At 37.1% G+C, this 72089-nt stretch overlaps 1 protein-coding gene across 1 annotated transcript; it reads left to right on the top strand.

Moving 5' to 3' along the window:
• The first annotated feature begins 34584 nt into the window (after positions 1-34584).
• Positions 34585-48689, top strand: LOC127083041 (regulator of G-protein signaling 1). Its single transcript, XM_051023269.1, has 11 exons — positions 34585-34820; positions 35311-35431; positions 35528-35588; positions 35698-35782; positions 36063-36136; positions 36678-36869; positions 46261-46349; positions 46485-46723; positions 47545-47669; positions 47975-48096; positions 48205-48689. Exons 1-11 carry the CDS (start codon positions 34741-34743, stop codon positions 48406-48408), a joined length of 1392 nt encoding a protein of 463 aa, XP_050879226.1. The 5' UTR covers positions 34585-34740; the 3' UTR covers positions 48409-48689.
• The last annotated feature ends 23400 nt before the right edge of the window (positions 48690-72089 follow it).

Here is a 72089-nt window from a genome sequence, read left to right as displayed (position 1 = left end):
AGTTGATGATGTATTATAGACTGGTTGGACTTTCTGTTACAATTCAACATTTAGTCCAGTCTGTTTTTCAGGAGAATAACAGACCTAGCATATGGCCTATGTTCTGGACGTCAAACTGAATGTTATGACATTCATTCCTGACAGCATATGCTAAAGTGTAGGATGGTTAGTTTTTCTGTTTCAGTATTTTTCTCAGGCTATTTTTCAGGAATCCAACAGCTGAGCTAAAATCCAGGAAACTAACAACTGAGCTACAATTAATGAACCTAACAAATAGCCTATTTGTTAGCACCCTAATATGTGGAAATTAGGTTAACTTGCTTAACCTTAATTTTAGGAAATACAAGTACAAGGCCCAAGTGCTGCAATACAAAAGGATGGCAATCCTTCTTTCAGAACTCAGGGGTTTTAAGCGTGAAGAATTCAGTGTATCATTATACTTCACTGTTGTATCTGTATGTGTGTCTTGTATTAGGTTTTACTTGTGAGCCAAGCAATTATCACCTAGATGATTGCATTGGACTAGGGTGTTCATTGAGTTGTAAGTGTTGTGTCACTCTAAGCTTTTAAGTGTGAGTGTTGTGTATCTTGGTTAAAGTTGTTAAGCACAATCAAGAGTTGTTTGAAGTGTAACTTCACCATTGACTTTAAACTTAATTAAAGGTTGTAATCACTGAGGTGATTGAGGGGGAGTGAGTAGGAACTCTGGTCTTAGTTTAAGATTGAAATTGCATTGGGTAGGTATTAAGTGATAGGATTAAACAGGTGGTTTAAGGCCTGAATTAATACTGCTAATAGTGGATTTCCTCCCTGGCTTGGTAGCCCTCAGACGTAGGTGTGTGTGACACCGAACTGGGTAAACAATTCCTTGTGTTATTTACTGCACTTACATTTACCTGCTGTATACATTCCTGTCTGCGCAGAATCGGATGTCATAACATCTTCTGTGACATCGATAGTCTGTTAACTAGAATTTCAATTAGCATCAGAGCAGGCACCCTGCCTATTAATTTCAGGGTGAGATCTAGGAACGTTACTTTCTTGTACCATGGACAAGGATGTAGGATACTCAAATAGACCACCCATGCTGGATGGTTCTAATTATGATGATTGGAAACCTCGTATGATAACCTTCTTGAGGTCTCTAGATAGCAAGGTCTGGAGAGCTGTCAACAAAGGATGGGAACATCCAACAAAGACAGGTAAAGATGGAATTATTATGCAAATTCCTGAAGAAGAGTGGGACAAGGAGAAAGAGGCACTAGCCCTTGGAAACTCTAAGGCCTTGAATGCACTATTCAATGGAATAAATAAGAACATTTTCAGACTGATGCACTAGTCTGAAAATGTTCTTATTTATTCCATTGAACAGTGCATTCAAGGCCTTAGAGTTTCCAAGGGCTAGTGCCTCTTGCTCCTTGTCCCACTCTTCTTCAGGAATTTGCATAATGATTCCATCTTTACTTGTCTTTGTTGGATGTTCCCATCCTTTGTTGACAGCTCTCCAGACCTTGCTATCTAGAGACCTTAAGAAGGCTATCATACGAGGTTTCCAGTCATCATAATTAGAACCATCCAGCATGGGTGGTCTATTTGAGTATCCTACATCCTTGTCCATGGTACTAGAAAGTAACGTTCCTAGATCTCACCCAGAAATTAACAGGCAGGGTGCCTGCTCTGATGCCAATTGAAATTCTAGTTAACAGACTATCGATGTCACACAAGATGTTATGACATTCGATTCTACGCAGACAGGAACGTATACGGCAGGTAAATGTAAGTGTAGTAAATAACACAAGGAATTGTTTACCCAGTTCGGTGTCCACACACCTACGTCTGGGGGCTACCAAGCCAGGGAGGAAATCCACTATTAGCAGTATTAATTCAGGCCTTAAACCACCTGTTTAATCCTATCACTTAATACCTACCCAGTGCAATTTCAATCTTAAACTAAGACCAGAGTTCCTACTCACTCCCCCTCAATCACCTCAGTGATTACAACCTTTAATTAAGTTTAAAGTCAATGGTGAAGTTACACTTCAAACAACTCTTGATTTTGCTTAATAACTTTAATCAAGATACACAGCACTCACACTTAAAAGCTTAGAGTGACACAACACTTACAACTCAATGAACACCCTAGTCTAATGCAATCATCTAGGTGATAATTGCTTGGCTCACAAGTAAAACCTAATACAAGACACACATAAATTATAGCAGTGAAGTATGATGGAACAATGAATGCTTCACGCTAAAAACCCATGAGTTCTCAAAGAAGGATTGCCATCCTTTTATATTGCAGCACTTGGGCCTTGTACTTGTATTTCCTAAAATTAAGGTTAAGCAAGTTAACCTAATTTCCACATATTAGGGTGCTAACAAATAGGCTATTTGTTAGGTTCATTAATTGTAGCTCAGTTGTTAGTTTCCTGGATTTTAGCTCAGCTGTTGGATTCCTGAAAATTAGCCATAGAAAAATACTGAAACAGAAAAACTAACCATCCTACACTTTAGCATATGCTGTCAGGAATGAATGTCACAACATTCAGTTTGACGTCCAGAACATAGGCCATATGCTAGGTCTGTTATTCTCCTGAAAAACAGACTGGACTAAAGATTGAACTGTAACAGAAAGTCCAACCAGTCTATAGTACAACATCAGCTGTCAAAGATAAATGTCATAACATTCAGTTTGACATTTAGACAATAGGCCTTATGCCAGGTCTGTTATTCCCTTGATAAACAGACAGAAATACATACTGAACTGTAGCAGAAAAACCAACCTGCCTATTATTCAGTATATGCTGTCGATGATGAATGTCATAACATCCAGTTTGACATTCAGACATTAGGCTATGTGCTAGGTCTGCTACTCTCCTGAAAAATAGACTGAACTTAATACTGAGCTATAACAGAAAAACCAACTATTCTATAGTTCAGTATCTGCTGTCATGGATGAATGTCATAACATCTAGTTTGACATTCAGTAAATCCTGTATAAGCTAAACCTGCAGCATACTACTCAAGTATGTCATGACATCAGTCAAGACATCAGAGTACAGTTAGTGTTTTAACACAAAATGCAGCCAATCAAACATCTACAAAGCATGTCATGACATCAGGCAAGACATCAGAGTACAGTTAGTGTTTTAACACAAAATGCAACCAATCAAACATCTACAATAGCAAGCAACTCTTTTTCTGTGGTAGCATAATTAATTTGGGTTTCATTCAAAACATTGCTTGCATAGTGTATATCCTGAAAAAATTTAGTCTTTCTTTGACCAAGAACTGCACCGGCCGCATAATCACTCACATCACATATTAGTTCAAAATCAAGTTTCCAATCAGAAGCAATGATTATAGGTGCAATTATTAGTTTTTCTCTTAAGTCCTCAAAAAAAATTAAACAAGCATTATCAAAATCAAAATACTTATCTTTTTTGACCAGATTACTCAATGGTTTGGCAATTTTTGAGAAGTCTTTGATGAATTTCCGATGGAATCATGCATGTCTCAAAAAGCTTCTAATTCCTTTTACATTCAGTGGTGGTGGAAGCTTCTCAATCACTTCAACTTTTGCTTTGTCAACTTCAATGCCTCTGGAAGAGATCTTGTGACTATGAACTATGCCTTCAATGACCATAAAGTTGCATATCTCCCAATTTAGAACCAGATTGGTTTCCACACACCGCTTCAGTATGGTGTCCAAATTTCTCAAACATGGTTCAAAAGAATAGACAAATACAGAGAAGTCATCCATGAAGACTTCAACGCATTTCTTAATTAAATCAGAAAAGATGGCTTGCATGCATCTTTGAAAATTTGCAGGTGCATTACACAATCCAAAAGGCATTCTTCTATAAGCAAAAACACTAAAAGCACATGTAAAATTCATTTTCTCATGATCTTCCAGGTTGACGGTAATTTGATTGTACCCGAAATAACCATCCAAGAAATAATAGAATTCTTAACCTGGAAACCTTTCAATCATTTGATCCATAAATGGTAAGGGAAAATGGTATTTTGTAGTGGCTTGATTAAGCCTCCGATAATTTATACACATCCTTCATCCTGTCATAGTTCTTTTAGAAATAAACTCATTCTTTTCATTTATAATCATTGTCATCCCTCCTTTCTTGGGTACCACTTGTATAAGACTCACCCAAACACTATCCGAAATAGGATAAATCATGTTGGCCTCCAATAATTTCCCTACTTCTTTCCTTACTACCTCTTTCATAGCATGATTCTAGCAACATGGTAGTTGAGCTACCGACTTGTAATCCTCTTCCATCATAATTTGATACATACAATAAGTTGGACTTATTCCTTTCAAATCGGAAAGTGCCCAGCACATTGCCTTTTGATTTTTCTTCAAAACTTCAATCATTTTTTGTTCTTCATTGTTGGATAATGCATTGCTAATAGTCACAGGTTTGTGACCACCCTCTTCAAGAAACACATACTTCAAGTGTGAGGGTAGCATCTTCAATTCAAGTTTAGAGTCATCTTTCTTTGACTCGTCTCTCAATTCTTCAATTTTGGCTTCAAGAGGAGGAATTTATTCCAATGACTCAAGTTCTCTTAAGCATTCTTCAATCTTTTTTTCTTCATCTTCACTAAGAACTTTGAGTGCATCGGTTAGAGCTTTCGCAAATGGAATGGATAAATTAACTTGTCTTTTTACGTCCATAATGGCTTCATCGGTGGCATCCATCCGGAAATAATATCATTTATCTTGTGAGTGTTTTATGGATTCAATAAGGTTGAAACACACTACTTCATCTTGAACTCTAACCTTCATTAAGCCATCATCAATATCAATCATCACTCTTGTGGTTTTCATGAAAGTTCGGCCTAGAATAAAAGGTGAATCATCATCTTCTTCCATGTCTATAACAACAAAATTAATTGGAAACAAGAACTTGTACACCTTAACTAAAACATCTTCAGCTACTCCATGTGGACGGGTGATAGACTTTTTGGCTAACTGTAATGTCATTTTTGTTGATTTCATTTCAATGTTACCTAACCTTTAAACTACGGACAACGAGATCAAGTTTATGTTAGAACCCAAGTCAACCAATGCTTTGTGAATGTATATATTTCATATGGTGACAAGTAGTGTAACCCTCCCAAGATCGACTTCTTTCCTTGGGAAAGTTCTTTGAATGATGGTGCTACAACTAGCATCAATATTGATGGTTTCTTGATCCGTATACCTCCTTTTCTTTGTGATAATGTCCTTCATAAACTTAGTATACGTTGCCATTTGTTTAAGATCTTCGGAAAATGGAATATTTATATGCAAATGACTAAATATATCCAGAAACCTTGCATAATGCCTTGTGTTGTCTTTCTTGGAAGGAGCATGTGGGTAAGGTAGGTGTTGCACCAAAATACTCTTCATTTTTTCCTTCTCTTTTTGAATTTTTTTCTTCTTTTTCTCTCTCTTTTTATTTTCTAACTCTTCATTTTCAAGTTTCTCATTTTTAACTAATTCTTCCTATTTATTTTTTTCTACTTCAACCTCATCTTTTTCTTCTTCTATTTCTACCACAACTTTCTCACTCTCAACATCATCACCAATGCCTTTTCCAATTTCTCTACCACTACGAGTTAGAATGAACTTATAGTTCTATTTCAGATTATCTTAAGTATTTGCAGAAAATATTCCTTTTTGTTTGATCATCTAATTGCTTAGCTAATTGACCAACTTGAGTTTCAAGATTCTTGATGACCGCCCCATTGCTCTTCTGATTTGTCATAGACATATACATGAATTGATTCAAAGTATCCTCAATCTTAGAAGGTATTTCTTGGGATTGAGGGTTCTGATTAAAATTTTGATAAGGATTTCGTCTATTAGATAGTCCTCCTTCTTGTCTCCATCCTTGTCCATATTGTGCATTATTTCCTCTTTGTTGATAACCAGAGTTATTTTGATACGGTGCTTGCCTCTGTTGGTATAGATTTTGATTTCCCATATAATTCACCTATTCATTAACCAGAGGATAATAATTGGTAGGATGATCTCCACTACATAATTCACAATAAGCCACTTGTTGATGTTTTCTCGGAAGTTTGTGCATCTCTTTGAGTTGTTGTGGAAGCTTTGACATTTGCTTTGTAAGTTCTTCCACTTATTGAGATAACAACTTGTTTTGTGCCAATATTGCATCATTTGTTCCAAATTCAATAATTCTGACTTTCTTTTGTGTAGGTCCTCTATTGTGTTTCCCTTAGTGATCATTTAGTGTCATTCGATCAATAATGCCTGTTGCATCTTCTTCATTCTTAGACATCAAAGAACCACATGCAGTTGCATCCAAAAGAAGTTTTGGTTGCAGTTGAAGTCCATTGCGAATGATATAGGTTTGAGTAAGTTCATCAAAACCATGGTTGGTACATTTTCTTAGCATTGACTTGTACCACTCCCATGCTTCATTAAGGGATTAACTTGAACCTTGAGAAAATACCGCAATCAAAGTCTTGACCTCCATAAATTTGTTGCGTAGAAAGAATCTATCAAGAAGTTTATCCTCTAGCACATTCCAATCCGTCGTTGTTTGAGTTGGTTAATCAAGATACCACTCTTTTGCTTTTATGATCAAAGAATGAGGAAATAATCTCATGAATAATTGTTCCTCTTCAGCTTCTAGTGCACTAAGTATGCCAACAATCTCATAGAATTTGTTGAGATGAGTATATGGATCTTCATGGTCAAGATCGGTAAAATGATTCACATATAAGGTTTGGAGAAATCAGGTCTTCATCTCATGATTTCTTGCACTTTGCACAGGTTGAACAACATGAGCATTTCTTCTTGACTATTAGCACATGGCCCTATAGTAACTACTAATTCAGTCATAGTTACGTTGGCCAGCAAATTTCGACTATGCCAAAGGAGAAACTCGTAGCAAGGAGTATGGAATCATAAGGCGAAGTGTCGAGAAAAGTGAACATGGTCGAAGCGGTTCGACAGTGAAGAAGGACATGGGCCAGGTTGAAAGGAGGTCGACGAGGGATGAACTTGTTGAAGTCGAATCCAAATAAGCAAAAACGATATAATCAGTGTAGCAAGAACATGTGGGAAGTTGAAAAAGACGTGGGGTTGCAAATTCAGATGCGTGGCACATTGTAGATGGCCAGCGACCATGTAACCGTTATTTTTTATTACTATTTAAGTAGATTTGATTTCTAGTTCAAGGGGAGGCATTTCTAACATTGCAAAGGGAAAATAATCAAAGTATCAAACGTCTAGAGAAAATAGTTCATTCCTACCAAATGTATACTTGCTTAGACATTTACCTTCAAGAAATTTAAATTACCAAGTCTTTTTATCTACTTTGTAATTTACGGTTTTATCTTTCCTATTGTCCATCTATTTTAACTGCACCTTTTATAAGTTTTTTTTTTCTATCGTTTTATTAATCCAAACATTTCAACAAGACATCCCATACACTTAACACTTAGTCTAGGATTTTGTAGCCGATCCTGCAAGTAAACCTCAATAGAAAGCTAGAGATTATTCATGTGAAAACCATGTGCGAACAAATTGACACACCTGGTGGGACACGTTATGTTCAATATATGCAATTACGTAGTGGTAAAATGGTATCACCGCGTCCAAATCCAAACGAAGAACCGTCTTCGGGAGGAAATACAATTGTGTCGCAAACAACTAATGTTGGTATTTTGGAATTGTATCTGCGGTTTCGACTGCACATAGTGGACCAATATTGACACCGCGTCAGCCTGAGACTCCAAGGCCGACAATGATAGGAACTTCAAGATAATATGTGCCCAGTTTCACAGTGCCCATGTATCGAACCTTAGGAGTGCCAACTGAATTTATGGCAAGTATACATAATAGCAGTTTGACATCTGACGAAATTCCATCATCGCCATTCCCACCCTACCAGGGGTTAGGACTTTTGGTAAACTAATTTGGTCGACCCCTAGGTTTAGGTTTTTCATCTCAATCGATCCCAACTTTCACATCGAGCTCTATCATAGTCATGAGACAACAGATGGACGAAAGCAATCACGAAATGGTCGATATGTTGACTCAGTAAATGGGTACCATACTTAGACCGTTAATTCAAGATTCGACTCAGAGTTAGCAACAACTGGAAACTCAAATTACTCGAATAGAGGATTTCCTAGGGGATCCCATAGCACTTTTTCGATAGACTCCCCCACCGCGACCTCGACCGGAAACCCCAGTCTGACATGAGGAGTTGGTCGAAGAAACGATTGACTAAGAACACCAGGTGGTCAGACCAATACCCAGGGTGGACCAAAGGCCTCATGTTCTGTTAGTCAATAGAAATCAAGATCCCGACCATGTGGTTAGGCAGGTTCGACAAGAGGCAATGGTTGGGGAACAAAATTTAGAGGCCATTGTCAAACGAATCATAGTTCGAAATAGGGGAAACCCATGCCTTCAAAGGCCAAAGTATTTGTCCCCCATACCAAATTTTGTTTTACAAACAGAATTACCTAGGGGATGGAAGGTTCTAAAGTTCACTAAGTTCGCCAGAGACATTGAAGAGTCCACTGTTGAACATGTTGCCATATATCAAACTGAAGCTGGTGACATAGCAAACAATGAGGACTTAAAACTGAAACATTTCCCAAGTTAACTCACAAAGAATGTGTTCACTTGGTTCACGATACTGCCTCCACAATCCGTCCATACATGGACGCAATTAGATAGATTGTTCCATGAACAGTTCTACATGGGAAAATCGAAAATAAGTTTGAAAGAACTAGCCAGCGTCAAACGAAAGACCGTCGAGTTAGTCGATCAATATCTCAATAGGTTTAGACTTTTAAAAGCTAGATGATTTACTCAAGTCCCTAAACACGAATTAGTCGAAATATCTATAGGTGGTTTAGAGTATTCTATCAGGAAAAAGTTAGACACACAATATCTTAGGGATATGGCACAATTAGCTGATAGATTTCGACAAATAGAACGCTTGAAAGCCGAAAAAACACAAACTGGTAGACACCATAAGAGAGAGAAAGTGTCTTATGTAGCGGTTGATGGATACTCTTCTGACGACGAAGAGCATGTCGACGAAAGTGAGGTCAACATGGTTGAGTTCAATCCAGGACCTCCTTACACGTGTAAATTGTTGAAACCATCAAACGGGAAAAGTCCCATCGAAACGGAGAAAACAGATATATATACGTTGCTAAAACTTACACTTTCGATGTGTCTAAATGTGACGAGATATTCGATTTATTAGTTAAAGATGGTCAAATTATTATTCCTCAAGGTTTAAAAGATCCCCCATTATAGCAGAAAAAGAAAAGGAGATTTTGTAAGTTTCATAAGTTTCTTGGTCATAAAACATCTTAATGCATTCTTTTCATGGATTTGGTGTAGAAAGCTTTGAAGGAGAGCAAGCTTCAATTTGGCAAAAGGCCAAAGATGCAAGTAAACTCAGACACTTAGAAGGTTGAAGAATCCTTATACTTTGAACCTTTTGAATGCATGACGGTTGAGACTGCTGATGGTCTCAACGAGTCTTTGGGTGCTGAATCTTTTGAATGCATGATGGTTGACACTAATGATGGTTTTGACAAAAAGACTGAAAACAAATTAGAGGTAGTTTATCCTCAAGCTAGAGATGACCTAAAGGATTTACATGAGAAATGCATAGTGAGTGGCTCGAAGGCAACGCTATGTCCAAGGTGCAATGTTGTGTTCGATAAGAAAGTCACTGAAAAGTATGAAGCTGACAAGAAGAAGGCACTTAAAGAGGAAAAGCCCAACATACCAGGGTTTGTGTTTAACAAAAGTGGGGCACCTCGTCGAAATGAGGAGTACAAAAGGCAATTCCAACAGCCTCGACCAAAGACCTTTCTTCCTCTATCGAATGTCCCTCAAGAGAAGTGGGTGGAACCTGTGAATCAGAAGGGGAGCAAAAGGCCAAAGTGGAGAGTTCTTGATCTGGAGAAAGAAGCAAAGAATCCGGAGAAGAGGGCCGAACCCAGAGGTTATGTGGTCTCCCCTAATTAAAAAGGTAAACCCCTATGACAAGAACGTAATGGAGGCATTATCATAGAAACAAGAAAGTTGGGAAAGAGGATTTGACTTCACAGCTGAAACCTGTCGAAACCCCTTAACAGAAAAGAATATCCAAAAGGAGTGTGGATTGAAAAAGGGAAAATCAGGGCAAATCAGAGAATGGCCATGACCATGGACCCTTCAAGAAAGAAAGTGATAGTATCATCCCAAAGCATAAAATGCACATCTTTGGTCGAGGATAAGAAAGAACCTAAGTACACGCCTCAGTCGAATGAGGAGGTGCCTGAATATTCTCCTCAGTCGGATGAGGAAGAACCTGAGTATTCCCCTAGTATGATGAAGAATATAATCCTTCACTAGATGGATATATGTATAATGATACTAATGATGATACTTATGGTGAAGATTTCGTCGTCAACGGTGGCATCGTGTTGGTATTGCCTGTAGAATATGATATGGTGTCGAAAGTCTCTGAAGTAGATGAGGATTTCGTACCAGGTGAAACTGATGAAGACAAACCATTATGCTACTATGTTATGAACAGTGGCACGGTGGAGGAACAAAAGGATATGTAATGAATGATGTGTCATTTGAAACCATTGTTCATAAGGGAAAAGGTCGACGAAGTAACAGTGAATAAAGTGTCCGCGGATGGAGGAGGAGTTGTCAACTTAATGCCTCACACTTTGTTTAAGAAAATGGGAAAATGTCATGCTGATCTTCGACAACACAACATGGTTTTATCGAATTATGAAGTAAAAATCAGTAACATTCTTAGGGTGATCCAAGTTGAACTAGTCGTTGGTACAACCACACGATCAACGTTTTTCATGGTGATAAACTCTAAAGAGAATTTCAACTTGCTCTTAGGATGGGAATGAATCCATGGAATAGGGGCGGTGCCATCAACCTTACACCAAAGGTTAATTATCTGGAGGAAAGATGGCATTATTGAGAATATCGAAGTTGATCAGAGTTATTACAAGATCGACAAGGCCAAAGGCGTGAAGAAATCTTTCGACCAACATTTGGCAAATATCGCGCCTTGTGATGATGAATCGAGATCCTACATTTCTGCTAACACAGGCCGTGTCATAAATGTAGATCGTGATTATGGATTTATCTAGGATGCTGAAGAGGAAATGGAGCCTAAAGTGGTAAATCCACCTATGGGGTGGCCTGCAGTCGATGAAGACGACTACTGATTCAGAAAGTTTGGCTCGAATTTTAGCCTATTTGGCTGAGAACCAGAGAAAAATGGCACTAGAAGCTGATAAACTACAAAATTTGGCTATCGAAGCCAAAGTCGAAGGATGTGAAGATAACCAAAAAGGCCAAACAACGACTTCAGAAAGCCAAAGGCTAGATTGCATTTATGACAATGAGCCTTTGGGGTTTGAGAAAGACCCATTAAATAAGTTGCAAAGAATGTAAGCGCAAGACCCACTCGAGGAGATAGATCTAGGAGAGGGGGTCACGAAAATACCAACTTACATAAGCACTAGAGTTGGGTCAAAGATGAAGGCTAAACTGATCGAAGTATTGAAAGAGTACAAAGATTGTTTTGCCTGGGACTATGGCAAAATGTCTGGCCTAAATAAAAGTGTAGTAGAACATCAATTGCCTATTTAGCCAGGAAAAGGACCAGTAAAGCAGCATCCTCGACGGTTTGCTCCAGAAATCACAATGAAGATTAAGCAGGAGATCGAAAGACTACTCAAAAGCCGGTTCATCAGAACTGCAAGGTACGTGAAATGGTTAGCCAATATAACACTCGTTATCAAGAAAAATGGAACACTTAGAGTCTGTATAGATTTTATAAACTTAAACAATGCAACTCCAAAAGATGAGTATTCGATGTCAGTGGCAGAAATGCTAGTCATTTCAGCCGCATGTTTCGAATACTTGAGTATGCTTGATGGTTATTCTGGCTATAATCAGATTCTCATAGCAAAATATGATATTCCCAAGACGGTGTTTCGATGTCTTGGAGCTTTGGGAACATACGAATGGGTTGTGATGCTGTTTGGTTTAAAAAATGCCAGAGCAACCTACCAAAGAGCAATGAATGCCATATTCCATGATTTTATTGAAAAATTCATGCAGGTATACATTGATGATATTGTGATAAAATCTTCATCTGAAAATGGCTATTTGGACCATCTTCGACGCTTATTTGAGAGGATGAGAGAATATGGATTAAAAATGAATCCATTAAAATGTGCTTTTTGTGTGCATGTTGGAGACTTCTTGGGTTTCGTAGTGCACAAAAAAGGCATCGAGATCAACCAAAACAAAACAAAATCAATTTTGGATCTCAAGCCTCCTTCGACGAAGAATCAACTTTAGTCTTTGTTGGGGAAGATAAACTTCTTGAGAAGATTTATATCAAATCTAAGTGGAAAGATGAAGGTTTTCTCGCCACTGCTCAAGATCAAAAAGGAAAGTGATTTTCACTGGGAGCGAGAGCAACAAAAGGCTTTCAATGCCATCAAAGAGTACCTCACAAAGCCTCCAATTTTATTGCCACCTAGTATGAATAATAATACGAGGTTATATATTGTTGCGTCAGATATGACCATAGGAAGTATGTTAGCATAAGAGGATGACAGTGGTGTTGAAAGACCGATCTATTACCTCAGTCAATTTTAATAGATGCTGAAACTAGGTACACTATGATTGAAAAATTATGCATATGCTTGTACTTCTCATGTATGAAATTAAAGCAATATATAAAACCAGTTGATGCTTATGTTTCGTCTCATTTTGATGTTATTAAACATACGCTGTCTAAAACCATTCTACATAGTCGAATTGGGAAATGAGCACTAGCATTAACTGAATTTTCTTTAACATATATGCCTTTGAGGGCTATGAAAGGCCAAATAGTGGCATATTTTATTATAAATCACGCAATAGTCGAACCATCACTAAACATGGTCGACACAAACCCTTGGAGGTTATACTTCAATGGGTTAAGTCACAAAAATGGAACATGCGTTGGGATCTTAATATTATCCCTACAAGGCATTCCGACGAAGTTCAAATGTAAAGTCGACAAAAAGTGTTCCAATAATGAAGCAGAATACGAAGCCTTAATCACTGGCCTCAAAATCTTGAGGGATTTAGGAGCCAAGAAGGTCGAGATAAAGGGTGATTCAGAGCTAGTGATCAAACAAATCACAGAAGAATATAAGTGCATTAAAGAAAAACTGTTGATGTATTTCGTAATGGTGAAACGCCTATTAGAGTGCTTCGAGGTTGTCAGCATCACACATGTGCCTAGAATAGAGAATCAAGAAGCTAATGATTTATCATAAATTGCATATGGGTATAAAGTGTCTAAGGATAGGCTCAAGGATTTTATTGAGTGAAAGAAAAGATGGTATTGAACGTCTCACTGTCACCCATACTGGCAATCCCAAAAACTGGGGGGGGGGGGGGGGGGGGGGGGGGGGGGGCAGATGTCTTCAGTAGAAATTTTGAAAGACATGAAGTTTTTGCATTGATAATTTGTCGTAGTCAGATTGGAGAAAACCAATTATGGAGTACTTAGAAAATCCAGTCGGAAACACTGACAGGAAAATCAAGTATAGGGTGTTAAGCTATGCATGTCTAGGAAATGAGTTATTGAAAAAGACTCCAAAAGAAGTGTTGCTCAAGTTTTTTGGAGATACAAAAGCATACTTGGCAATGTCTGAGGTACACGGTGGAATATGTGGGGCCCACCAAGTTGGCCATAAAATGAAATGGTTATTATTTCGACAAGGTGTTTACTGCCCAAGTGTGTTAAAAGACTGTATTGACTTTTACAAATGGTGTCGATAATGTCAGATACACGCAAGCATTCAACATGTGCCAATCAGCGAGTTACATGCAATCATTAAGCCATGGCCCTTTCAAGGTTGGGAGTTAGATGTCATCGATGAGATTCGACCAGCCTCGTCGAAACAACAAAAATTTATCCTAGTAGGTATAGACTATTTCACAAAATGGATAGAATTTATCCCTTTGATAAAAGTGGATCAAGAGGCTGTGATCGAATTCATTCAAAAATACATTGTGTAAAGGTTTGGAATTCCTGAAACCATTACTACAAATCGAGGTTCAGTTTTTGTGGGTCAAAAGATGCAAGAGCTGCTGAAACAGGTTTCAAGTTGGTTACTTCCACACCTTACTACGCCCAAGCAAAGTTGAGGCATCCAATAAAATGATCATTGGTTTATTCAAAAAACATGTTTCCAAGAAACCTAAGAATTGGCATAAAATATTAGATCAAATTCTATGGGCTTGTCGAACATCCCCGAAGGAGGCAACCAATTCAACGCCTTTTCCTTTGACATTTGGGCATGATGTCATGTTGCCAGTAGAAATCTGTTTATAATCAGTTAGGGTGCAACGGCAAAACGATATTCCGTCGAAACAATATTGGAAACTTATGTTCCATGAAATGACTGATTTAGACGAAGAAAGGTTGGTTGCAATAGACATGCTGATACAACAAAAAGCGTGTGTGTCCAAAGCGTACAATAAAAAGGGTTAAGATAAAAACCTTTGCAATAAATGATTACATTTGGAAGGTGATTTTACCTATGGATCAAAGAGATCGAACTTTAGGAAAATGATCACCAAATTGGGAAGGACCATTTCAAGTAATCCAAACGTTTACAAATAATGCCTATGAAATTCAAGAGTTGGGTATTGATCGACGAATCTTAAGGGTAAATGGGAAATATTTGAAAATATATAAACCTATGCTCCAAGAGATTCAAATAAAAAAGTAATAAAATTGGTCGTTAATTGTCAAAGCCAAAATGGAAAAAGCCAAGATGGCATACAAAATCTCCAAGCAGATTTACATTGTCTCGACAAAGAAATACATTATGTAGGAAACCTAGACTTAAAGTCCTCAGGAAGGGTCTTCTCATGAGCAATCATGTTGTCAAGGAGGTCTCTCTTCTCCTGCAGTTGGCCAATCCTTTCTTTAATTTCGAGGGCCTTCTCACCATGTGCGGTCCCCTCGAGAATCTTCTGGTCGACAATGTCTTGAATCAGAAGAAGTTCAGTTGAGTCCAAGGAAGCCTTTTGTTCCTCGAATTCAACAATCTTCTTGGTTAGTTCATCTATTTGAGCCTGATAGCCTGAGATTTGTTGGTCAAAGGCTTTTTGCTTGTTGAGACATTCTTGCTTCTTCACCTCAAAATCATTGAGCTTCCTCTCACAAATTTCACTAAAGTCCTATTCTCGTCTGATGTCGTTGATTTTCGTCTTAATTTGAAAGTCGGAGTGCTGACAAAGAGTGAGGTCTTTGACAAGTTGAGTGAAGAAAGATTCAAATTCAATCAGGTACTTGGCCACAGGAGCAGGAAACTTGTGTCAAGAAAGCTCATTAAGCAGCTTGAGGATGCCAACCCCTAAGGCCTTTTCCTCTTTGACGACGGCGAAAACCTCACTCTCAAACAAATAGGTTTTCAACTATTGGAGTTTAAGAGTGACAGAAGCATCCATTTCTGAAATGGGCATGGAAATCGAGCCAGAGGGATGAACCTCAATTGATGCTTGGCGAAGTGTTTGTAACTTTCTCAAAGTCACTTCCAGATTCTGCTACTTCATAGATAGAATCTCCTCCGAAGTAAGAGTCCTATTAGATGTTCCTTCGCCAATCAGATTGATGGCAGTGGTCGAAAAGGTTTCGCCACCAGTAGCGGTTGTATTACATTCGCCAGCAGCGGTTGAAGGACACTGAATTTGATGTGCGTCGGGATTTTGGTTGTCTGCAGTTGACGTGCCATGAAACTCAACAATTTTTTTAGGACTCAAGAGGGTGGAAGTTTCAGCTGGATGAGTTTCGACCCTTACGTTGCTTTTAGCCTCAGCAAGAGTCGAATCAACCTTGTTTCCCTACAAAATGAAGTTAGAATCAATGTCAAAGAATAATTCACGAGGTTACGAAACAAGAATGTCCAACTACCTTGGGAGCTACATGTTGTGGGGAAGTTGGAGTAGTTTCTTCTTGACCAGTGGGTGCAAAGATTTCAGTAAGATCGTCAGGGACATAAATCTTTGCAGTCGAAGAAACAGTTCTCGAAGAAGGTTTCTTGGCTGGAATTTTCTTTTTCTTTCTTGTCGGAGTGAACAGAGTAGATGGTGGCGCCTTTACGGTAGGAAAAATATGAGAATGGGTGTTGCCATCAGAATCCTCACTTTTGACAGAAGGCACTTCTTCAAAAACCTAAGTCATAAGAAACGTAAGAGGTTTACTGAATTAAAACATCATGAAACACTAAGACGTGAAATACCAACGGTTTCGGAGTGGCAAATGCTTTTTGTTTTTATGGGGGTTTGTTTGGGGCTGGCGCAGCAACTGAAGCCCGCTTTCGACCCTAGAAAATAAATACATAAAAGGTTAATGGGGTTTTTACTTCTTAAAGAAAGGAAATGCAAGGGATCAGTAGTTACCTTCTTTGGTTAGGCCTCATCGACATCAATAGTTTGGATTTTCTCAACGGGAGCATCAGTATTCGGCTGTGAAGAGCCGATGTTTCACCAGCAATGGTAGAAAAATCGCCGATCAAGTTTTGGAAAAATCGCCGTTGGTATTCGGACCACCACTTGTCGAAGTCTTTGGTGGTTAAGAAGGATTGTTGAAATTTGAAAACAGGTAACTCAAGGCGATGAGTCGATTTGTGAAATTTGAGGCAAGCTTTGTGACCTTCAAAGTTCAGTTGTCGACCAGCCCACATGATATCATTTGGATGAGACACCAAAGACTTTGGCAGCATCTGGCTCAGGCCAAAATGTCGAGCCACCAAGTTGGGTTGATAGTTCATAAACCTATACCCCTTTGACCTGACCTCTATCCTAAAGGACAACATCGTGGGAGTCAAAAATGTTATCCACACAGCGCTCGACAATACTGCAGCTTGTGGAGAATCACCAGGAAAAGGGTTTTTAAACCATGTTGGACCAAAGTTTCGATCCAAAAAAGGGATCATACCTGGAACGAAAGAGGTGGCCTCAATGAATATATTAATGTGCTTCATGAACATATGTTTGTTAGGGGTCTCCTGACAGGTCATCAAGGTAAGTCTTACGCCTTCTATAGGCCGATCCTGGTTCAAACGCATTATATGCTCCGATATAGGATAACCCAATTGATATTCGAAAGTGGCATTTAACCAGTGATGCAGCAACCACATGGGGCCAGACATATTTAATGCCTTAGAAGTAGAGTGGAGAAGTTTTAGCTTCAGTGTCGCGAGCCCTAGAGAATGGTAAAGAGATGGTAGCAAAAGTTTACCCAAAGAAACCTGTCGACCTTCATGGATTTAGATCGCCAGGCTTATATAGCTCTTAGTTATCTGTAGAGAGCCAGGACAAAACACATAGTACAAGAGCCAGAGAGTTATAAAAGAAATGTGTTCCTCATCAGTCACTTCAGTGGAGTCTTGATCATAGTGATCTTCAATGTAATTCTGAAAACTTACACAGTTGAAGGTAAAAGTGTTTTCCGTTGGAAGAGTTGGGTCGAAGGTTTCTCCCAGAGGTGAGAAACTAGTGATGGTTGCCATGTCGAAAATGGTAGGCGCTAACATGCCACAAGGGAGTTGGAAGGTGTTATTCGAACCTTCCTAGAAGTACATCGAAGTAAGCAACATACAGGGGTTGATTTGATGGTCGTTCCTCGAGATTTGGATGATGTCGAAGATGCCAACCGCTTTCCATTGTTCCTGACGTTTGTTTTGGACTTTGTTGAGCCAGGCCATATACTCTTTGTTACCAGGAGTGATCATCGACCTAACAACCCTGGCCTTTGGGTCCATGAAATTCAGGTTGATGGATCCATTCTTCTCAAAGGTCGGTGGAACAACGAGAGTAAAGCAAGGAAAGTATGATTGAACATTCCTTGGTTGCGTTTTTGAATCCGGATATGGCCCATGGAAAATGATGTGTTTATCAACAACACCAAAGGGAATGAGCATTTGACGTTGCCAAATCTTTACTACAACCTCGTCAGTGGATGTTGGTTGCGGAATGGGTTTTAGACTTTCTTCTTTAGTAAGGTTGAAAGCAATGGGATTGTTACTAGTGTTGAAGGTGATTGCATTCATAACATTAGTAGAAGAGGTCATTGCAATGAAAGAAAGAAAGGAAATAAGGAAAGTAATATTGTTCTGAAAGTTGCAAGAAAAATGCGCAAATGAAGAAGAAGAAAGAAAAACGAAAAATGTAGAAAAGTGATACTTATAAGCAAATATAATGATAAACAAGAGTCAGTCTATATCGATGACAGTTGTTCCAATTCAACAGTTGTGGGAAAGTTAGTAAAGGTGGTTGAAAGCCCACAACCTAGGAAGTAGCTGAAAATGATGGCATTTCCCCTTGGAAATCGTGGCACAGAAAGGTGTCATCATTACACATGACATCATCAATGATTAGACACCCAGTCGAAATTGGGGAAGACAAAATGCCAAGTTTCTCGGTCGAAACGTTTCTTAGTCGAAACTGGCCTTTTATGGGGGCAATTTGTTATCCAACAAATTTTGACTATGCCGAAGGGGAAACCCGTAGCAAGGAGTATGGAATCATAAGGAGAATCGTCGAGAAAAGTGAACATGGTCGAAGCAACTCGGTAGTCAAGAAGGACATAAGCCAGGCCGAAAGGAGGTCAACAGGGGATGAGCTTGTCGAAGTCGAAGCCAAACAAGCAAAAACGATATAATTAGTTGAGTAGAACATGGGGGAGTTGCAAAAGACATGGGGTTGCAGGTTCATACGCTTGGCACATTGTAGATGGCCAACAACCATGTAGCAATTATTTTTATTACTATTTAAGTAGATTTGATTTCTAGTTCAAGGGGAGGCATTTGTAACATCGCAAAGGGAAAACACTCAAAGCATCAAGCGTCTAGAGAAAAGAGTTCATTCCTACAAAATGTATACTTGCTTCCACATTTACCTTTAAGCAATTTAAATTACCAAGTCTTTTTATCTGTTTTTCTATTTACGGTTTTATCTCGCCTTTTGTCCATCTATTTTAACTGCACCTTTTACAAGCATTTTTTGCCTATAGTTTTCTTAATCCAAACATTTCAACAAGACATCCCATATACTTAACACTTAGTCTAAGATTTTGTAGTCGATCCTACAAGTAAACCTCAATAGGAGGCTAGAGATTGTTCGTGCGAAAACCACGTGTGAACAAGTTGCTTCAAGAATAGGATTTGTTGAAGACTTAGAAGTAGAAGTCCCTTCAAGTTGGCTATTTCGCTTGGCTAATTGCTTTCTCTTTATGATTTTTCTATTAAGTTTTTGAACAGTTCTTTCAATCTCGGGATCAAAAAGAAGTTTCTTCTCCGAAACACTTCCTCGCATAAACAAATTTCTGAAACACTAACCAAACAATAAAACAAATACAAAGGATTAGAATAAAATCACTTAAAACAATAACAATTGTTGCGATGCTTGAAATATCTAAACACCAATCACCGATAACGGTGCCATTTTGTTAAAAACATTTTCTCAATGGTTTTTCAATTAAAGGTAAGTATTTTTGTTTTGTCTCCACAAGGATTAATGCGACATAACTGTCATTCAGCAATTAATATAGTTTTAAGGAAAGGGTAACAAGAATTTTGGTTTAGGAAAGTAATGATTGCAACAGTTTGTAACAACGGTAAATGCGTTTAAGAAATTAACAATAAGAGAAATATGTTAAGATTGAATCTCATTAACCTTTCTCGTATGTATTTTCTTAATCTAGCATGTGAACATGTTTATTAATCTCTATTATCACGTATCCTCTCAATATTGTTTATGTCTAAAGTGATATTATGAATATTACCGTATTAATTACTAAATGATCTCTCAACCTAATAATCAACGCAACAATCTTAAAGCTTAATACAAGTGAATATCAATTTACAAGTCTATATATGGATTTTCCTCATTGATAAATGATTATCTTAGGTCTAGGTTTTAAAGATACTTATCAATAGTAGTTCAAACCAAATAAATACATGAAAGAAAAGATAATATCAATATTGACAAGACAAGATTCAAATGAAATATATACAATCAAGATTAACTACATCCAATCTGGACAATAATGGTTTAGCTACCCATCACCATAATAGTCTGCTCCAAAAGAAATGACAAGAGATGAATAAGCATCCAAGTTGAATAGTCAATCAAGGTTGCGTATTCAGCTCTGATTCAATGGATTCTGAGTTTTTGATCTTACAAATGAGTTTTAGGGCATAAAAATATCAAGAGTTCTTTAAAAAGTAAGATTTGGTTGCTATTTATAGAAGAAAAAAAATTTCTGTCTCGCCCAGCGACCAAGGCCTCGCCCGGAGAAATTACCTTTTTGACAGGCATTTCTACAGACACACACACACACACGCACACACCTCAAACCTCCTTTGGGAGAACTAACTGTCTCACCCAGCGACTAAGACCTTGCCAGACAAGCTTTCTACTAAAACCCTCGTTCGACGACCTTGACACTTTTTGTTACTGGGATCATTCTGTTTTGCCTGTGTAGCGGTGTATTCGTTACCATTGGAGATATTAACTAAATCCAAGGTAAATCATACAAAGTCGAGTCGCCACCGCACTTCTATTTATCCAAAGGAATGGTTAGAAAGCGAACAAAAACCTATAAAGTTTTATAAACAAAACTAGTAAAAGAGGGTCGGAGATCTGGGTAAGGGTGTTGGTTATGCAATAGGAAGGTGTTAGGCACCCAATGCATCCTAGGTACTCCTAGGGAGCCCTTTTCATAACTTGTTGTATTATTATTGTTTATGAAATTATTTTGTGCAAACATGATTGAAGAGGTGAGAGAAGAATATACAAGTTTATTTACATTTTTGTGTTTGGATGGATGAACCCATTGCCTACGTACCCTCTCATGAAAGATAAGGATCAAAACCCCGTAGTTCGGGTAACAAATTTCAAAACAGTGAGTGGATTGATTTTAAACAAAAGCCTTAAGGTCTTTCATTATCAAAGGGAGAAAACTCGACCTGAACAACCACAAGTCCACCATGTGAGAACAGCTTCGACATGCTAGTGAGGGGTTAACCCTATAATAAGCATGGAAGTCTTACAATTCAATCACTAAGGACAAAAGGTGAGATTTACATCAACCACTAAGATAATTCAGATTTATGGCTAATGCATGAAAATTTTGATTAAGAAGTGGACAAGGGCCACAAAAGCAATTGAGTGGGTTGAATTAACCAATTAGAAGTATTCACAAAGATGGTCAAAGTTGACTTAAAGTTCAATTCAAAATGAGTATTATGAAAGGAAAGTTTGAAAATCAGAGGCATAAGGCCTAGGTTTCTAATGTTGAAAACAAGTCAAATGTTTGCACAAAAGTTTTCTGGTTTGGGTTTAGGATGAAAATATGGATCTAGGTTAGCACAAAAAGGGTGAGGGTTAAGGGATGCAACCACAGATAGGAATTCCTTTCTCAAGATCATAGAGATGATCCAAGTAAGTTCCTTTGGAATTAGGCAACACAAGGTAAAAGCAATAAGCAAGTCTCATAAGAGAACCACAGAAAAAGGAAACAGAATGCCAATCAATGGACTTACATCCAACTCCACAAACAAAACAGGAAATAGAATGCCAATAGATGGGCTTACATCCAACTCCACAAAAAACCGGAAACAGAATGCCAATAGATGGACTTACATCTAACTCCAAAAACAAAACAGGAAACAAAATGCCAATAGCTGGACTTATATCTAACTCCACAAAACAAATAGAAAAACAGAATGCCAATAGATGGACTTATATCTGACTCCTAGCAACAAAGACTGGAAACAGAATGCCAATAGATGGGCTTACATCCAACTCCTCAAAACCAACAGGAAACAGAATGCCAATATATGGTCTTACATCCAACTCCAAAAACAAAACAGGAAACAGAATGCCAATAGATGGTCTTACATCTAACTCCTCAAAGCAAACAAATGAGCAAAAGCAAACACATGCAAATCAATCAAGCAAACAATGCATCACACTCTATATACAAACAAGAGGCTCAATCAAATAGGTGGGCTTTAGTCAAGAGGGGTCATATCAACCTCGACAAACAAGCCAAAACTGTAGGGGTGATCTGTGAGCTCTTAACCACTAACATTGAGAGTTAGGGTGAAGCTGATCAAATGGAGAAATGAGGATGAGACCTCATGCTCTTAACCCTGGCCTGGGTGAGCTTATGATAAAGAAAGTGTGGGGATCCAGAATGAGGGACCCTATTCCACTTGACTGACTCTATACAAAGATATTGGGTTATGTTCAAGAGCATCAACACGTAGTGCGAGCATAATGAACGACTCACTAAATAACAGGGGATTGATTGCTAATCCCTTCTATCTGTCAATTGCCTCTTCACTTAGGAGGACTTAACAAGTAACATGCCTCATTTAGAGGTCTTTAGCACAAATGTAAACAATCACAAACATGGCCTCATAAGGAGGACTTCAGCCAAATGCCTGCCAAAAAGGTGACAGGACTTCCAGACTACATGGAGTAAGAGGGCTAAGCTACCTCAGTGGTGTATCAACCACACTCTAAAGTAAAGTCTAAGCAAAAGCTAGCTAGCAACTAATGTACCTGTACAAAAGCTTAAACAGTTAATAGTGTATTCAGAAAACCAACAGACAAACAACAGTGGAACTTTCCAATATCTACACAATGCAAGTCACAAGTGCAAGAACTCAAGTGCGTTCATCACATCAATGGACCTACAACACAATAAGAATTAGTGATCAAAGCAAATGGCATCTCAAATAATGAGGCCACACCAACCATTAGTGCTAAACACCTGAAACACAAAACACAATTGGTGAGTACAAACCACTAGTACAAAGACTAGGGTCAAAGGCAAGTCAAATGACCAAAACAGAAGTCAATATTTCACATGAAGCACATTCAATCAAACAAGAAAGAGTCCTCAAAAGGACCAAAACCAAATCATAAGGCAAAGCCATCAAATGATCAAGGTAAAGCTAAGGCAAGCAAAGTGATCAAAATTGGACATCAAAAATAGAAAATCCAAATCAAAACAGAAAAGCATCCAATGATCATGAATTTTTTTATGTGAACTCAACATGTTATGAACAAGAATCATGCAAAAAATTAGGTCCATAAGAGCTCAAATGATATGTAAATGAAAATGCACAAATGCAATATCAAATATGTGACACAAATTGTCACACCATATGTTCATGTGTCCAAAACAGTGATAGAATATGATAAAAATCTCAAACCAAAACCAAAAAATCACATCACATGTTAGGATTAAGCATGTCAAATTTCAAGTCAATTGGATTAACCATGAGCATTTCACAAGCAAATGAATGTAGCATATCAACATGGCATCATGTGCAATCAACAAATCACAATTAAAAATCCAGCAACATACAAATCATGAAAATAATATGAAAAAATAATAGACATCAACACAAGCATGTGGAAAAAAGTTTGGATTAATTTGGACATGTTTGCTATTTTTTGTGATTTTTGAAAGCTGAATGAAAATTGTTGTAAATATTAGATTGTAAATAGTAATTATTTCTATTAGTAATGAGGCCCATTAGTCAAGGCCCATTAGGTTTTCTATTCTCTCTTATTTAAAGCATGTATATGTAACATGTAAGAATCACTTTTTAATATATCAGTAAAATATTTTACAACATGGTATCAAGAGCTCCCGATTTTGGGGGATTCGCTTCCGCCTAAACCCTAGCCGCCTTGTAGCGGAGTTTTTTTTACTGCAGTTTGCAGTTTGTTGTTGTTTTTGGGTGTTTGGGTCATTGTTGTTTTGTGTTGTAGCACATCGTGCTTCTTGTTTTTGTTCACTCATCTTTGAAACCCTAACCCATCCTGTTTCTTGGTTTGTTTTCTCTCGATTGTCCTTTCAATGGCTGAGATTATTAACGATCAACCACCTCCACCTCCACCTCCACCTCCACCTCCACCTCCCACAAATCCACCAGCCCCATTTAATGCTAAGGATTTTGTCGTTCAAAAAGGTTATTGGCTTACCGGCAAAAATTATTTTCAATGGTCTCAGTTCATCAGACACACTCTAAAATGTTGCGACATGCTTGATCATATTGAAGGAAATCCTCCTCTGGTTACTGCTCCTAACTTCCCTTCCTGGGATAAAGATGATTCTGCTATTATTACTTGGCTTTGGAACTCCATATCTCCAGAAATTAGTAGAAATTGCATGTATCTCTCAAGTGCAAAGGCAGTTTGGGAGTATCTTCGTCGCAGTTATTCCATGAAACAAGATATGTCTGCTTGTTATGATTTAAAGAGGAAAATCTTCAACACTAAGCAGGGAAATCTTTCGATCACTGAGTATTTTGGAGTTCTCAATGGTTTTTGGATTGAGTTGGATCAGTATCAGAATTTGAAGATGGAGTGCAGCAAGGATACTGCCACCTTGAATACTGTTGTTGAGCGGGATAGGATCTTTGATTTCCTAGCAGGCCTTAATGTTGAATTTGACCCTATTCGGGTGCAGATTTTGGGTAAGGAAAAATTTCCTGATCTTAATGAAGTTTTTTACACTGTCCGTAGTGAGGAAACCCGTCGTCAAGCTATGCTTTATGAACAGCCCCCGGATGTGTCAGCATTAGTAGCTAGCAAAACAACAAGACAAGGACCACCACCATCATCATCCAAGAATGTTCGTGACAAATTCTATTGTGAGCATTGTAACCGATCAGGGCATACAAAGGATAGGTGTTTCAAACTTCATGGGAGGGAGCAGGTTCTTAGCCGAGGTGGCGGTTCTCGCAACATGCACCAGTATCAGGCACATGTTGCTACACATGTCCAGGATACTGAAAGCTTTGAAAAGAGGGGAACTGATCTTTCCTCCTTCAGTCAGAATGATGTGGAACGGTTGAAGTCTATGCTTGACTCCATGAGTAAGCCTTCTGGTTCTGGGTCTCTAGCAGTTACTGGTAAGAGTTTGTGTTCCCGATCTCTTACTGTTTGTGGTAATATTCCTAAGAATGCGTGGATTCTTTACTCTGGTGCTACTAATCATATGACATTTGATTCCACATTATTATGCTCTTATACCACACCTTCGAGTATTCCTTATATCACTGTTGCTGATGGCTCTCATGCTTGTGTTGTTGGCACTGGAAATATTGACTTGCAACCTCCATTCCAGTTGCAATCTGTGCTTCATGTTCCCACACTTTCCCACAATTTAATTTCCATCCATAAGCTTACCCGTGATCTGAATTGTAAAGTAATTTTTTCTATGTCCCATTGTGTTTTTCAGGACCTTACCACGGGGCAGACGATTGGAATTGCTAAGGAAAAGGAAGGGTTATACTACTTCTCTGATGACCATCCAAAGGTGTTGTCCTCCTGTTTCCAGTCTCAGTCTTCCTCTTCAGCCTCACAAATTTGGCTTCAGCACAAGCGTCTCGGTCATCCTCCATTTTATATAATTAAGTCTATGTTCCCGTCGTTGTTCTTACACCATTCTGTTGAGTCTTTTAAGTGTGATGTTTGTCAGTTGGCAAAACACAATCGTGTATCTTTTCCTTCCAGTTTTAATAAAAGTGATGAACCTTTTGATTTGATTCATTCTGATGTTTGGGGACCTGCCCCTACCTCTAATATTTTTGGTGCAAAATGGTTCAAGGCCTCAAAACTTCCAGATCTTCTTCCTCAACCTTGTTATAAAGCTTGATGCACGAATTGGCAATTGAAACGCCTTGAATCTAGCTCAAATTCAGAAAACCATCTTCATGTTCAAGCTTTGGATTTGCACGATTCTGGACTGAATTGGCCAAAGTAATGGTTGATTCTTGCTCCAAACTACACCAGGATCATGAATCTACCAAGAAACTTGGTGTTTGTGTGAAGAATTTTGAGATTCGATGAGAGAGAAAATTGAGAGGGAAATGAAATTTTTGATCCAAATTCTGTTATTTTCTGAATTGTGATTAACATTTAGCTTATATACCATCCCTTAATCATGCTGAAATTGAGATTAGGCTTTGGCTAATTGGAAATTAAGGAGAAATGAGGTGTTTATGCAAATTGGCAAGTGTGAGGTAGCATGACAAATGTGCACGTGAACAGTGCGATGCAAGGTGCAATTTCACTCAAAATCAATCCATAAACATCATGGAATGGTTAAATGGCTTGTATGAATCACCAATTTTGAATTCTCCATTTTCCCTCCAAAATGCACTTGTATGAACACTTGATCATGTGAGCTTCTTTTATGCAAGGCAATGATTGATTTGTAATCTCTTGGTCATAAGGAGCATTTTGCAAAAAGAGTGGACCAATTTGGAGTTTTGTAGCAAAAGTTATGGCATTTTGAAGTTCCATGCATGCTTTATGATCATTTGTTCATAACTTCTCAACCAATTATCAGATGATCATGATATAGGACATTTTGAAAAGGGGAGAGAAAGATCTTCAACTTTCATGTTGACCAAAAATCCATTTGAAGCTTCTTTTATGTTGGAAAGTCAAGTTGAATGTGGACCAAAAACTTGCCATTTTTGGAAACTTGAAATTACATGTCACTTTCCATTTTTGGAAACTTTTGATATGACTTCAAAATCTTCAAGATAGATGTTTGACATGATGAATAGGCCTTGTTTGAACATGAATGGGATGTCTCAGATCATTTCCCACACCTCAAAGCCTTCAATTGACTGCACAGTTGATTATATGGTCCTCAGATGACCTTGACAATGCCTGATGAATTTGAGCCTTTACCACTTGGGAAATTTGCTTCAAAATGAACCTCTAGCTCATATAAGCTCAATATAATGTCATGTGGTCCTCAAACAAAGAAAATACCATCAGCTCTTGTACAAAGGTAAACCTTGAATTGCCTGACCTGATGATTGCTTAGACTACAAAACAAATGTTAGATGACATATTTTTGGTGCTTTTGGTTAGTGATTAAAACAAGAAAAGCAATGATATACAATGAAAACAAGCCTGGTGATCTCAAACACTCACAGGAGATCCCAACCCAAAGGAAAGGAAGGCAAAATGCTCAAAGATCCTTGAGGCTATGCAATGCTATGATATGATGCCATGAGGGATCTTAGGGACAAAATTGGGGTCTTATAGCCTGGCCTTCACCTGGCTGGGCGAGCTCGCCCCCACTTTGCTCCTTCTTGTGGGCGAGCTTGCTGACTTTTCTCTTCCTTGCTTTGTGATATTTTCTTTATTTTGTGTAGACACTTTTGGATTAATGCATTAATTTCCTGCATACTAGTACACATATCAAAGATACCACAACAAAATGCAAATCAAGTTACATTCTATCAAAAATCGGGAAATTAAATGATCGAAAACGTAAAATCGAACTTACAAATACCAAGTTTTTATGTGAAATTATAGTCCAATTTGACACTCATCAATAGTAATAAACATAATAAAAAACATACACTCTTATTTAACAACCAAACATAACCAGAAAATAAACCTAAACTCATACATGCAATAACATAAACAATAACAAAAAATTAGTTTAAACTCATATAAGCATACACAAAATAAACTTAAACTTACTGTTGTTATACAAATTTCCAGCTCCTTGAATGTTTCCAGTTCCTTGCGTGTTTCCAACTTCTCCAGCCCCTTACATATCTCCATAAAAAGAACGCAAATGGAGGTATTAAAACAAAATATAAAAGATTAAAACTAATAAATGTAGAATATCTATATGTCTCTTATAAATTTAACTCGTGTTAACACAATATATATATATATATATATATATATATATATATATATATATATATAATCAAAGTCAAAATATACACATATATACATAGAGAATCAAAATTATTCATAATTTTTCACATTTATTGCTTCATTTCCTGCTTAAGCCACCATCTTGGATCTTTCCAAGTTCGAACCGGCGAACATAAATAGAAACAAACATAAAAGAAAAAAGAAAAAAGAAATAGCTAATACTTTATCTTTAAATAAAAGATTTGAACAGTTTAACACTAAAAACATAGTAATGAGTAAACATGTACCTTTGATCTTTAGCAAAAAAGAAGTTTGAATATACTGAAACATAGAGAAACATATATTAGCATAAAAACTTTATAAAATGAAAATAATAGTGAGCTTAGAAAGGTGATTAGTGAAGACAAACCTTCTAGATCTTCTTAGAAACGAAAGGAAAGTGAATAATCTTGCTTGACATTGTTGTTGTGAGTTTACTGTAAAAGAAACAAAAGAAAGGTATAAACAACAAGATGAAGTAAAAACAAACGAATTATTTTTCTAGAAATGGAAGAATGAGAGTTTGGTTCGATTTCCTCTTCTCACTTCTCTTAGTTCATTTAGACGGTTTCACAGCACATCAAAGGGGGAAAACTAAAGTTTCTCTCTTAAGTTTAGATTATATATGCGGGCTTGATAAAATTGGGTTGGACATGAGATGTATATAACTTAATGGCAAAATATTTACCTCATACCCCATCAATTATCCCTCTAACCCTACATTATAATTTTTTGGACCAAAATGCCCTTATATAAATAAGTTATATTTCTGAAATTTCCACTTTTTACTTCACTTTCGCTTCAAGACTTCCGGAACATCACTTTCGCCGTTGCAAACTGGAACTTATATAGTAAGTCTTCCGGTTCATAGCTAATATACCGAAACACATTTAGTAAGGTTCGCTTCAGTTTTCAAACGTTGAACCATAACTCTTTTTAAAAGACTTCCGATTTTCAAACTTTGAATTGAAACTCTTCTTAAAAGACTTCTGGTTTTGCATTATTTTCACCGGAAGTCTTCTTAAAAGTGTTTCGGATTTGTGGTTTGATTTTCACACCGGAACTCTTTTAAGAAGTATTATGGTGCATTTTTTTAAATAAATTTTTTCTAAATTTTTAAAAAAAATTATAGTGGTTCGAAGACGAGGCAAGGACGGTAGGATTCCAGATCGTAGTGTAGGATGGGGCGCATCTATCCATAACAGATCCAGTTGGCTTTCCAAGAGGGGCGTATGATACGTCTCTTTTGGTAAAGTACAAGAATCGTGTTTTTTGACATTTATGGTTCGATGAGGTAAGTAAACGACATATATTTGATATTGAATAATATTTGAATATTTTATATTTTGTTTTATAATATGTGTTTTAACTGTTTTCAGGAGAGAGGTCCGAAGAAAGAGTTGAGGGTTGTTGGACACGGGCTTAAGATGACATCGAGGGTTCCACAAGCTCTTCCATAACAGATGGAGAGTTAGGTTTCTAGGTCTAGATTATCTTCACTTCAGAGAATCAGTTTGACGAAGATAGACACAAACCTGGTATCTGCATTTGTGGAGAGATGGAATCTAGAGACATCTTCATTTCACATGTCGTTTGGTGAAATGAGGATTACTCTAGATGACGTCTCTTGTCTGCTTCACTTTCCCATCAGGGGTGTGTTCTGGAGCCCTCAAGATGTCACTAAAGAGGTTGTTGAACTTGTTATTGACTACTTAGGAGTGTCATAAAGTGAGACACAGACACATGTTCGTAATTTCAGGGGTTCTTAATATAAGTTGGAGTGGTTATACGATTTATTCATAGCGCATAAAGTTGCTTCTAGCTGGGCATATGCGACTAGAGCGTATTTGCTGATGTTGGTGGGTTCCATAATTTTTGTCGACAAGACCTTTACGCTTGTCGAGGCATGATACCTCTTACTATTTACGGGCTTAGAGAGATGTTCGGGATACAATTGAGAAACTGCATTGGTTACCCTTTACAGATACCTCGGAGATACTTCCATGTTTAATTGTAAGCAGCTCGATAGATATCCTACTCTCCCACAAGTATTTAATTTAATTTTGTTTATTATATGTTAATTGATTTTATTTAGTATATTAATTTAATTTATTTTGTTTATTATGTTTTTATATTGTAATAGTACTGGATTCACGAGTACTTTCCAACAGCTGGAAAAAAGGAGAGAATTGGAAACCAGCTGATAATTTTGGTCTTCCTCGAGCGATAAGATGGTCCTATAAGCAAGGAATCATGAAAGTGGATGACTTGCGACCTATTTTGGACGAGCTGAGACCTGCCAACATCACATGGCATCCATTCAAGGATCATAGAGTATGGCGTCAGTTTGATGAGTTATGTCTGTATAGGGGGTGTATGAAGTGGGGTGACATAGTTGTTCCATACTTTCCTGACAGATGTATACGTCAGTTCGGATACAGGTAGTATGTTCCACCCCCACCTCCTAATTGTAAGATGGCTAATGATATTGATGTTGAGTGGATTGGTTACCATCAGTGTTGTTGTTGTGATTCGTCCAACAATATTGGCCACCACTCCATCGAATATAGATGATGGATACCTGGAACAGTATTATTGTGTTTCGCATCCTCATTTGGTCCTGCCCCATCGTGATGAGCCAAGAGAGGTGTTAGTTCCTGTTTACGAAGCAGGACCATCTGATCCTAATTGGGCCCGTGTTTCTATATTGATTCATCGTTATCTCAGATAAGTTAATGTTGAAGAGGACGACCCGTAGTTTGCTGATTTATTTGAACTTTTGTATATTTCTCGTTCATATTGATTTATGTATTAACTTTTAGAACTGAATGTGTTAAAATTGAATGACATAATATAATATTCATGTTTGATTACATATTCATGCTAATATAGACGTAAGTAATTGCCAATATTGTAGACGCCCTGCAAATCCTAACATCCAAGAAGTTGCTGCTAGACAACAAAACTTCTTCCAATCTAATGTGATTGGTGGCAATGGAAACCTCTCTTTCATGTTTACCTTATAAAAATAATTAAAACATTTAGTCATATATTTAATAAAGTTAACTAAGTAAAATAATTAAAACAGTAAGTCATATAAAATAAAATACGTACCTAAACCCAATGATTTTGGTTAACAAAACCAATGCAATAAATGGAGACATTTGGTGAATGTGAATTTGTCATAGGAAAGGAAGTCATGCACAAATTGCCCAAATAGACAAGTACAACATTATAGCGATTCACTATCAAGTAACCCATATCTGATAGAGTCAACTATTTTTGTGGTGGCTGTAGACCAAATGATTCCATCATCAAAGATTCTCTCACTTCTGCTAACCGATTACAAAATAACCTGTCATACAAACTTGATATTTTCTTGTCCATTATTCCCAACTCCAAGTCTCGGTGAACCATTGACCAACCATCCTCACCATATCCATGCAATGATGCAATGAATCTAAATCCATAATTACCATCTATTATAATATTAACTACATCTTCAATGTATGACCTAATATGATTAGGAAATTATAGAGTGGAATGTTTCTTTGATTGTGGCTGCTTCTTTGATAATTTCAACTTCTTCGAAGTCTGTGATGGTTGATATTACCTCTGTGAAGATTGAGATGCTTGGTCAACATACTCATGATACGAAGGGTCCCTATAAACATCATATCATATTGGCTTTTTTCCTTTCTTCTTCACTCCTCCTTTGATTTTTAATTTCTCAGGTGGGGACACAATGAAGTCATTGTGAGGTAGGCAAGTTCATAAACCCTACTTTTTAATGCCCTTTTCCCAACAACATCTAATGACCTAAAGCATTTCCATAACTCATCTATTGCACAACTCATATCCACCTCTGATCCATCATCTGCATCTACCTCTAACTCAACTTCCATACTTAGTTTCCTATAATGAACATGGATATCATCTATTGATATCGATATACCACCAAGTGTGTATCTTCCTAAATCACAAGCACAAGGTAACTCATAAGATGTTCTAAGAGTATAACCACATATTTGCCTGTTAGTTCCAACATAATCAACTCTTAGTAACTTCCCAGCAATACATCTCAAAGCAGCTCGAGACACTGAACCACGCAGATGATCATAAAATAGACTTATGTACGCGTGCTCAACTTCGTAAAATCTTTTTTGAAAAGAAACTCTAATGTTGCTCAGTTGTAACCTCAAGTTGTTATTCATAGCTTCCCAATATTTGACCATGTCACTTATATTGTTTCCCAACATCTGCTTTAACTTCCAATGAGCAGATTCAACCTTAAAAATAATACATATTGAAAATATTAATACATAGTAAAAAATATAACACATAACGATTAGTCGTCGTGTTACCCAATTGTAGCACTCAATTAATCCATGCTCCAATAAATCTCTGTCTATGTGGAGTCAACCATGTGTCTTTCACATAATTAATAAATCCACTAAAATCAACACATGCCTTCTCAAGTTGATGCAACAGTTGATCATACTCAACCTCATCAGTAGCCTAAACAACTTCCATCCATAATGTGTCGATTGTCTTTTACATGTCATTCATCACATATTGCTTGTATTTCGCACCAATATTTTTGTTAATGTGAAATCTACATAGCAAATTAATCGACCTAGGAAACACAATTTCAATTGCTTCCATCAAAGCAAGATCTCTATCTGTCAAAATCACTTGTGGACACAAATCTTTCTTCACAAACAATTCTTTAAGTTTCTCCAATACCCAACAAAAGTTATATGTCTGCTCAGACTCCATATACGCAAATGCAACAGCAAAAGTCAACTCGGTTGATGTCATGCCAACAATTTCAAACAAATTTTGTCTATATTTGTTTGTCTTGTAGGTGTTGTCCATAACTAACACAATAGGAAAAATATTCAACAACTTAACTGAATCGGGATGGACCCAAAATATCTCTCTCATAACTTCCGAGTCATCTCTTTTTCTACTCCAATACACATAGCATATATCCTTAATAAGCTTAAACAAATGTTGTATCTCACTTCTAGGACCTCTTATCTCTTTTCTATCATACTCTTATGCTTGTATATTTGTGTGATCCGAGTGACATTCTCTGGATCTCAGTCTTGCAAGGAAAGTAATATGTGTCTAGGTGGTACATGTCTCTTTGTCAAATCAACGACATGTTGCTTCTCATTCGTGGTCAACCTACCAACAAATGAATGACCTTCTAATCTATCAGGTAAACCATGGTTATGGACTCCATATTTTACATCAATCTTCTAGTCAGACCCATCTTTCGGCGAAGTCGACCTGATTTTAAATGGGTATTCACATTTTTTTGTCGTACTTTGGGTTCCACTATCAGTATCCTTGTATTTCTCACCTTTATCACAACCAAATATTAATTTGTTACTTCTCCATCTTTTGTCTGTTTCAGTATCTGAACGAGTGATAATAACAATTACTTTATTATAGATTCCAACCTCTTTAATCCACCTTATCGCCTCTTCTTGTGTACCAAATCTTTGAGTAGTTGAAAAAGCACCAGAAGTATCTACACATATTTGGGGAAGAATTTCCATACCTGTACGATAAAAAATTATCCAAAAAAAAATTAACAATACAAACCGGAAGAATTCATAGAAGAGTTATGGAACACATAAATAACACACCAGAAATCTTTAGGAAAGAGTTATGGTATATATTAGTGTGTTAACCGGAACACATATGTTAAGTGTGCCGGAACGATATTTTTTTAAAACTAAACTGGAACTTTTCAAGTTAGTGTTCCGGAACACGTTTCACACTAAACCGGATGTCTTCCACAAAGTGTTCCAATTAAGAAAAAATACATACCAGAAGTCTTTTCCAATGTGTTATCATACGAGGTTGAATAATGCAATTTTCAGAAGTCTCAATTGAATGGTTAAAAGTGAAATGGTAAATTGGTTAAAAACAAGCGAGGATAAAATTGATATTTTAAACAAAATGTGGGGTATACGTATAACTGTACGGGTATGAGATGAAATTTTCCTTAATGGCTCGGTCGAATTCATATTTCGCAGAGCCTGTTTACCCCACCCGAAACTGACCACCCTAATTCAGCACAAACCATTGGTTGCCATCCGAATAGTCCGCCCCACTCGAATACCTCGACCCGAATCGCTTCAGACTAAATGGACTGGACTGTTTGGGCCGATTACTTGTTTTTTTTCCGGACCTAGTATACCATATCATAAATTTTATACCGTCAAATATTATGATGAGAATCTAAGACAAAAAAAATTATTTCCTAAAATAGGAAATTTAAAAAATAAAAAATAAGTAAAAACACTTTTAACATATGATGCATAGGTACGGGTACGATACCACCGGTATAGGATACATCATTTTAAAAAAAAACCAAGGTACGGGTGCGTTAATATGAAATAAGAATTTTCTATAAAATGTATGAGTAGATAACTAAATTGTTAGGTTCATAACAAAACACCACTATTAAAAATTAAAAAAAACCAAAAATAATATTAAAAGATATTATAACAAAAAAATTAGAACACATAAATATACTATATTGATATTTGAGAAAATCACAAATTTTATTCAAAACTGAATAAAGAGAAAAAATAAAGTACCACGAGTAGCCGGTACCGATTATTCACCATTTTAGATGTACCTATTCTTTAAAGCTTTTAACCCATAAAACATTTAGAAAAGAAGAACGAGGATTAAAAATATTAAGAAATCCTGACAAAAAGTAATAATAGTAAATCAAAGTGTGAAACATCAGGTGGAAATGGTGTTGACTAGGAAAACAAAGAGAACAACATTGTCAGCAATCAATGCAACCTTAACTCAAATTCTGTACCTCAGATGATTACTGAATGGCGAATCACTGTGCCGTCCAAGGTGGCTGTCCCACTGACTACGCAGCCGTTGTCCTATCCATTCTCTCCTTAATTCTGTAAGTTTCTCTGCCAATTCGCCACCTGTTTGTTCAAATGCCTCCATCAATCTCATTTATCCACAACTTCTAATTTCCTTTACCACTTTGCTTATTCTCTGATGATTTCTGTGATTTCAATTTAGTGTGCTTCGGTTTGGCCTTTAGGGGCGTTTGTTGTATACACACCTGAATTAAGCACTTATTCAATCGGTGCTTATCATCTATGAGTTTATGAGTAAGCTGTTTCTATAGTTGAAAACTCACCAAGTTCTAATACTATTTATAAGCTGAAAAATTAGGTTACTGATATAAGCTATTGAGAGAAGAGAAGCAGCTTATGAATATAACATAACCTATTTTTGTAAGTTCTTCAAAACAGTTACGCCGGTCCAAATAATCTCTTCCAGATGCTTCTTGACCTTATTGTTGAAGCGTAGATTGTTTCAAATATATATAATTTGGACTTTTTATGCATGTGCCATTGGTAATGGTGGCTTCTATCTTTCAGGCTTCTCGTATGGTCAATATTTCCCTTCCTAGTTCACAAGGTTCCGCGTACTAAAGGAAGTGGTTTTTGGATACCTGTAATTCAAGTTGTTGCTAGCTTCAACCTTCTTCTATCAATTATGGTACAAAGAATGTTCTTTATGTAGTATATATCATTGATTTGAAAAAAGTGTTTAAGTCGTTACAATAGTATATGCTATCTATATTTTTTTATGCAGATGTCAAACAGTTTCTTGAAATTTGAAAAGAGGCATTGGAAGTCATGCTATTTATGGGCAGGTTACCTTCTTGCCATCTATTCTGAATAGTTTATACTTCATAGTCGAACAGATGAGATGAATGTTTGTTACTTGTTGTTAGCATAACCGTACTTCATGTTTATTTTCAGTTTGGGGTGAAGGTCCACTAGGATTTGGTTTGCTGTTGAGCTGCCGCATAACACAAGCATTTCAGTTATATTTTATTTTTGTCAAGTAAGTGACAACCTGATGTTGAGTTGCTAGGCTCTATAGCTTCAGTTGCTGCCTTAGGTGGCACTTTGCCAAGTAGTTGTAAATTTTATTATGGGAACTAAGCACTTCCACACCCTTAACATTTCTACCCCGCTCCTTTCTTGCAATGAAAAAAATATAACCACTAATTTATTTTGTATCTTTTTATTTGTACTCACCTCATTGCTTAGTGAGTGCAAAATGAGGCACTGTCCATTTGTCAATTGTGAGTTGAATTTAGATTTCCTTACTGCTATTTCAGGAGGCGATTACCACTTATCAGATCATTCTTTTTAATTCCACTTATTCTATTTCCCTGGATTGTTGGTGCTGCTGGTAAGAATCTGAATCAACTTTAATTTACTTGTTGCTGTTGTTTGTGTCCCCCATACACTTTGCTGCTGGTAGTAAAGGTAGCTACTAGCTATAAATTCATTCTAGTACTTTAATTTTTTTGCCTTAGAGCTGCATTTTCTTATTTGTTTTTATGTAAACTCTTGTTTGTTTTTTTCAAAAATTTGTTGGACAATGTCTTCAGTTAAATGAGTTATTCTTTTCAAAATCTTTCTACAATATGTCCATAATACTCTCGGCGTCTTGTGGAATTTATAAGGGTCAATGCAAACAATTGCCCTAAGTATTGTTTAAGGAGCCCATAAAAGAAAACTGTCTTGGAAATACATGGCAAACACTTGTCGAAGTATTAAATATATCATTTTCTATACAAAAGGTACCTTTTTTTATTCCTTAGACAATACTCTATGGGCACTTGGTAGGATTTCCTTTTAGAAATGGTTGCCAGAATCTTCCCTTTGCCTAGCCTAAGTTGCTATTTTCCTGTATTTATTTCTAATCAAGCTATTAATTCATGCTCTAGTTATCCATATAAAGAAGCCTCTTAACAATCGTTGCCACATGTCGGCTCAGTGGACCATACCAGTTGTTTGCCTTCATTCATTGTATGTTGCCACTTTGGTTGGGGTAACTGCTGCTGTTCATCATATAGAGTTCAGGTTTGATGAACTCAGAGACCTTTGGCGAGGAATACTTGTATCATCCGTATCCATTGGTACACTTTTTCCCAGACTCTAAGATTCTCCAGTATATTTTTATCAATTTTGTAGTAGCTCCTAGCTTCCTACTAACCACTAACTAGTACTCTAACGTGAATACCAGTGTTCTTGAATTCACCATTAAGCCAAAATGAGTAAAATTCATGTTAAAAAACTGAAGCAGAAATCAATGTTAGCTCTTCAATGCAATATTTTCAAATGTTTATATCTATTGCATATTTATTACTCCCCCGTCCCAAAGTGAACGGCATAGTTGACCATTTTATATAGATTCATAAAAGTGTGTAAATGAAAGAAAGAAGAATATTTTTTCTAAAATATCTTTATCATGTATTGGTGTATTCATCTTTATCATAAATGCAAAGTGAAAATTGGAAGTGATCCAACTAGTATTAATTAGAAAGTACAATTGAAAAAAAAACTCATTAATGTTTTATTGAAAATTGAGAGATTAGTCATTTAGGGACAATTGCTTTTACAAATAGGTTAGTTATTCCCTCTATATTTTAAAGTAAATATTGATATTACTAGTGAGGACGGAGGGAATAACCACTATGCTTTGGGAACTGCTTTGCATAGGCAAACCTAACACCTATATCCATTAAAATTGTTTTCAAACTACAACAACAACTAAACTTTATCCCACTAAGTAGAGTCGGCTACATGGATCAACTTTTGCCATAATGTTCTATCAAGGACCATGTTTTTATCCAAACCATTAATCTCGAGATCTTTCTTAATAACTTCTCTGATAATCTTTCTAGATCTTCCCCTTCCTCTAATTGTTTGTCTTCTCTCTATCTGGTCTACCCTCTTTACTACAGAATCAAACTAGTGTCACAAAATATGAGGTTGAATATTGGAGGAGATATAGGGTTAGTCTTTTAAGTAACTGAGGGAGGAAAAGAAAATTCAAATTAATAGAATTAAATTCATATGATAAGAATGATGCATTGAATGTGATAGAGAGTTAACAACCAGGGAATAATAAATGAAATTTCATTGATCACGGTGGAATTTGGAAGAAAGCAGATTACAACTACCAGAGCTTAGGCTCCTCAGGTGAGAAAAACAATTTGTTAGATTCTTCAGTTTTGTAACTCTTATTAAATTATTAGGAGAGCTAGCAGGTAACTATTATAATTATTATATTATTAATTCAGAGTGTTTAGGTTTAGAATAAATAGGGGAAGATATTGGAGAGTTGATCATCGTGAAATTTGATAGGTAAGTGGTCATTTTGGCATTAGAGAGGTGTAGACCCTCAAAGTTGTGTAGTACTACTTTGTAATTCAAAGGAATTTTTCCTATTTTCTTTTATATATCAATTGGTTTCTATGAACTGGTATTAGAGCAATTCAGCGGGTGTGCTGGAAATTTTGGCATGAAAATGGCTGCAGATTTGTTAAAATTTAATGGAAGGGAGGCCTATTGGTGGCTGATCCAGGCATAGCAATATTTTGGGTCAAGAATAATGAGTGAAGAGATGAAGCTTTGGTGGGTTGTTGGATTAGCATTGAGAAGAGATGCTCTTGATTGGTGAATTTTTTGGAAGGAGAGCCATCCAACCAAATACTTGTTGGTGGGATTTTTCAAAGGCCATTCTCTAGAAATTCCAACCAGAGGTTTTCGATTGTCTTATAGATTCAGAAAAGGAAGAACAGGAAAACAGAGGCAACGCCGAATTCAAGAAGAGAAACCTGAATTGGAAACGGAGTCGTCACTGCCTCACACATTCAACCCTCAACAAGAAGAAACAAATCAAGGAAATTTCACTCTCATAACAAAAGTGATAATTGAGGAAAAGGTAGAAATTGCAAAATTAGAAGATGCCGAAAATTCGTCCGTGAATGTCAATGTGGAAAAACAAGAGAAAAGTAAATTTTTGCAAAATTCTCCGTATCAGCAGACACTTTGATAGACATGGCGAGTATTGTGTTCAAATCAAAGGTGAGACTAGCTAAAACAACTACCGAAGAGAGATGGGCTTCACTCAAGTTGGACAGCCTACCTCCACGGCTGCTGAAGCCGCCAGATTTTGACAGGTCCTTGGTGAAAGGTGAATTTTCTCTGGTTTGATCCAACCGCTGTTAAGGCCTACTGCTGCGTGCTATGTTTTGGAGTCAAAGATACCTCTTAAAAGAGTGTTTGATCCATGCATTCATTATCATCTTTCACGCCTTGTTCTGTCACTCTACTTCAAGTTGTGGGATCCTGATGAACACTTATTTTATCCTTCACCTTGAGGACAAGGTGAATCTTTAGAGGCAGGGTATTGTTAGACTCTTCAGTTTTGTAACTGTTATTGAATTATTAAGAGAGCTAGTGGGTAATTATAGGAAAAAGGTTATTTTGGCATTAGGGAAGGGGCAGACCCTCAAAGTTCTGTAGTACTATTTTGTAATTTAAAGAGATTTTCTCTATTTTCTTTAATATATCAGTTGGTTTCTATCACAATCTTTCTCCTGCCTACTAGAAAGGGGGTTCCATCAGAATTCTCATAAAATGCACCAATCCCCATACCCTCTTTTGGAATATTCTAATTAAATAGCGAGTTGTCCCCTCCCATGTTCCCCTCTCCTCTCTCTTCTCCTTTCTCTCATACACCCTCTAAACTATGGCCCTCTTGTCATCGTTTAGGCCCACTAGGACCTCCTCATTAGGATCTGGCCCAGACTACATCCTATTATCACCCCCTCCATCAAAACAACCTGTCATGAAGGCTAAGTTCTGGGAATTGACTTTTCAGCAAAAGTTCTTTCTCCCAAGTAGCATCCGCAGCATCAAGGCCTTAAAAGTTCTTCACCAACCACTCTCTCATGTGTTGTTCCTCCTCAATACAGTCCCTCCGAGACAGGATTTTCTTAGGTCAAACTTCACTTTTATCAACCTCTATACTGACAGGCAGCTCTTCAGTAGTCACATAGTCTTCTATAGCCTTCTTCAACTAAGACACGTGAAAAATAGGGTGGATCCTAGATGCTTCTGGTAACTGCAACTGATAAGTGATCTGATACAGCCCAAAAAACCATGGAGCTAACTTTTGGTGGATTCATTTTACAAACGATTGCTGGCTATGAGGCCTCAGCTTAAGAAACACCCAATCACTCAACGCATGCTGTACATCTTTTCTCTTATCGGCGTATGACTTCATTTGCTCTCCAGCTCTATGGAGATTGTATTTGACTTGGCGTAAAGCTTCATCCCATACACCACTTCAAACGAAGTGAATCCTATAGAAACATGAAAAATGTTGTACAACAATTCAGCCCAAGAAACCCAATGAGACCACGATTTAGGTTGTTTCGACCGGGATCACTCAAAATAGAGTCCAGAACACCATGCGATCTCACTTCTTTTTTCACAAAGACATCAACAACAATATGACCTGTGAGAGGATGCTTGAGGGGAATAAAATGACAATTAGAAAGCCGATATACTACTACTTAGGCAAACCCACAGGGAAATCCATGGAAATTTCACTCCACACTAAGACTGGAACTAGAAGAGGTTGTAACAACCCCATTGGAGTGGTAGCCTCATATTTTTGCCTTTGGCGTGTATGCTTTCGCAAAATCTTGCACCCTTTTCATATTTACATGCCAATAAAGTGTCCCTGCCATTGTTCAGTACATACAATACGAAGATACCTGGAATGTCCCTCACTAGGAGAAGAATGAAAATCCATTAGTAAAGTGTCAATAATCTGAGATGCAGCAGGTATAGCCAATCTGCCTATGTAAAACAGAACCCCTCCTTTCAGCTCATACCCAGGTTTGCTGCAATGATCCCTTTCAATACTGGGTCTTGCCTGACCTCCATATGGTCTCTGCCTTGCTGCTAGATAGAATAAGATGCATTGCTTTCAATTCAAAGTTCTCATGCTGGCAGGATAATGCATCAGCCACCTTATTCTCCACCGCTACTTTATACATGACTTCAAAATCAAAATCCAAAAAATTCATAATCTATTCCTGTTGATTGGAAGTAGTGATCCTTTGATTAATCAAATGACTCAAGCTGGCAGTGACAGAAGGCAAAGAATCAGAATAAGACAAATGAGATAAAAGAGATTTATTACCAGTCATATGATCAGATGCCCCAGAGTCAAGGACCCAAGGACCAAGTGAAGATGTAGAGACAAAAGCTACAGGATTACCCGACTGAGCAACAGCGGCAGATGATGATTGTTGATGGGCTGCTTTGTATTGGAGGAAATCATTGTAATCAGCGGCGGGAATAGTGACATCTTTAGTGATATCCGGTTGAGCAACAGCAGCGATCCGTGGTTGTCGTTGTTGTTCTCTTGCCTTTGTACGACAATCGGCTTCAATGTGACCGTAACGATTGCAATAGTTACAACGAATACTTTGACGTCCACCTCGTCCACCGGTTCGTCCACCACGACCGTGATAGTGGGAAGCAAGAGCAGATGATTCAGTGGGAGAGGAAGTAGGGACCGGTCCAAAAGCATGAGGTGTAGCCAAGCGTAACAATTGTTCACTAATTGCTTCATAGTTAGGAACGTTGGTACCTGATAAAATCTGATTCCGAACGGAATCAAGTTCAGATGGCAGTCCAGCAAGTGCCATGACCATGAAATACTTACTTTGTTGTTCAGCATAAGTTGTTGCATCTTTTGTAAAGGGCATTAAGGTTGTGAAATTTGCCTTTAACGCGTCAAGCTGAGTCAGATAGCCTTGCATATCCATATTCTCCAATTTCAAAGAGCGGAGTTTGGTGATGACACTGTAAAGATTATGGACATCATTTGAGAAGACTTTCTTGGCCTTTTCCCAAACCTCGTAGCAAGTGGTATATGCTTGGTACTGTGCTTGGAGATTAGTTGCTATGGAAAACCATAACACAGTGCATAGAGAAGCATCGGTTTGTTTCCACTTATCGCGTTTGGCGGCGAGAATAGTATCGGCTTTTGTAGTTAAGTGATCCTCATATCCCTGACCGTGAAACCACATCTTGACAGCACCAGCCCATATGTTGTAGTTGGCTGTTCCGGTCAGTTTCTCACACGGAATAAGTGGAATTTTAGTGAACATGATGGAATCGGTATCTCCCATGATATTTGATGGCTTGGAACGAAAAACCGAGAGCAGATCTGGAAAAACGGCGACGGCTGGGGGCAGCGGATGCGCGGCTGATTGTCCGGCGCGTGAGATTCACGTGCGATGAAGGAGAGACGTGTGCGGATGCGTGCGGCGGCGGAAGGCAGTGAATCTGGCCGATCTGTAGGAGACGATTCCGGCGTATAGGAATCTCGCCGAAAAGTCGACAGGAGCGGCGGAGACGGCGGCGGCGCTGTGGGTGGCCGGAAAGAAAAAGAGAAAAAAAAAAAAAAAAATTATTTTTATTTTGTGGAAGACAGTAGGTCAACCAGCTCTAGATACCATATTGTAATTGTATCTCTGTGTGTCTAATATGATCACACATGGTGTATATTTATATGCAAATAGGGAATATACAATAGGAAATAATATCAATTATAGTTATGACTAATTGAATATCAATCAATACTAATTGATTGATAACATATTCTTAACAAATAAGATGCATTGCTTTCAATTCAAAGTTCTCATGCTGGCAGGATAATGCATCAGCCACCTTATTCTCCACCGCTACTTTATACATGACTTCAAAATCAAAATCCAAAAAATTCATAATCTATTCCTGTTGATTGGAAGTAGTGATCCTTTGATTAATCAAATGACTCAAACTCTTCCGATCAGAGTAGACTACAAATTTTCTCCCGAAAAAATAGTGTCTCCATTGTTGAATGACCAAAACTAGGCCCACAAGCTCTTTATCATAAGCATATTTACTCAACTTAGATCCCAAAAAATCCTTGCTAAACTAAGCTATAGGGTGCTTTCACTGCATGAATACAACCCCTACTCCTTTACCTTTATCTGAAATAACGTGGCCTAGGTACTCCACCTGCCTTTATCCAAAAGCACACTTATGGTGATCGACTACAAAACAATGTTGTTGAAGCACACATGCAGAAGCAACGTCAAGTGTTTCAAGTGAGCCTTCCAATATGCACTATAATATTGTTGAGAATGTAGTAAGTGTGAGTAGTGTGGGTAATACTTTCACATTGGTTGAAAATGTGGTGTTGCTCTTGAAGAAGTCCAACAATGATCAATGCTCCCTAGTGAAAAACTCCCCCAACAAATGGTATCATGAGCCTTTGGTTCGAGAAATGGACCGGCTTACTTGTATTGAAAGTCAACGGCGCCACAAGGATGGTGAGTAAAGAAACGTTCCATGCGGTACAAGAGTTTGTGGAAGTAAGAAGAGCTTCCACTTGAGGGGGAGCATTGTGGACTCACACTTGAGGGAGAGTGTTGAGAATGTAGCAAGTGTGAGTAGTGTGGGTAATAGTCCCACATTGGTTGGAAATGTGGAGACTTGAGCATTTATAAGTGAGAGAACCTACCCACATATCACTTTAAGATTTTGGATGAATATGTGGTGTGTCTCTCACAAAGGTCTTGCTCTAGAAGAAGTCCCACAATGTTCAATACTCCCTAGTGAAAAACTCCCCCAACAAATAGTATCATGAGCCGTTGGTTCGTGAAAGGGACCAGCTTACTTGTATTGAAAGTCAACGGCGCCACAAGAGTGGGCACTTAAGGGAAAGTGTTGAGAGGGGGAGCATTGTGCACTCACACTTGAAGGGAAGTGTTGAGGGAAAGTGTTGAGAGGGGGAGTATTGTGGACTCACTTGAGGGGGAGTGTTGAGAATGTAGCAAGTGTGAGTAGTGTGGGTAACAGTATCATCAAATACTCATAGTTTCCCTCACGAGCACGGAAAGTTATCTTATGATATCCTCTTCTTTCATATATGAATCTGATGGTACCCGGACTTGAGTTCCATTTAGAAAAATACCCCACGATGTGGAGCTCATCTAACCATCCATCCATCCATTACTTGTCTTGCAATGTGTCACCTTGTTAAGAGCTCTATAATCTAATCACACCTATCATGAATTATCTTTGGTTTTCACCAATATCAAGGGCTAGAGAAAGCACTAGTGGTACTGTTACGAATCACCCCATGCTGCATTAGGAGTTTGATTTGCTTTTCGAGCTCATCTTTTTGTTAATGAGGATAACGATACTGGCACTCACTCACAAGTCCTGTACCAGATTGCAGGACAATGGCTTGAGCAATATTTCTCACTGGTAGAAGGCCTTCAATCTCCTTGAAAACTGCTGCATATGTGGACAACATTTGTTTCAGCTTATTGTTCTGTGGGGGGGCTCAACCTCTAGTCTCCAACCTCCATGGTTGTAGACCAACAGTACCCTTCCACTTCCGTCACATTCGTGGTCACGGAACTCTAGAAAGTGACAGTCATACCTGTGTTGTGCCGCCCTTTCAGTTGTAGTGTCGGCCCACAATAGTTGAAAACCATTGACATCTCTTTCCAATCCATTGTCACCTTCCCTAAGGTCTTCAACCACACCACCCCCAACACATACGCTTCTAAGTTGATGTCAACCTTTCCGATTTCCAATTTCACTCCTTCAGATTTGCCCAAGGTCAAGATATGATGATCATCACCTAAACAAACCTCCATTGGTTTAATATGAATAATAAAAAAAAACAAGGCTTCCACAAATAGGGGGATAAGATGAAAATATGAGTTGCCCCACTGCAATGAGGGCCGGAATGAAAACCTCGCACTTACCCCTCCAGTTTCTTTGTTAAGACATTGGCACCCCGGACACCAGATAATCAGAAAACGCCCATCACCTTTTCACTCTAGATCCTAACTGTCCCTCTCTGTCATTATTAGCTCTGAGAACCACAATCTCTCCATCCTCGTTAATAGCTTTGTCATCTCCCAATATAATCAATCGGAGTTGTTTCATTGCACATGGGCTGGAAATGAGTCGAGTCGAGTCGAACTCGTCTGAATTTGACTCGACTCGATAAAAATTGATTCAGCTCAAAACTCGGCGCGAGTTCCATACGAAATTTTTTTAAAACTCAAACTCAAGAGGTATGGCAATCCCGACTGGAAACAGATGGTACCCGAATTTGTAGTATGCCCAATATGGACCATGTTGGTAGGGAATCGTGGAATCCCCGTTTCGTTGGGCCTAAAACGGTATGTTAGAATGAGCCCAATCTGGGGCTGACTCTGTTTGAGGTGCAAGCCATACAGTTGACCCTGAGTCAACACAACGAATTTGGACTCCACATCACGTGCTAGTTGCATAGCTTGATACCGGTTGCATGGTTTGATGGCACGAATACGAGTACAAATATCATGACGCAAACCTCCCATAAAATACCCCAGAAATTGCCGTTCCAGAAAACGTCCAGCCCGTGACAAATAAAGTTCTAATTCAGCAATGTATTCCTCCACCAAGCTTGTTTGATCCAGCTCTTTCAGTTCTTTGAAGGGATTATCCAGACACCCTCCCCCAAATCTCATCATTATCTTCACGTCCTTCAAATCCTCCCACCCTCCCACGCCAAAGACTCTGTAGAATCCCTCTCCAAAGACTCTGAAGAATCCCTCCACAAATTAAACCAATTAAGTTTTGTACCTTCCATGCTCAAGTTGGTGAGTTGAATACGAACATTCTCTGAGATACCTTGTAATTCAAAATAGGTCTCTGCATGAGTGATCAAGCAACGGCTTCAGCATCATTGGAAGGAAGTACTTCCACCTTCTCTGTAGAAAGGCGGAATCTGTCGAGTAATGTAGAAGTCGTCATTGAACTGGTCTGAGGTGCATCCTTCTGTGCCAAATACACATTGGGAATCTTGTTATGAATCTTTGTGAACACATTCTCATGGAATGACTCAAAACCAGATTCCAATTCTAAATGCTCCCTACAAAGTTCCACTGCAGTTACTCGATCAACAATTTTGGGGTGCATCAACAAGGACAGGTCGGACCAATTGGTAAAGTAGAGTTAACTATTAGGGAATAAGGAATGGAATATTTATTGACCACGATGGACTTTGATGAAGAAAGAAAATTACAACTACCAGACTTCATTAGGGTTTTCTCCCAGACTTCATCCTATCAGAATGTTATTACAAAAGATAACCCTGATCCTTTAAATATGAAAACTAAGCCTGAAAGATAATCTAAGATACTTTAAATTACTTGAACATACAATCAAGATATTGCAACATATTTTTCATATTTTCTAACATATATTGCAAGATATAGAGTTATGAATTGGATTATGATAAATGATAGAACATTATGGCATCGTTTGATGTAACTAACTCTACTTAGTGGGATAAGACTTGGTTGTTGTTGTATTCTAACATATATCTTCTAGATGTCTCAGCTTGGTGGCCTCAATAATTTAACCTTTGCTAATTTTTTCTGTTAGTTGCATGGATTACTGCTTACATACTTAATGAAATTCATGACAATATCTCATGGCTTCAAGTTGCCTCCAGATTTCTTCTTTTAGTTTTGGTATGCTTTCCTACTGCTTCTTGTTGCATTACAATGAAATAACACATTGTTAATTAATTGGAAATATGAATTCAATGTCATTAATCATGTTGTGAATCTCTTATTTACTTCATCTTATGTTGTCTTTATTTAAAGGCTAGCATACTTGTTCTGGCGTTCTTTTCAATATCAAGTTCACAACCACTGCTCTCGCAAATCAGCTTGAGGAGAAGAGAATCCAGAGAATTTCGCACAATGGGCCAGGCTTTGGGCATACCTGATAGTGGGGTATTAGCACAAAGTGAACCAATTTCAAGGATAGATCCTAATGAACCGTTGGATAAGCTTCTCATGAACAAGAAATTCAGGCAGTCTTTTATGGCATTTTCCGACAGGTAAAATGTCCTTCTGTTGACTCCAGTATGTAGGCAGACATTTGTTGCGGAATTATGGTTTCTCTTATTTAAGAAAAATGATTTAAGTGAAATAGGTGACCATAATAGGTGCTACTTGAGACTAAAGAATCCTGGTTGAGATGAATGAATCTTAATAAATCTTGTTCTAGAGTCTAGAAAGTTTTGGACCCATGGTTTTAAATTGCGGCCGCGGATGCACTTGCGGATATTGCGATTGCGGGTGCTATGGAGCAAATTGCAGCGAGAATATTTATCGAGAGATATTTTAAATACACAATTTAGAAGTGTTTAAAGTTAAGACTTTTCATTACATTTAGATAAGATCGAGACCTGTGATTCAAAAAATTTCATTTTTGAAGAGAATAACCGAACAAACATGGACGAAATTTTCTGATGCAGTTCTTAATACAGTCGTGTTGTACATAGTTTATTTTACTATGGTTATTTTTAGTATTATTAGTTGTAATTCATGTTTGGATCTTTAGCAATGCCCATTAGGTTAGAATACTCTATATAGAGAGATTAGTGCTTGTATATTCAACATCTAAATATATAATATTCAGATTCTGACAGGTCGCATACGTGATTTTAATTCACTCCGCAATTGCGGCTCGAAGCCATTGCGGAGGCGAACGCATCAGCAATATTGCGGCCGCAATTGCAGTTGCGGACTGCAATTTAAAACAATGTTTGAACCTATACATCAAAATAGAAGAAAACAGCAAAGAAATGAAAAGTAAAAAACCTTGTTTCTGTTTATGCAACAAAATAACATATTAATGTTTTAATATATTTTACAGTTGCTTGGCTGGGGAGAGCGTGCACTTCTTTGATGAAGTGCATGAGCTAAGTAAGATATCGGAAAATGACTGCGTGAGAAGAATCTATATGGCACGGCATATTATTGAGAAGTACATAGTCGCAGGTTGGTACTTTTTGTTAGAGATAGCTTTGTTTCTTCATCATGTCTTGTTTTCTCGTCCATGACATCCTGCTTTTGTCTTTGCCAAAATTGTTATACTGGATTTCTCTCACTCGGTCACTCCTTAAAAACACAGTTATTTCATTTAGACACCGTTGAATGTCTCACAGGTAGGGTTTTCAGTGAATGAGTTCAATACCAAGAGACTTCTAACTTTATAGAAAAAAAATTAGAAGCAAGTGCTTGCAAGCTTTCCTTCCAAATGTAGGGTGCCTGTGTTTAATATTTGCTAAAATGTAATTTTACAGGCGCAGCTATGGAGATAAACATCTCTCACAGAAGCAAACAGGAAATTTTGTCAACTTCGAACCTCGCACGTGCTGATCTCTTTCATAATGCACTTAACGAAATCGTGCAGCTGATGAAAACGGTGAGTTCCTTACATTCAAAACAATTTGATAGGACTCCTTTGATTAAAATTATCCTTGTTGCGGCTATAGTTTTCATCTAAATTTTTTATATTGCATACACTTCCCAGAACTTGGCAAAAGATTACTGGTCATCGATGTTCTTCCTGAAGTTCCAGGAGGAATGCGACATGAGATGTAACGGCTATGAGCTTGAGCAAATGACAGGCTGGAACTACTCTCCCAGGTTGAGTTCTGTGCACGGTACAGATGATCCTTTTCACCAGGATCATCTTCTTAAGAACTCGGAATGTGGCAATGATACTGACTCATGACTTGGAACTGCTTATCAACTCGCCAAACCAGATTTACCTTTTTAGAAAATTACTAATATACTTTTTTCCTACTCTATATTTGACAAAAAGGAAATTGTATAGTTAGGCTAGGATCATGTACATCTTGGCCTTGTTGCTAACACTGATTATCCAATACTGATTTATGAACCCTGATCTTTCCAAGTTACTTTAACCACATCTTAGGTTTAGAGTTTTAAGCATACACGAGACCTTGTTGTACTTGTATTGTTGAATGCGGCTACCTTACAGCTTCATCGGAATGACCTTTAATTTTGATACGACAATCAAGCATTATCCCACTAAGAGGGGTCGGCTACATGACTTTAATTTGGATAATTACATTAATTTGTATGCAGACAGTGAAACTTTTTTACACATGCATTCAATCACCTCATGGTATAGATATTTGTAGTTCAATCACCTCACCGTATACTTTGTGTACGTAAAATGTTTATTACAATGTTACAGATTGTTATTCTTTTGCTAATTTTGTTAGGATCAGCTTGCATTTGTTGTTAAGATCATGCATCCATTTCTACGTCTTTGAAGCAAAGTGATACTTATTGATGATGTCTCATTCTCTAGTTCTGAAGCTTTCGCTGTCTTCCCTCGTCTTCCTATGTTTCCTCCTACATAGAGTGAAGATGCATTTCAGTTCTACCAAAAACAATTGAGATCTAGTTTGGTGTTCACAATAAAAAGTTCTCACAAAAAATATGCCAAAACCATTCAGTCCAAAACTGAACTCTCATATAATTTTCTTCTTCTTTCTAATATATAATAATATTTTTATCCACGCGGTCATTCCATCGTATTGTTTAAAACTTCAAATGAATAAGTTATTCTCAAGATCGTTTCATTTAAGGGGTGCATTAAGAGGGTACCTAACTCATATAGAAGGAGAGTATATATGAAAGTCAAATTACTTGGTTCTAATGGTGATTGACGTTGAGTTTGATAGGGAAGATCACGGTTCGATCACCTGCAAGTGCGATTGGAAAGAGGTTAGAACCACTTGATATCAGACATGGCACCCGAACCGGATTAGTCGGTCCAATAGACTGAATAATGGTGGTGATAAAAAAAACATTTTGTTTATTTAAATTTTACTTAGTACTTCTTTCGGTTTTCTTTATTATAAAATTATTTCCTACTTTTACATATATTAAGAAATAGGTGGCCTTTAGGAAGAAACATTTGGTTTATGGTGGACCACGAATAAGAGTCATTGGATTAAATTGGAGGATTGTTCTTTCCACTCTCATGTGTTTTTTCTCACCATTGTGAAAAATCTCAAATACCTTTAGCATTCGGAGATGCAAGAAATGCATCTTCGGACGCATCTTTTTCACACATATCTCAACGAAATTATTGAGAAACTCTAATTTTGTTTAAATTTGGTTCGGAGATGCATCTCTGTATTCACAAAAGGTTGATTCGGAGATGCATCTCTGTAATCCCCCTTAGTTCACTAGTCTGTGAGTTTTTCGAAGATACATCTCTGAAATATGCTTTGTTAGTTCAAAGTAGAAACATGCCGAAATAATGATACAATGGAAAACCAACATAAATTAACATCAAAATAAACATTACGGGAATTTAACATTACATGTCATTAAAAATGGGTGGTTCAGGACGTTGCAACATCCTTATAATATTTTTGGTTGATCTTTGAATCATCGCATCCACTTCAATCAAACCCTTTGTTAAGTAACCGTAAAAGGTACTCCACATAACCTTCAAATCATCATCCATCTTCAGTTCAATCATGGTAAATCGTATCTTCACTTCGTTGTCAATCGATGATGAACTGCACTCGAGCTTGACAACTCTCAGATCTTTTTGATATCTTAGAAGAATATTGAGTTTGGATTTCAGACCAACGAGAAGTATGTCATCGGAGATCCTAAACTGAAGAGGGGGATTTTCTCCATTGAAATACAAAAATGTAAGATGAGGATAGATAATCCTTCTGGTTTTTGTTAAGAAAATGGATTAAGAGACCATATTTATAAAAATTATAGATCATTAAGGACCTTACAAACCATATAATATAATCAGGATAAAATCCAGAGATGCATATCCATCCGGATCCGTCCTTTCTTTCAAAAAATTAGGGTCTCTCTGGAGATGCATCTCTAGACGATCCCCTGTGTTTTTTAAATAATTAGCAGGTGTGTCAGGGGATGTATCTCTGGAACCACCCTGTCATACCCTAAATTTTATCTTGAGTTTCTCACTCGCATTGGCATAAAATAATTGTTTCATCATATCATGCATTCTTTCAATAAAAAGCATTCATTAGATATTTAGATGAAAAGTCATGAGTTATAGCATATTATCTGATCTTTATGACATTCATTCAGTCATCTATTGATTGAAAAGCCAAAAGACTTGTCTTCTCAATTTCAACGCATCGTCGACTCTGTTGCATCTGAATCTTTATGGGGTTTTAATTATAACTGAGAATTAGAAGCAAAGTGGTCCAAGAGTGCTTCATTTGCATCTTGTTATCTATTAACAATTATTCGATCAATAAATCAATGCATTCATGAGTCGTCTGTATTTTTTTACTGATCACAACATGCATTTGTTTCGTATAACGCTTAAAATACCAACTAGGATAAATTTTCGAATCTACGGACAGTCCGGTTGAATCAATTTTCAAAAGTACGCAGGGTTAACAGGCGAAAAATTTCAAAACAGAGCTTGTAGACTTCAGTATTCTTAATCTACGGTTCACGTAGTTTAACCTAACATGTTCGTTTTATTTTTTCGAATACTTTTTTGGTTGCATTTTGATCAGTCTGAGCCTTTTAAGCGGTCATTTTTTTATTTCAAACTTCGATCAAGATTTGTATACTTTATGGAGGTTTATTCTATGCTGATTATTTTGGTACATTCAGTTTAATTTTCCAAATATTTTTCGATCGATTTTTATCCATTTAAATTTTTTTTAGTGTTTTCTGCAAAACATGTAGAATTAATAAATAGAATTAACCATGATCTTATTTTAAATTTATTATTATTATTTTAAAGTGTTGTTATTTTATTTGATTTAGTAAGTTTTGTTTCTTTTTTATAACAAAATAAAAATTTAGTTTTGATTTTATTTTTAGAAATATTAAGCCCCTAAGCTACTTATATATATATATATATTCTATTAAGTGGTTGATGAAGAGATTTTTTGGACCAACCCATACTTCACATAGAATTTTTTTTTTTAAATAATCAACATTTTCAACTAAAATATAAAAATAATCAAAATTTCAAAAAAATACCAAAATAACAATCTTTTCTAACTGATGCGCCAGTTGAACTGACGCATCCAACTAAGGCATATAGGAGGTGCCCATAGTGCAGGCGCATGCATGCAAAACCAATGCATGTAGGCGCCACATGCATTTGCACATGCATGCCTTGGCGCCACATGCATTGGCACATGCATACACTACATAGTGTATGCGGCAATGCATGTGGCGCATGCACCTTCCATTTTTTTTAATTTTAAATGTTAAATTTATAATTAATTAAAAAAAATACTGAAAATAAAAATTATATTTATATTATAATGAAAAATTACATAGAATTGACAATAAATTCAATGACCCGCCCAATTGAAACGCCCCATATTCCACATCCAGGTGCGTTAGTCTGTCTTCGAGGTCTCCAACGATTTTTCTGTGTTTGAGGTCTTTGAGTGCTGACATGATCCAATGGTGGCTGGTGTGAAGGTCCGGTGGAAGGTCCAGCAGTATTTGATAGATGTATCATCATTTGTCCCTAATAGCTATGGGGTTGTCGCCAACTGCGCTTCCGCAATTTGAGCTTGGTGCCTATGTTGTCGTAGTTGGTTCGTTGTAGTTTGGTGAATTGTGGATGGTATGGTTGCCCGAATTGGGATATTGAATCGATTTGGAAACGAATCAATGGTTATGTTGTGGCAATGTGATGTTTGGATGGTCATTGATGGGGGACTACGATGGCATGACGTTGAATCGTATGAATCATCTGGGTTATAGACTGTTGTGGTGGTTGCGTATGGTTGTTGGTGGTTAGAGTTTCATTCTTGGTTTTGAGTTTGAGTGTGTGGCATGAATGGGTTGCAAGGTTGGGTATTTGGTTATTTGGTGTATATGGTAGGTGTAACGGTAAATTCATGACCATCAAGCTATGGATAAACTTAACGTCAATAAAACCAAAGTCGCCGCCGCACTTTTGTTGTTTCCAAAGGAAAAGGGAAAAGTACGAACATAACCCAAAGATAAGAAGTTTTCAAATCAAAACTAATAAAACGTCAAAGATTACATGTAAGGGGGTTGGTTACACGGAGGGAAGGTGTTAGCATCCAAAATGTCCTAGGTACTCCTAGGAAGCCCTTTTTCATGTGTGCATATGTGTTTGGTATAAAAGATGTTTGAGAAAAATAGAGTGTGGGGATGAGAAAAGAATTCATTGATTATATTTTTGTATTTGACAAGATCTTCGGACTTATGCCTACGTACCAACATAAAAATGAGGGATCAAAACCTTGTAGTTCGTGGTAAAAATTTCAAAGTTGGTGAATTGTTTTTAACAAAAGGTTTAATAAGAAAAAGGAACAAAAGGTCCAATAATTTGAATGAAGTTGTTAATTCTTTTAGTCTTTTGAAATTTTAAGTCAATATGATTAAGTTTATTTACAAATTTGTTTTAAGAAAGAAGTTTGAAAATTCAATGGCATAAGACCAAAGTTTCTAATCATTAAAACAAAGTTTAAGTTTTAAATTACAAGCAAATAAGGTTTTGGAAGAGAGAGAGAGAGAGAGAGAGAGAGAGAGAGAGAGAGAGAGAGAGAGAGAGAGAGAGAGAGAGAGAGAGAGAGAGATTTTTAAATTTAAGAAGTGGGAGGAGATGAAGAGGCTATCCTAAGCATAAATTTAAAAGTTAAGAGTTGAAAAGATCTGACCAATGGGATGCAATCCAACAGACAATAATGTCATATAGAAACCCATTTTCCTTTGGACTTTGATCAAGCAATAATCAATAAGCAATGAGCAATATCCAGACGTCATGAAGATTAAGGTATCAAATAAAGATAGCCACATCCAAGCAAGCAATCCCAAAAGCTAACAGTCTTCTTTGTCTTCTCATGTATCGGAGGAAATATTCCTTGATCAACTTGGAGCAAAGCATCAGGCACAAGACCAAAATAACAATTAAGCACAAAGACAAAGTAGTAGATGAATTCAAATAAGATCCAAGGCTTTCATCAGATGAAGGCTTAGTTCACAATAGCTTGGTCTCAAAATGTTGGCATTGGCCAAGTCCTTTTGCACAGGGAATGTTGCCTAATTCTAAGTCCAAGAGTTCAGATCAAGAGCAACAGTCCACCAGATGTTTTTTTAGGGCTTTTATTGTTATTAGGTGTTTTAAGGTCCTAAGACCACAAACAAAGTCAAAACACATAAACAAATAAATACAATCACAAGATATGGCTCAAATGAGCAAAGTGAAAATGACATAAACATAAACAAGTTAAATGAAATGTAAATGGCAATGAATGATAAACAACTGAAAAATTTTAATTGCATAAAGTAAATGAATTGAAAGTAAAGCAATATTAACAAGAATTAGTCAAATATTAGTCAAAAGTTAGTCAAATGTTAGTGGTGATTTTTTATTGATTAAGTCATTCTTTGGAGAATACTCAACCATTCATTCACAAGTATGAATCCTTAAACCAAGACATCTTCCATGAGAAGGGATCCAACTTGGATAATTTAACAAGTATGCCACTAGCTCTCATGAAAGGAAAAAAGGTCAAGTCTCCACACAATGCCATGAAGAATGGGAGACTTACAATCTCACTTACTAGAATGTTATGCCTTTAGGGTCAAATTTAGCTCTATGTTAAGCAATCGTAATTGGACTTATGTAGAAGTCACAACTATGTGAGGTCGGGCAATAAAAATTTAGATGTTAATGCATGTTAGAGATTTGGTATGACGAACGAAACTCCTAAAACATACCACACTAAAAGAAAAGATCAAGAGGGAATGACCTATCTCAGTCATACTTGTATTGGTTCATCTGACACAAGGTCATTGATGAGCCATTCAACCTTAAGACATTAGAGATTTCAATGATCAAATGAGGAAATGGGGAAGAATAGGGATGAAGGTGAAGAGGGAGGGGAAGATAGAAACACAAATTGGTCATGAGAGGAGTTTCATCAAATCAAAACCATCCATTCATTTTGGGAAATGAAATGTACATTTCATCAATCCCCTAAATCCAATGGTTTTGATCCAACAAAAGTCAAACCAACTTTGACCAAGGTCCAAACAGAAAGTCAAACATCACAAGACCATAAAAATGGCTCAACATAATTTCTTAAACAATTAATCAATTAAAAATCCAATTAAAAGTGAATTAAAATATATTTTAATTTGGTCAAAACCTAAAATCCCTTCAAAACACCAAATAAATGGTCAAGAGGTTTATCCTAGGTCAACCAAGGTCAAAGGACCTTAGACAAAAAATTTCACTATTTTTGAAAAATCATAAGTATTTTTAAACAATTAAAAATATGCACAAAAATATTTAATTCGTGAAAAATATCAAAATTAATCAAAAAAATAATTTTAATTCAGAATATGGAAGAGAAAAATATTTAAATATTTTTGGTGAAAGTCCCATATATTTTGGATTAAAAATGAAATTAATATGAATTAAACAAAATAAAAGGATTAAATAAAAATTTAGAAAATAAAAAGAAATTAGAAAAAACAAGGGCCATCAGATCTCCCTCATTATTTGAGGTGGCAGATCTGATGGCCACGCGCGCTATAACGATGCACCTCAGTCAAAGCATCAAATGTGTGGTAATTCAAAGGAGTGATTGAGATTAAAATGTTTGAACATGATTTGATGGCCAAGAGGCGTCCCAACACACCACCGAAGCTAGGGCTCCGATCTACTTCTCCGGTGAACCTCACCGGACTGGTCCAACTTCATCTTAATGAAAATGAAAAACAAGGACACTATTTCAAAGAGAAAATGCTCAGGAGCTCGAATCTGACCTCAATTTTCTCCAATTCCAAGTATATCAAAAGATACGGGGATTTGAATTTTGAGGATCATGAACCGAGTTATTTCGATTTAACCTCAAAGCGACTCAACCTTGTTGCCTATATTGGTAGGACTTCAGCTAACCAAAAACCAAAGAGAATGGTGAAGAATTGAGAGAGAATCAAAGAGATGAAGTTTCTGAAAAATCACCTTCGAGGGAGCTTGAATCTTGCTTGATCTTGCTTCCAATTGGCCTTGGCTTGACTTCAGATGCTTGCAGGAAGTGAAATGGATCAATGAAAGGCTTGGATTCTTGGAGTTTCAACTTCAAAACTGAAGTGAAATTGAAACTCGATTTTCAATTTAAAACCTTCAAGTTTATCGTCTAATGGTGAGAGTTAGGATTGTAGGTTCAAGGCTTGGGCAAGGTGTCCCCAATTATGAGCATGAGGGGTCTTATTTATAGGCTATGCATTTGCTTTCCACACACTTCATTCAAAATTCCAAAAATAGAAATCTCACTTGCATGGATGCATGGGGGTGTAATAGGCCCATCCAATGATGCCAAATGATCCATAATTTCGTGTTATCCAACCTGAAATGATGTCACATAGCCATGCATAAAGGAAATGAATGTTGACCATAAATCTTACCAAATGGAACCTTGTGAAGAACTCATATACAAGTCTCTCAATCCTTGGCGAAATGAGGTGGTCGTGGACTTTTAGGAAAGGTAAGATTAAGGGGAACAACTTTCATGTTGAACCCTTTTCCATTTGAAGCTTGGATCATGATGAATTTTGAGGTGGAAGTTTGGAAAATCAAACATAAATGAAAATTTTCTAAGTACCAAGCCAAATGTTCACTTCTTCCACCTTGAATAACTTTTACTATGGGATTCAAATGGAAAAAGCTCCTTCATAAAATTTGTATCTCTTTCAAACATATTCAATTTGGTCACAAATATGACCTCATTTGGATTTTTCATGAAGGAGTTATGCATTTTAGAAGTTGAGGAAAATCTCTTGTTCGATGGTAATGGCCCAAAGTGACCTATAATGTTTCCTCGTGGCACATGCATTTGTAAGTTCAATTTGAATTTATTTAAAGAATAAAAGTTTGAGAGGACATCTTTAATTTTATCATTAAACTTGGATGTCCTTCATCTCATACAAATTGAGCAAGTTATGATCCTTGGGATTTGATTTCCTAACTAGGGCACAGACAAAATGACCTATAATCTTTCATCATATGAAATGACTTTCCAAGAAGAACTAGCTCTTGACCTGAACATGAAAGTTGTTTTTAATGTCATAAGGAGTAACTTTTCTCTTGGAATCATTTTCATATGACAAAAATTGTAGGAGATATGGTCTAGTGAACCCCAGTTGTGACCAGTTGACCTTCTCTGGTCAACCACCATGAACCAACTTGTAAACTTGAAATTCTATTGATCTTTTTGACTCATGGAGGATCAAATATGCATAAAATGATGTAATATAAAGTATACATTGAAATATTTGATCAGATGATGAAGAAACTTGTTGAGGAAGTCACACAAGATACCTAGATGAATTTGGGCTTCCAAGGCAAACAAGCTTCAAACTCTTAATGAATTCTTGATAAAAATGATAAATGGAGATCACAAGGATCCATATATGATGTCTAGAGTCAATATGAACCATATATTGATTATATCCTTGCACTGAGGGTCTCAAACCCTAATTGTGAGCTTGATGAGGCATTGGTGGATGCACACACTACCTACAAAAGAAACAAAGTTATACATAGACATATTTTTGGTATTTTGGTTAGTAAATAATGAAAAAAAAGTATGATACAATCAAAAGTGTCTGGTGATCTTTCCCAATGCAAACCCAATGAATGAGGGGGTAAGGAGGATGCCAAGGTGTGATCCCAAAGCCAATGCATATGATGAGATAGCATGAGGGATCTTAGGGTCAAATTTGGGGTCTTACAGCTGCCCCTATTTAAGGACATTCTAACTGAGGATGTGAAGGTTAAAATTTTCGTATCAACTTAGTAGAATGGACTTAAATAACAACATATAGAAACAAATTTTGGTCCCAAAAAGACCTCATGATGCATATGATATGAATGTTAAAATTACCTTTGTGGGAAATATATTACCACAAAGAAAAAGAATCCGAAGAGACTGAAAGTCCACAGGAGTATACTGCATTCTGTAAGGAACACTCACTGGGGAGACAGAGACTCTAGGGGGATAAGAAGTTATGTGTAGGCCAGGCCACGTCTTAAAAACTGCTGGAGACACGAGGGGGAATTTCCATGAAAATAAATCAATGGAAGAACCCGGTCGGGGATAAGGGGAAATCTGCATAGGAAACAGGTAAATCAGAACAAAGCTGAAATACTCGGACCAAATAGGAAAAGGCGATCCCACTGAGGGAATACACACTCAAACTCAACTAGGGAAGAATGATCTTCAGCACAGGAGTACTAGAGATTATCTATTACCAGTTACTGTGTAGGAAGATAATATACTCTGACAGAGGGACATCCGTTACCGGTTAGGGTAAGCATATCAAGGATGACTCGCTGAGGAGAAAGAGGTGTATTCGTTACCTGTTACTGGGTAAGAATAACCTACTGGGGAGAGAACTCAGATAGGGTTTATAACTTCCGGTTACTGGGCAGAAGACGAAAGAGAGAGTGTCCGTCACTGGTTAAAGTGAACATATCAAGGATAAACTCAAAGGAAGAATATCTATCATCAGTTAAAATGAACATATCAAGGATAGACTGCCAGGGAGAAAATAGGAATTATATCTATTAGTTACTGGATAGAATACCAAAGAGAGAATGTTTATCACCGGTTAGGATGAACATATCAAGGTAAACTCAGCAGGGGAAAGTAGGAATTACAACTACCGGTTATTGGGTAGAATACCGAAGAGAAGAGAAAATTTGTTATCGGTTAAACTGAACATAGCAAGGATTAACTCTCTGGGAATAAAAGTAGGGATTACAACTACCTTTTTACTGGGTAGAAAACCAAAAAGGAAGAATATCTTCCACCGGTTAGGATGAACATATCAAGGATAAACTACCTGGGGGAACGTGAAAATGAATCTGCTGGGGAAAACAAATGAAGTAGATTACATTTACCGGGTATTAGGAAAAAGTAAAGTACTCAAAAATTGAGAAGAATATTATCAGTTACTGGGTAATTAACTCTCAGGGGACCAAAATATATATCTAGGTAAAAACTAGAAAGAAACGATCAAACAAAGACTCAACCCAAAGAGGATCTAACTCAAGGGGAGTGGTTCCATCCAAATAATTAACTGGGAGGAAACTGAAATAATAATCATCCACGAGGAAATAACTCAATAGGGAATGAGAAAGGTTAAACTCTTTCTGCTTAAGGGGTTGACACTCTACAATTGAAAGAAGACAGACACGCCAAATCTGCATGGGTAAATAATATTACCGAAGCAGGGGATCAGAATAAAGGAATCAAATGCAATAAAATGCATAATGAAATATCTGATGTTGTGTTTTATGCATGAATATGTATGTATATGGTTATGATTACGCTGACAAAATAACACAAATGATACAAATGACGAAGATTTGAATCACTGCGGCAACACTCGACTAATCTCAACAAGATGGAAACACCAACTATAGAAAGTGTTGGGTATGAAAATAAATCATCTGGCTCTGAGAAAATCAACCTTAGCTGGGAAAGTCACGGAGAACATGCTTCCAACATAATATGGCAAACTCCGTGGGGAAAAGAGAGCATTGCTGAAAGAATCTCAACTGAACATGCCGAGGATAGAGACAGGATCTACTGAGGATCCAAATTGTCAACTATGCGGGGAATCTTAGGTCAACACCATATTAAATGGGAGACAACCTTGCAGGGGACAAAACCAATTATTGCTCAGAATCCAAAACTGTCGGGAAAGAAGGAACTTCATATCAGAAGATGAACTCTGTCGGGGAACACAAGAGATAACATTTCGCACAAGGATTTGAGCAAATTACTGAGGATGTTATGACCAAGATCAACACATTCCTCAATAACCAACGAATTCTTCTTGGAAATTGTGAAATAAACCAATTCCAAGGCAAAGATAACTGGATCTGATTCACACAAAGGAGAAACTACCGAAGTTATGCCACACAATCAAAAATGAAAAATGGGAACCAAATAAAGGTCTAGGATCTCTAGGGTCTAATCACAAGACTGGGGGATACCAAGCATGAACACCTTAGCTGGGGAATATGAATTTGCAAAAGGGGGCCGATCTTCAGCTCGACTCTACTGGGATGACTGACGAACTGTTGGGGAGGAAAAAGTTACCAAATCAACTGCTTGGGGAAGACCAACAATGCTTTACACTTCAAAACTTACCTGTTCTTAGACGGTTGCTGACATTCCTTATTGAAATCGATTATTCTTAAAGTGATTGTTTTTATTATTTTAAGAAAAATAATTATTCATTAATTTATTTCAAAATTATCATCATAAAAATTCAATTTTATTGAATAGAAGTAAATAAGAATAGAAATAATTGGATAAAAGCTCAACTTTATTTAATAGAATGGTAGTCCGTAAATGACGGGACTCCATAGATATTTACAAAGTTTAAAAAACGGTAATTTACATGGAAAAGAGCTACATTGAATACAATGATCACTACTCACCCTACCAACTTCAACATCCATTGTGCTTGTCTTTGGTTGAGAATGATAAATCAGAACCAAATGACTTGCTCAAAACTGCATCCTAGGATCAGGACCAATCTGATGCAGTTACTTGCTAAAATCCCTAATTTTTGCCTAGATTTCCCCAAGGTGGGGTACTCAATCTACCGGGATGATTTTATATTTTATGTCTCTAATTTTTGCCTGGATCGCCCTTTCGGGTTTTCAATCCACCGAGATGCTCATTTTTGCCTAAGCCTCCCTTTCGGGTTTTCAACTTAGCGAGTTGTTCTTTTCTTTTTTAGGAGAAGTATTTCTTGACTGCATCGACATTCACAGGACGAGTGAACTCTTCACCATCCATAGCTGTAAGAATCAAAGCACCGCCTGAGAAGGCTCTCTTCACAACATATGTGCCTTCATAATTAGGAATCAATTTTCCCCTAACATCAGGTTTGAAAGATAAAATCTTCTTCAGCACAAGATCCCCTTCTCTAAACACATGAGGCTTGACCTTCTTATCAAAAGTTTTCTTCATTCTTTGCTGATATAACTAACCATGACACATGACAATCAATCTTTTCTCTTAAATTAAATTCAATTGATCATATCTAGTCTGGTACCATTCAGCTTCTGTCAACTTGGCTTCCATCAAGGCACGCAATGACGGGATCTCAACCTCCACGGGGAGCACAACTTCCATACCATAAATAAGAGAGAAAGGGGTTGCCCCTATTAAAGTGAGGATGGATGTACGGTACCCATGAAAAGAAAATGGGATCATCTTATGCCAATCCTTATATGTCACAATCATCTTCTGAATGATCTTTTTGACCCTAGCCTCCCTCATGTTATCTCATCATATGCATTGACTTTGGGATCACATCTTGGCATCTTTCTTACCCCTTCATTCATTGGGTTTGCATTGGGAAAGATCACCAGGCACTTTTGATTGTACCATACTTAGTTTTTCATTATTTACTAACCAAAATACCAAAAATATGTTTATGTATAGCTTTGTTTCTTTTGTAGGTAGTGTGTGCATCCACCAATGCCTCATCAAGTTCACAATTAGGGTTTGAGACCCTCAATACAAGGAGATAATCAAGATATGGTTCACATTGACTCTATACGTCATATATGGATCCCCATGATCTCCATTTATCATTTTGATCAATAACTCATTAAGAGTTTAAAGCTTGTTTGCCTTGGAAGCCCAAATTCATCTAGGTATCTTGTGTGACTTCCTCAATAAGTTTCTTCATCATCTGATCAAATATTTCAAGGTATACTTAATATTACATAATTTTACACATATGTGATCCTCCATGAGTCCAAAAGATCAAGAGAACTTCAAGTTTGCAAGTTGGTTTATGGTAGTTGACCAGAGAAAGTCAACTGGTCAAAACTAGGGTTCACTAGACCATATATCCTACAATATTTGTCATATGAAAATGATTCCAAGATAAAAGTTACTCCTTATGACATTCCAAACAACTTTTTTGTTGAGGTCAAGAGCTAGTCTTGCTTAGAAATTCATTTTTTATGGTGAAATATTATAGGTCATTTTGTCTATGCCCTAGTTAGGAGGTAAAATTCCAAGGACCATAACTTGCTCAATTTTATAAGATTAAGGCCATCCAAGTTTAATGATCAAATTCAAGATGTCCTATCCAACTTTGATTCTTTGAATAAATTTAAATTCAACTTACAAATGCATGTGCCAAGAGGAAACATTATAGGTCACTTTGGGCCATTACCATTGAACAAGAGATTTTCCTCAACTTCTAAAATGCATAACTCCTTCATGAAAAATCCAAATGAGGTCAAATTTGTTACCAAATTGAAAAGGTTTGAAAGAGATACAACTTTGCTGAAGGAACAGTTTCCATTTGAAGCCCATATCAAAAGTTATTCAAGGTGGAAGAAGTGAACATTTGGCTTGGTACTTAGAAAATTTTCATTTATGTTTGAGTTTCCAAAATTCCACCTCACAATTCATCATGATCCAAGATTTAGTTGGAAAAGTATTAAACATGAAAGTTGTTCCCCTTGACCTCACCGTTCCAAAAAGTCTAATATCACCTCATTTAGCCAAGGATTGAGGGACTTGCGTATGAGTTCTTCACAAGGTTCCATTTGGTAAGATTTATGGTCAACATTCATTTCCTTTATGCATGGCTATGTGACATCATTTCAGGTTGGATAACACGAAATTATGGATCATTTGGCATCATTGGATGGGCCTATTACACCCCCATGCATCCATGCAAGTAAGATTTCTATTTTTGGAATTTTGAATGAAGTGTGTGGAAAGCAAATGCATAGCCTATAAATAAGACCCCTCATGCTCATAATTGGGGACACCTTGCCCAAGCCTTGAACCTACAATCCTAACTCTCACCATTAGACGATAAACTTGAAGGTTTTAAATTGAAAATCGAGTTTCAATTTCACTTCAGTTTTGATGTTGAAACTCCAAGAATCCAAGCCTTTCCTTGATCCATTTCACTTCCTGCAAGCATTTGAAGTCAAGCCAAGGCCAACTGGAAGCAAGATCAAGCAAGATTCAAGCTCTCTCGAAGGTAATTTTTCCGAAACTTCATCTCTTTGATTCTCTCTCAATTCTTCACCATTCCCTTTGGTTTTTGGTTGGCTGAAGTCCTACCAATTTAGGCAACAAGATTGAGTTGCTTTGAGGTCAAATCGAAGCAACTCAGCTTATGATCCTCAAAATTCAAATCCATGTATCTTTTGATATACTTGGAATTGGGGGAAATTGAGGCCAGATTCGAGCTCCTAAGCATTTTCTCTTTGAAATAGTGACATTGTTTTTCATTTTTCATTGAGATGAAGTTGGACCAGTCCGGTGAGGTTCATCGGAGAAGAAGACCAGAGCCCTAGCTTCGTTGGTGTGTTGGCACGCCTCCTGGCCATCAGATCATGTTCAAACGTTTTAATCTCAATCACTCCTTTGAATTACCACGTGTGTGATGCTTTGATTGAGGTGCATCGCGGATAGCGCGCGTGACCATCAGATTTGCCACCTCAATTAATGAGGAAGATCTGATGGCCCTTGTTTTTTCTAATTTCTTTTTATTTTCTGAATTTTCATTTAATCCTTTTATTTTGTTTAATTCATATTAATTTTATTTTTAATCCAAAAAATATGGGACTTTCACCAAAAATCTTTAAATATTTTTCTGTTCCATATTCTGGAAAAAATAAATATTTTTTGGCTTAATTTTGAAAATTTTCATGAATTAAATGTTTTTATGCATAATTTTAATTGTTTAAAAATACTTGTTACTTTTCAAAAATAGTGAAATTTTTTGTCTAAGATCCTTTGACCTTGTTTGACCTAGGATAGATCCCTTCGCCATTTATTTGGTGTTATGAAGGGATTTTAGGTTTTGACCAAATTAAAATATATTTTAATTCACTTTTAATTGGATTTTTAATTGATTAATTGTTTAAAAATTATGTTGAGTCATTTTTATGGTCTTGTGATGTTTGACTTTCTGTTTTGGCCTTGGTCAAGGTTGATTTGACTTTTGTTGGATCAAAATCATTGGATTTAGGGGATTGATGAAATGTACATTTCATCTCCCAAAATGAATGAATGGTTTTGATTTGATGAAACTCCTCACATGACCAATTTCTGTTTCTATCTTCCCCTCCCTCTTCATATTCATCCCTATTCTTCACCATTCCCTCATTTGACCAATGAAATCTCTAATGTCTTAAGGCTAATTGGCTCATCAATGATATTGTGTCAGATAAACCAACACAAGTATTGCTGAGATATGTCCCTCCCTCTTGATATTTTCTTTTAGTGTGTGGTATGTTTTAGGAGTTTGGTTCTTCACACCAAATCTTTAACATGCATTAACACCTAAATTTTTATTGCCCAACCTCAGATAGTTGTGACTTTTACATAAGTCCAATTACAGTTGCTTAACATAGAGCTAAATTTGACCCTAAAGCATATCATTCTAGGAAGTGAGATTGTAAGTCTCCCGTTCTTCATGGCATTATGTGGAGACTTGACCTTTTTACTTTCATAAGAGCTAGTGGCATACTTGTTGAGTTATCCAAGTTGGAGCCCTTCTCATGGAAGATGTCTTGGTTTAAAGATTCATACTTGTGAATGAATGGTTGAGTGTTCTCCAAAGAATGACTTAATCAATTAAAAATCACCACTAAAACTTGATAAACGTTTGACTAACATTTGACTAATTCTTGTTAATATTGCTTTACTTTCAAGTCATTTACTTTATGCAATTTAAATTTCAATCATTTATCATTCATTGCCATTTACATTTCATTTAACTTGTTTATGTTTATGTCATTTTCACTTTGCTCATTTGAGCCATATCTTGTGATTGTATTTATTTGTTTGTGGTCTTAGGACCTTAAAACACCTAATAACAACAAAAACCCTAAAAAAAACATCTGGTGGAATGTTGATCTTGATCTGAACTCTTAAGCTTAGAATTATGCGACATTCCTTGTGCAAAAGGACTTGGCCAATGCCATTATTTTGAGACCAAGCTATTTTGAACTGAGCCTTCATCTGATGCAAGCCTTGGATCTTCTTTGAATTCATATACTACTCTGTGTTTGTGCTTAATTGTTATTTTGGTGTTGTGTCTAATGCTTTGTTATGAGTTGATCAAGGAGTATTTCCTCTGATACATGAGAAGACAAAGAAGACTGCTAGCTTTTGGGATTGCTTGCTTGGATGTAGCTATCTTTATTTGATACCTTAATCTTCATGATGTCTGGATATTGCTCATTGCTTATTGATTATTGCTTGATCAAAGTCCAAAGGAAAATGGGTCTCTATATGACATTATTGTTTGTTGGATTACGTCCCATTGGTCAGATCGTTTCAACTCTTAACTTTTAAATTTGTGCTTAGGATAACCTCTTCATCTCCTCCCACTTATTAAATTTACAAATCTCTCTCTCTTTTTTCAAAAACCTTCTTTGCTTGTAATTTCAAACTTAGATTTTGTTTTAATGATTATAAACTTTGGCCTTATGCCATTGAATTTTCAAATTACTTTCTTAAAACAAATTTGTAAATAAACTTAATCATATTGACTTAAAATTTCAAAAGACCAAAAGAACTAACAACTCCATTCAAATTATTGGGCCTTTTTATGCCCTTTTCTTATTAAACATTTTGTTAAAAACAATTCACAAACTTTGAAATTTTTACCACGAACTACGAGGTTTTGATCCCTCATTTTTATGTTGGTACGTAGGCACAAGTCTGAAGGTCTTGTTTAACATGAAAATATAATCAATGAATTCTTTTCTCATCCATACACTCTATTTTTCTCAAACATCTTTTATACAAAACACATATACACACATAAAAAAGGGCTCCCTAGGAGTACCTATGACACTTTGGGTGCTAACACCTTCCCTCTGTGTAACTAACCCCCTTACCTGTAATCTCTGGCATTTTATTAGTTTTAATTTGAAAACTTCTTATCTTTGGGTTTTGTTCGTACTTTTCCCTTTTCCTTTGGAAATAATAAAAGCTCGGTGGCGACTCTGGTTTTATTGACGTTAAGCTTATCCATAGCTTGATGGTCATGAATTTACCGGTACAAAAATTAAGTGGCGACTCTGTTGGGGAGTAGTCCTCATTGGGTTTAGCCTACTTTTTTATGTGTATATATTTGTATATTTGATGTTTGTATATTTGTTTGTATGATATAATCTGTTTGTTGTGCATGGTGATCTCTGAATGGCGAGGTAAGTTCTAACCTGAACTTGAGTGCAATTAAGATAGGAGGATGGTATAGTCATGTTCAACTTGTGTGGAGTAGTCGTTAACAAGTTGGCTTGAGACCCATCTACTTAATGGAGACCCTTTTGGAGTTAGTGATGTCACACAAGTTATATGTGGATATGCATTACTTTCTCTGATTTAGGGTCCGAGAAGCTGAGGACCGTAGAACATTTAACCAAACCTGACCTATTTAGGACGTAATGCGGAGGCTGTTTAAGTGTAGACCTGATAACAGTTGTTACGCGATACTACACTCAAACGAGTTTCTCTTGAGAATATTATGGGTTGATGAGTCAGTCATCCTAACCTATAATATCAGATACAATTTTTTATCCTTAGTACACTCCTTTGGGATGGTTCTTAACTTGACTCCATGCTCGGGACTCACAATAAACCCTTTGATTCTCGGTTGATCCGATCAAGTCTCGTCAATATCAATGGAACTTGGGTGTTGATAAGGTGAAAACCATAATCCACCAAAATGGATGATTGATCTTGATGATGACTTGATCCATCCCTTAACCTTTGTTTGTGTTTTCATTGTGTGTGATTGTTGCATTCATGCATACATGCACATCATAACATTCATCGTAGAAAAATAAATTTCACGGAACTGAGGTCTTGTTTGCAAATATTCTCAGACCATGGATTATGGACGAAGGAACACTAAGAAGTACAACTTCAAATATCATGATTTGAAAGAGCTAAGGATGTTGTCATCCTTTGTATTAGATCCCTTGGACTTCAAGCAATGTCATGGGAAGCTTTTATATGTGTTATCTGCTAATATGGTTGAAGGACTTCTGAGTGTTTTGGTTCAGTTCTATGATCCTCTCTACCGGTGCTTCACTTTACCCGATTATCAGCTTGTACCTACGTTAGAGGAGTATCCCCATCTCTTGGGTATACCCGTATCTGACAAGGTACCTTTTAGTGGATTAGAGGATATTCCCATATCTCATATCATAGTCAAAGCTCTTCATCTGAAGAAATCTGAGATTGATGCTTATTTGGTGAAGAAAGGAGGTATTCTTGGGTTGACTTCTGAGTTCCTCATTAGTAAAGCTATTGTCTTTGCTCAAGCCGGTAGCATGGATGATTTTGAAGCCATCTTTGTATTTCTCATCTATGGTCTAGCTTTGTTCCCTAACATTGACGGTTTTGTTGATGTTAACGCCATTAGAATCTTCTTGATTGGAAATCTTATTCCTACTCTGTTGGGTGACATGTATTTCTCTTTGCATTTGAGGAATTCTAAAAGTGGTGGGACTATTGTGTGTTGTGTTCCTCTCCTGTACAAGTGGTTTATTCGCACTTGCCTCAGACGCCCGCTTTTTTGGAGAACAAGCAACGTCTACGGTGGTCTCAAAGACTTATGTCTCTCACTAATGATGATATTGTTTGGTATGATTCTGCATTGAGTAGTGTGGACATTATTGATAGTTGTGGTGAGTTATCTAATGTGTCTCTCATTGGTACACAATGTGGAATCAACTATAACGCTGCTTTGGCTCGTCGTCAACTTGGGTTCCCCTTGAGAGATAAACCTAATAACACTCAGTTATAAGGTCTTTTCTATCAAGAGGGTAAAGATCCCCAACATTTGAAGCAAAAGGTGATACATGCTTGGCATAATGTGCATAGGAAAGGAAGATCCGAGCTTGGTATGCACAATTGTGTAGCTTTGGAAGCTTACACTATTTGGGTGAAGAAGAGAGCTTTGGAGTTGAAGATGTCGTACGCCTGTGAAAGACCTATGTTTGTGGTTCTGGTTGTGCCATCAACTCTCCCTAACCAAGATGCAAAGGAGTTGGAAGACGCACTTCCCCAGCAAAGTCGCCACTTAATTTCTATAGCGGTAAATTCATGACCATCAAGCTATGGATAAGCATAACATCAATAAACCAGAGTCGCACCGCGCTTTTATTGTTTCCAAAGGAAAAGGGAAAAGTATGAACAAAACCCAAATATAAGAAGTTTTCAAATCAAAACTAATAAAATGCTAGAGATTACAGGTACGGGGGTTGGTTACACAGAGGGAAGGTGCTAGCACCCAAAGTGTCCTAGGTACTCTTAGGGAGCCCTTTTTTATGTGTGTATGTGTGATGTTTGCAATAAATAGAGTGTGGGGATGAGAAAAGAATTCATTGATTATACTTTTGTGTTTGACAAGACCTTCAGACTTGTGCCTACGTACCAACATAAAATGAGGGATCAAAACCTCGTAGTTCGTGGTAAAAATTTCAAAGTTGGTGAATTGTTTTTAACAAAAGGTTTAGTAAGAAAAAGGCACAAAAAGGCCCAAGAATTTTAATGGAGTTGTTAGTTCTTTTTGTCTTTTGAAATTTTAAGTCAATATGATTAAGTTTATTTACAAATTTGTTTTAAGAAAGAAGTTTGAAAATTCAATGGAATAAGGCCAAAGTTTCTAATCATTAAAACAAAGTCTAAGTTTGAAATTACAAGCAAAGAAGGTTTTTGAAAAGAGAGAGATATTTTTAAATTTAAGAAGTGGGAGAAGTTGAAGAGGTTATCCTAAGCACAAATTTAAAAGTTAAGAGTTGAAAAGATCTGACCAATGGGATGCAATTCAACAAACAAGAATGTCATATAGAAACCCATTTTCCTTTGGACTTTGATCAAGCAATAATCAATAAGCAATGAGCAATATCCAGACATCATGAAGATTAAGGTATCAAATAAAGATAGCCACATCCAAGCAAGCAATCCCAAAAGCTAGCAATCTTCTTTGTCTTCTCATGTATCAGAGGAAATACTCCTTGATCAACTAAGAGCAATGTTGGTGTAAGCCCTAGAGGCCAATACATTTTGGTACTTGTATCGAATAATAAAAGGCATTCTATTTATTATGGTTGATTAATAAAGTCCCTGGAATAGATAGTCCGTTTAATGTATTAAGTGTACTTAATCATGAGAACAGATTAAACATAAGGACAATATTCCTAAAGTATCCGTAGTCGAGCTTTAGTGTGAAGTGGGATAACATTAAAGCATTAAGACTATTATGTTTGTAGACTTATGATCACATCTCATGGATCATGGATAAAGAGTTATCAAGTCTTAAACATAGGTATGAATATTAGGAGTAATATTTATACCGGATTGACCCGCTATGAGAATACTATATAGAAAGTTATGCAAGGTGTCATAAGTTATTCTCATGGTGATAATAGTGTATTCCACTCTTCGACCTGAAACCACTATGGATCCTAGATGTAGAGTCGAGTGCTTTATTGCTGATCCAACGTTGTCCGTAACTGGATAACCATAAAGACAGTTGATGGGTACTCCATAAAGCATGCTGAGGGACATGAGTGACCTAGATGGAATTTGCCCATCCTGCATAACAGGATAAATGTCTATGGGCCCAATATTGAACTGGACAAGGATGACACGGTCTATGCCTTGTGTTCAATATAGACATAAGGGCAAAAGGGTAATTATACACATAAGTATTATCACAGAAGGAATTGTCAGATCACTTGACAATTTCGTGTCTTGGGTAGCAGTGATGTGTTGCTAGATACCGCTCACTGTTTATTATGTTAAATGCGTGATTTAATATAATTGCCAACGTCACGAAAACCTACAGGGTCACACACAAAGGACGGATTGATGAGAGATAGAGTAACTAAGGAATACCGTAAGGTACGGTGCCCTTAAGTGAGTTATAGAACATCGTAAGGTACGATATACTTGAGTAGAATACGAAATATGGTAAGGTACCATGAGCTTAAGTGATTTGGGCATATTATAAGATATGGGCCAAAATACACTTAAGTGGGCTTTTAGCTTGAAGCCCACACAAGTGGTTCTATAAATAGAACCCTTGTGCAGAAGCAAAAATTGGAGGTTGCATTATTTTCGTTTTCTCTCATTCTCTCTCTCTCACTCAAAGCCTTCATTCGTACCAGCTAGCACTGAGATTGAAGGAACCCGTTCGTGTGGACTGAGTAGAGACGTTGTCATCGTTCAACGTTCGTGATCGCTTCGTGGATCTGCATCAAAGGTTTTGATCGTCACAAGAGATCTGCACCAAAGGTTTCAACCGTCACAAGAGGTAAATATTCTATCACTGATCATGACCATTCGTAAGGATCTCTAAAGGAGAAAATTTTAATTTCCGCTGCGTTTTGGACCGCAATTCTCCTTCAGTGGTATCAGAGCCTGGTTACGAAACCATGACTCAGATAGCTGTTTATTTTCTGTATTAATATGATTAAAAGACAGAATGAATCAATTAATTAAACGAGTAATTAAATTTGGCATCATGAGTGTACGAGTTGGATGATTGATGTTGACTATGCTTCGGAATCCGACATTAGTATGGTGAAGCAGCGATACATCGATCGTCCATAGGTTACGCAATTGAGACCGATCAACTTATATATGATATAAGTAATCCTAATGCAAAATACGGTATATGTGATATACTGTTTCTGTTTCGTTCATTCGAACACTAAATGATTGTTTTCCTTTGAGCGATCAATGGTCATTTGCTTCGGAATCCGACATTAGTATGGTGAAGCAATGACCTGTTGATCAATCATACTGAATCAACAATCGAGGTGTGTTTGACGGTCTGAAATTGGCGCATTAGGGTTGGTGACGGCGCAAGGGTTGTGCCGTCAAGGATTTGTGAATTTAGGGCTTTTTGGAAGAGGTCCGTAGACTGTTTCAAAGTCCTATTAGTTTGGTCGCGTGAAGCTCGTGTGACGAGCGTAACAGGCGTAACAAACTGGATGCGTGACGGTCGTAACACGCCCATGACGGTCGTCACACTCACATTGCCTGTGACGGTCGTCACACGCCTGTGACGGTCGTCACACTCCCAGAGTCAAAATTTTGGGGTTCCTGTTTTGTGACTACGCAAGGGTTGTGTTCATGCAAAACAATGTCCATTTCAAATGAATTGTTCATTAAAATTTTGGACAGGGACGCTGCCCCTCCAACCCCGCAAGGGCGCTGCCCCTTGACCGGGCAGCGGAACCCCCGGCTAACTCTGCGTAGTGTGATCGGTCGCCGAAATTTAATTTGGTTTTAATTAATTAAAGGAATTAAAATTAATAAATAATAATGTGTTTGTTATTATTGCCTTGTGATGATCAGTTATGGCCTTAGTTGTCCTTTATTTTGTTTTGGGTTTTTAAATACGACCTGCGTGTCGTGCCTCTCCTTTTGATCTCTTAATGTAACTTCTTTTCTCATCTCAAACCCTCGTATGTAAAACGAGTTTCTTCTGGAATGTAATGTTATGAATAAAGAGAAGAAGACAATGTTATGAAGAAAGAGAAGAATTCAAGATCAAAGGAGGACAACCTTGAAGATCTTGCTTGGAGAAGCTTAGAGAAGAATTCAATACTAAAGGAGGACAACCTTGAAGATCTTGCTTGGAGAAGCTTAGATCGTTATTAGGTTAGCTTAGGTTCTCTCATTGGCTTGGGAGAACAATTGCGCTAGGGGCCATAACTGTTTCATTGTGTATGTATGTTGATGCATGTGAATGTATGTTGATGCATGTGAGAGACGATTTGTATGATAAATAAGCCGGTGAGATCATAACAATTGAAATTCCCTCAAACTAAAATATTAAGTTTATGCTTTCCAAGTTTTAACACTCATCAAGACTAGTAATGGATAATGTAGGTTTCGCCTACGCGAGGTGCATGATCTATATATTAGTAAGGTGCGATGGGATAATTGTAATATCCAACTGTTAAAACAATGGGTCAAACTTAACTAAACAAATTATAATAAGATTATATATATGTTTAGAAGCAAGAGTTGGGAATAATCCATATGATGGATTGGAATAAGGAGTTATTCACCCAACTGAAATTTTCGAGAGTTGTATGAGATACAACTGGAAGGAGTTCCTACCTAAATAACCTAGTTTTGTGTAATCCGCCTACGCGGACTTAGAACGAAGTGAAATATGGATCTCGACCCACTAGAAAATCTTCCAACGGGATTTTCCGAATCAAATGATGAGGGTCATTTGTTTTGAGTAAAATAGTGGGAGCATATTTGATTAAAGGCCTAATTAAATATGTCAATGATACTTATATTTTCATTA

The sequence above is a fragment of the Lathyrus oleraceus genome, chromosome 5 (assembly GCF_024323335.1).
Source record: "Lathyrus oleraceus cultivar Zhongwan6 chromosome 5, CAAS_Psat_ZW6_1.0, whole genome shotgun sequence".
Lineage (NCBI taxonomy): Eukaryota > Viridiplantae > Streptophyta > Magnoliopsida > Fabales > Fabaceae > Lathyrus > Lathyrus oleraceus.
Note: the sequence above shows the minus strand (reverse complement) of the source record. Positions and strands in the feature narration are given on the sequence as shown.

Bases quoted from the DNA above. Each gene is read 5' to 3' on its own strand.
- LOC127083041 (XM_051023269.1), top strand. From the start codon at position 34,741: ATGGCGAATCACTGTGCCGTCCAAGGTGGCTGTCCCACTGACTACGCA. The intron at 36,870-46,260 runs GTACACTTTTTC...TTTTTCTGTTAG, and splicing joins TGTATCATCCGTATCCATTG to TTGCATGGATTACTGCTTAC. The intron at 46,350-46,484 runs GTATGCTTTCCT...CTTTATTTAAAG, and splicing joins GATTTCTTCTTTTAGTTTTG to GCTAGCATACTTGTTCTGGC.